At 47.0% G+C, this 72,089-nt stretch overlaps 1 long non-coding RNA gene and 1 pseudogene across 2 annotated transcripts; both read left to right on the top strand.

Annotated features, from left to right (window-relative positions):
* The first annotated feature begins 27,220 nt into the window (after window positions 1-27,220).
* Window positions 27,221-28,492, top strand: LOC119295518. Of its 2 annotated transcripts, XR_005144057.1 has the most exons (4): window positions 27,221-27,348; window positions 27,421-27,548; window positions 28,066-28,138; window positions 28,229-28,492. It is a non-coding gene; the product is annotated as an uncharacterized LOC119295518 (long non-coding RNA). The 2 variants fall into 2 exon arrangements; XR_005144056.1 differs by having other exon boundaries at window positions 28,066-28,492.
* Window positions 28,493-29,044: 552 nt separating this feature from the next.
* LOC119295517 lies at window positions 29,045-35,293 on the top strand (annotated as a pseudogene).
* Window positions 35,294-72,089: the final 36,796 nt, after the last annotated feature.

Here is a 72,089-nt window from a genome sequence, read left to right as displayed (position 1 = left end):
CATTTGAGGAAGCCCATCATCAGAATATACAAGCCAAGTTCTATAATGAAAATTCCCACCAGTATATGAAAGTGATAACTCAAGAGACTCTCTATATGAAGAACATGGTGCTACTCTGAAGCACATGTGTGGTCAAAGGATAGTAACATAGCCCCTTCTCTCTTTTTCTCTCATTTTTTTCTTTTTTTTGGTGGGCTTCTTTGGCCTCTTTTTTTATTTGGGCTTCTTTGGCCTCTTTTATTTTTCATGAAGTCCGGAGTCTCATCCCGACTTATGGGGGGGTCATAGTCTCCATCATCCTTTCCTCACTGGGGCAATGCTTTAATAATGATGATCGTCACACCTTTATTTACTTACAACTCAATATTACAACTCGATACTAGAACAAAAATATGACTCTATATGAATGCCTCCGGCGGTGTACCGGGATGTGCAATGATCTAGCATAGCAAAGACATCAAAAAACAGACAAGCCATGAAAACATCATGATAGCTTCTTACGATCATGCAAAGCAATATGACAATGAATGCTCAAGTCATGTATATGATGATGATGGAAGTTGCATGGCAATATATCTCGGAATGGATATGGAAATGCCATGATGGGTAGTTATGGTGGCTATTTTGAGGAAGATATAAGGGGGATTATGTGTGATAGATCATACCGTATCATGGGTTTTGGATGCATCGGCGAAGTTTGCACCAACTCTCGAGGTGATAAAGGGCAATGCACGGTACCGAAGAGGCTAGCATTGATGAAGGGTGAGAGTGCGTACAATCCATGGACGCACATTAGTCATAAATAACTCATATACTTATTGCAAAAATTTATTAGCCCTCGAAGCAAAGTACTACTATGCATGCCCCTAGTGGGATAGATTGGTAGGAAAAGACCATCGCTCGTCCCCGACCGCCACTCATAAGGAAGACAATCAAAGAAACACCCCATGCTTCAAATTTGTCACACAACGATTACCATATGTGCATGCTACGGGACTTGCAAACCTCAACACAAGTAATTCTCAATTTCAAATAACTCAACTAGCACGACTCTAATATCACCACCTTTATATCGCAAAACTATTGTAAGGAATCAAACATATCATATTCAGTGATCTACAAGTTTTATGTAGGATTTTATGACTAACCATGTGAATGACCAATTCCTGTCATCTCTCTAAATAGAAATAAGTGAAGCAAGAGAGTTTAATTCTTTCTACAAAAGATATTCCCACACTCTAACAAATATAAGTGAAGCAAAAGAGCATTCTACAAATGGTGGTTTTCTATGTGAAGAGAAACAGACAATCCAAACTTCAAATGATATAGGTGAAGCACATGAAGCATTCTATAAAGCCATACTCAAAAGATTTAAGTGAAGTGCAATGAGCATTCTATAAATCAACCAAGGACTATCTCATACCAGCATGGTGCATAAAATAAAAGTGAAAACTAAATGCAAAAGACACTCCAAGATTTGCACATATCACATGAACGAAACGAATCAGAAAACATACCGATACTTGTTGAAGCAAGAGGGGATGCCTTCCGAGGCATCCCCAAGCTTATACGCTTGAGTCTCCTTGGATATTTACTTGGGGTGCCTTGGGAAATCCCCAAGCTTGAGCTCTTGCCTCTCCTCCTTTTCCTCATACCAAGACCTCCTCGATCTTCGAACACTTCATCCACACAAAACTTCAACAGAAACTCGGTAAGATCCGTTAGTATAATAAAGTAAATCACTACTTTAAGTACTGTTGCAAACCAATTCATATTTTGTTTTTGCATTGTAGCTACTGTAATATAGCTTTTCCATGGCTTAATCCACTGATAGAAATTGATAGTTTCATCAAAACAAGCAAACTATGCATCAAAAACAGAATCTGTCTTAAACAGGACAGTATGTAGTAATCTGAAGGTTCACCATACTTATGGTACCCCAAAAATTCTGCAACAATTAGCAAAAATAAACACTTTGTATATAAATACATTGCAGAAAGTTCCAGAACTGTTTGACGTTCCAGTGAAAAATGTAAAATCGCGCACTACAGCCAAAGTTTATGTCCTGCACCGCACAAACCAACAAGCATTGTAAACATTCTAAAGGAAAACCTTAGCACATTGTTTTTATAATACAATGGAATTGTACAAGGGGATAATTATTTTTGTTGAAAAGTTTCTGTAATCAAGATTCACAAAGTTTCCGTGAACATGAACAAAGTTCAAGGCTAGCTCCCACTTTAACAATGCTCGTCTTTCTCACTTTCGCTTTTCTTTTTGAAAAAGTTTTGGGTTCCCCTCTTTATTTTTTTGTTTTTAAACTTTATAAAAGCACTCAACAGAAATAAATGACTCTTGAAAACTTCCGGGTTGTGTCCCTGGTAGCGCTTTCTTTAAAGCCATTAAGCTAGTTATATAGTGCTCAAGTAGTGGATCCACCCGGATCCCAAGGTATATCAAAGCCTATTTTAATTAACAATGATTTGTAATTTAGTAGTGAGCACAAAGTAACATATATCATGCAACAACGAATTCTAACTCTCTTCCTATGCATCAGCATGTCATAAAAGAACAATTTATGCACACCAAGTAAAGGCCAATGCATAGTATAAGCAGTTTCTTGCAATTCTATCATGTTGGAAACATAAAGAGGCGGAGATATAGTTCCTCTCTCATAATAATTACAAGTAGGAGCAGCAAGCACATGCATATTATATCTATCAAAATCATCATGTGTAGTAGTAAAAGGCAACCCATCGATATAATCCTTAATAAGTGCAAACTTCTCCGATATAGTGTAGTCGGGAGAAGTCAAAAAGATAATAGGACTATCATGCGTGGGTGCAATAGAAACAATTTCATGTTTAACATAAGGAACTATAGCAAGTTCATCTCCATAAGCAACATTCATATTGGCATCATTGCCACAAGCATAGCAAGCATCATCAAAAAGGGATATTTCAAGAGAATTAACGGGATCATAACAAGCATCATAGCAATCATCCTTCGGTAAGCACGAAGGGAAATTGAGCAATGTATGAGTTGAAGAGTTACTCTCATTAGAAGGTGGGCACGGGTAGCTAATCCGCTCTTCCTCCTTTTGTTCTTCGCTCTCCTCATCATCCTTTTCATCCAATGAGCTCATAGTTTCATCAATTTCTTCTTCCATAGACTCCTGCAAAATATTAGTCTCTTCTTGGATAGTGGAGGAGTCCTCAATATATGGTTCAATATAAGGATTAGAAGCATAATTATCATAGAAATATTTAAGTAAGGCCAAATTTTCAGATTTGTAAAGAGTAGCATCATACTTTTCAATCAAAGAAGCAATTTCATAAGCACCCTTAAAGGCAACAAATTCTTCAATTTGTTGAACATCATAGTAATTATAAACACCCTTAGCATACGAAGATACTATTCCATTATCACTAAACTCACATTGGTAGGGAAGGTGTTTCTTAGGGTTTCAGAACAACAAGTAACATCATATATCTCACATAAATTCCAAGCATAGCATTGCAAATGATGAATTTGATCCAATAAAAGTTTCCATTTTCAGATATGTGGTGTCGCACATAACAAGCATGCTCATCTAAAGATTTGCCCTCAACTAATCTAGTTGGGGTTTCAGCACAAGCACAAAGGGATCAAAGATGATCCAAGTAAAAAGCTTCAATAGTGTGATAGATTTTGAGTGGTTCATCAACCATTAGTGTAGTAGGTACAACTATTTTTTTGGTATTTTGCATTTCCTACCCATAACTAAAGATAGAAAACAACTAAGAACAGCAAATAAAAATTACTTAGTGATAAAGCAAACAAGCACACACGAGAATATTCACCCCACGCTATGACTCCCCGGCAACGGCGCCAGAAAAAGGTCTTGATAACCCACAAGTATAGGGGATCAATTGTAGCCTCTTTCAATAAGTAAGAGTGTCGAACCCAACGAGGAGCTAAAGGTAGAACAAATATTCTCTCAAGTTCTATCAACCACCGATACAACTCTACGCACGCTTGACATTCGCTTCACCTAGAACAAGTATGAAACTAGAGGTACTTTACAGGTGTGATAGGACAGGTCTGCAAGATAATAAAAAGCACATAAATAAAAAGTAGGGGCTGTTTAGATAAAGAAGCAAGTTTTAGTAGAGAGCTTTTTTGTCACGAGAAAGTTATTTGTCACTAGGCAATCGATAACTAAGCCGGTAATCACTATTGCAATTTTATTTGAGGGAGAGGCATAAGCTAACATACTTTCTCTTCTTGGATCATATGCACTTATGATTGGAACTCTAGCAAGCATCCGGAACTACTAAAGATCATTAAGGTAAAACCCAACCATAGCATTAAAGTATCAAGTCCTCTTTATTCCCATACGCCATGACCCACTTATCCGTGTTTGTGTTTCAGTCACTCACGCAACACAGACAATAAGCAAACCATGAACATATTGCAACACCCTACAGCGGGAATCCCTCATGCTTGCGCGACACGGAGAGCACCATAGGACAACACCAATAATAAAACATGCAACTCAAACCAATCACGATCATCAATTAACCCATAGGACAAAACCGATCTACTCAAACATCATAGGATAGCCACATCATTGGGAAATAACATATAGCATTGAGCACCATGTTTAAGTAGAGATTACAACGGGTAAAAGAGGGGTTACACCGCTGCATAGAGGGGGGAAGAGTTGGTGATGAGGGCGGTGAAGTTGTTGGTGTAGATCGCGGTGATGATGATGGCCCCGGTGGTGTCCTGGCGCCACCGGAAGCAAGGGGGAGAGAGCCCCCCTTCTTCTTACTTCTTCTTCCTTGACCTTCTCCCTAGATGGGAGAAGGGTTTACCCTCTGGCCCATGGCCTCCATGGCTTCAGAGGGGCGAGAGCCCCTCCGAGATTGGATCTGCCTCTCTGTCTCTCTCTATTTTTGCGTTTCAGATTTTGGCCTTTGGCCGTTTCTTATATTCTCGGAGATCCATAACTTCGATTGGGATGAAATTTTAACACGATCTCTATCCGGATATTAGCTTTCTTGCAGCGAAAGAAGGGCGCACACCGCCTTAAGGGGTGTCCCCGAGGGTCAGGGGCGTGCCCCCCTGCCTCATGGGCCCCTCAATCATCGTCTCGCATTGATTTGACTTCCCAAAATTCATAAATATTCCAAAAAAATCTCCGTCAGTTTTTATCCCGTTTGGACTCCGTTTGATATGGGTTTTCTGCGAAACAAAAAACATGCAACAAAAAGGAACTGGCACTGGGCACTGGATCAATATGTTAGTCCCAAAAATAGTATAAAAAGTTGCCAAAAGTATATGAAAGTTGTAGAATATTGGCATGGAACAATCAAAAATTATAGATACGACGGAGACGTATCAGTTGCTTTGGGAGTCGAGAAAGGATCCTGGAGCGTTGATACAACAACATAAATTTGACTTATGTTATACTACTCTACTCCCTCACGTTGCTGCAAGATGGTGGTTTCCACAAGATTCTAGTCTTCGATAGGACTAGCTTTTCCCCTTCTCTTTTGGCATTCTGCAGTTCAGTCCACATATACAGCCTGTTTCAATTGACACCGATGCATATGTAGTGTAGATCCTTGCTTGCGAGTACTTTCGATGAGTACTCACGGTTGCTTTGCTCCCTCCCCCCCCCCCTTTCCATTCTTCTCGGATGATGCAACCAGATGACGGAGTCCAGGAGCCAGATGCCACCTTCAACGACGACTACTACAAACTCGAGGGTGCCTACTACTACGTGGAGGCCGCCGCCGACCAGGAGTAGTTAGGAGGCTCCCAGGAAGGAGGCCTTGCCTTTTCCATCGATGTTACTTTTGTGCTAGCCTTCTTAAGGCAGACTTGTTTAACTTATTTATGTACTCAGATATTGTTGCTTCCGCTGACTCTTGTGTATTCGAGCTTATGTATTCGAGCCCTCAAGGCCCCTGGCTTGTAATATAAAGCTTGTATTATTTTAATTTGTGTCTACAGTTGTGTTGTGATATCTTCCCGTGAGTCCATGATCTTGATCGTACACATTTGTGTGTATGATTAGTGTACGATTGAATCAGGGGCGTTACAATTGTGATCGGAATTATATATATAATTTTTAGCCTCGTGAAGGAGGAAGTATGGCTCTAGCTTGGGGGAGGCTTAAGTCAATGTTATATTCATGCCCCAATCATGAGCTCTCAAGAGAAATTACCATTCCAATTTTTATGCTCTGCTTTCTCGTGGTGATCAATCCATGGTCGATACTTCTTGTACTAGTTCTTTTATGAAGAAGACTATTGAATTCAGGTGGGATATTTTTGAAAGAATTAAACGCAACTCTGAAGATTGGGAACTCGAAGAAGGTAATTAAGAGTCAAGTATTAAGCTTGAGTTTGATTGTGTTAAATCTTTTATGAATACCAATGCTTTTCACAAGTTTAGCACTAAATATGGACTTGACTCTGAGATAGTGGCCTCTTTTTGTGAATCATTTGCTACTCATGTTGATATCCCTAAATAGAAGTGGTTTAAATATCACCCCCTATTAAAGAAGAAACTAGAGAACCGGACATAGCTAAAGATGAAACTATTATTTACAATGTTGATCCAGTTGTGCCTACTGCTTATATTGAAAAACCACCTTTCCCTGTTAGGATAAAGGAACATGCTAAGGTTTCAACTGTGGTTCACGGAAGTAATATTAGAGCACCTGAACCTGCTAAACAAATTAAAGTAGAACCTAGTGTTGCTATGGTTAGAGATCTCCTGGTGAAAAATATTGATGGGCATTTTATTTACTGTTGTGATGAAGCTGCTAGAATTGCCAAACCCAATGAAAAAGATAAACATAGACCTGTTGTTGGCATGCCCGTTGTCTCAATTAAAATAGGAGACCAATGTTATCATGGTTTATGTGACTTAGGTGCTAGCGTGAGTGCTATTTCTTTTACCTTATACCAAGAAATTATGAATGATTTCAACAAACAAAAGAAATTATGAATGACATAGCACCTGCTGAAATAGAAGACATAGATGTTACTATTAAACTTGCTAATAGAGACACCATCACACCACATGGGATTGTTAGAGATGTTGAAGTATTGTGTGGGAAAATAAAATACCCTACTTATTTTCTAGTTCTTGGTTCCCCACAAGATGATTTTTGTCCCATTATCTTTGGTAGACCTTTCTTGAACACTGTCAATGCTACTATAGATTGCCATAAACAAACTGTCAGTGTTCGCTTTGGTGATGAATCTCATGAATTTAATTTTTCCAAGTTTAATAGACAACCTTGTAAGAAATAATTACCTATTAAGGATGAAATAATTTGTCTTGCTTCTATTGCCGTTCCTCCTACTGGTCCACTAGAACAATATTTGCTAGACCATGAAAATGATATGCATGAAAGAAATGAAATAGATAAAAATTTCTTTGAACAACGACCTCTGCTCAAACACAATTTGCCTATTGAAACTCTAGGAGGTCCTCCCCCACCTAAGGGTGATCCTATGTCTGAACTAAAACAATTTCCTAACACTTTGTAATATGCTTATCTTGATGAAAAAAATATATATCATGTTATTATTAGTGCTAACCTGTAACATCCCAATTTTCAATTTGGATGTTATACATAGATCATCATATACATAACATATTTATTCTTGCATTTGGTTGAGATCCTAGAAATCTTAAGCAACTCAAGGACCCAAGGAGAGAGTTGGAGGTTTCACAAAATTCATATTTAAATTTATTTCAAATTTGAAGAAAGGGTCAATTTGATTTTATTATTTTCTCTCCAATTATTTCCAAAATTAAAAATATATGAGAGAAGAAAATATGAATTCTTCAACCCAAGAGAAATATTGGAGAAAGAATTTTAAAATCAAATTATGATTTTATTGGTATTTTATTTTCTATTTTATTTGAATTCGAAAAATATTGCATTTTTGAAAATTGCATCTTAGTCCAGAAAAATGTTCATATTGTCCTAAATATTAGGTTTGGACGGTGAAAAATGTATCTAGAATTTTTAGAATTTTTTTATATTTTTTGTTAGGATTTTTCTTTCGGGTGAAATTTGTATTAAAAAAAATCTTTCCGCTCAACTGGGCCGAAGGACCAGCCGAGCAGGCCGAAGCCCAAGCCGCCGCCGCCTTCCTCGAATCCGGCCGGGACATGGAAGTCGCGCCGCCGTCGCCGCTCGGGACTCCGCCCCCGAGGCCGAGCTCCCCCTCCCTTTAAATAGCTGCACCCGGGGGCCCCCTGGACCCCGTCCGCCGCCGCCTCCCGCCGCACCCCACCACCAAGCGTGCCGCCGCTGAACCCCGTCGCCGCCGCCGTCGCCGCTTCGCGCCGCCGCACCGCGCCACCGCCCATAGCTGCGCCGCCATCCCGCGAGCCCCGCGCCACCCGCGGCCATCGCCATCTCGCAGGAACCCGCCGCCGACCCCATCGGTTTTTAGGTAAAAACCTAGATCGGTTTTTTAGGGTTTCGTCATTTTTTTTGTTTAGCCGGTTCGTTTATTAGATCGGTTTAGCTTTGGTTTTTCTTAGTAAACGAGCGTCCGTTCGTTCGTTCGTTATAATGAACGGTTTTCGCCGGTTAAGTTCTGTTAGCGAACGTTCGCGACGTAGGATTTTTCTTTTTAGTTTATTTTCGGCCAGGGACCTACCTGCGAATAGTTTTATCATGATTTAGCCCCTGATCTTTAAACTAGCGTAACTCTTTACTCGTTTATGAAAATTAGATGAAACCAACGCCTAAATCTTCGTATCCTTCTGTTAATTCCAGTTAACCAACTTGAACATGATTTTGGTACTGTAAAATTTAAGTTTAGTCCAGATTAGTAAACTATCTTGTTTCGTTCGTATTTTGAGTTTTGTTTCTCCGTTTGAGCTGAATCTTTTTGGGAACCGTAGCTAATCACTTGTACCTACTGTTAAGATCTAATCCACATGATAGTATTTCTGTTAGGTTTTGTTAGTTTAAGCCATTTGCTTGTTTCGTGTTCGATTTGGATATTTTCTCGGTTTTTCTCGTGTTTTGTTTGAGTGATTGCTTATGTGTGCTACTGTTTGTCTACGCTAGATTACCCGGAGTGCGAAGCTTGTTACTCTGAATCTCTAGAGTTTGCAGATCGTCAGCAAGGCAAGGTACACTTTGATCATATTCTTTTATACATAGTTTTTACTATGCATTAGTTCTGCCCCTGAAATATTTGCATGAGTAGGATTGGGAACATTGGTTTGGTTGTAGTGCTTGAGGTAGGAACCTAATACCTTTTGATCACCACAAGAATATACGTTATGCTTATTTATTGCTTAGCCATGCTCATAGACGGGGGTTGGATCGTGATTCACACATGGGAGTTTGAGAGTTATTTAATCATGGATAACATTAAGGTGGCAACTTTAACATACCTCTGGGTGGGTTGGTTGAGGCACCTGGGGAACCCAGTGTTGTCTATTTTGGGAAATCACGGAGTACCTGTGTGATTTTTCCTATGGAATGCCACCCAGGCTCTAAGGGATCATAAGATTATTCATGCTAGGAACTTCCGTGTGCAGCCACAAGCCATTATGGGCTCTGGCATAGTTGAGTAAGTTGTGTGAGCTATTGAAGAGGTGGACTAGCAGATGTAGGGGGATTGTAGGTGTACTGGTCCACCCGGAGTAGAGAGTAAATGCTTTAGAAAGACTGTGTCTCGGTCATCCCATTCTCAAACACCAGGCAGTGCGAGGACTTCAAGGGAGGCGATCGAGTCTTGTGGGGAAAAGTGTGCAACCTCTACAGAGTGTATAAACTAATCATGGTTAGCCGTGTCGCCGGTTATGGACATCTTGAGTATCTAGTACTTGAATCTATTGATGTGATCTCATCACATTACTTTAATTAATTTGATTTGGGTTAATGATGATATTCTTAATTGGGATTTGAGTTGGGGTTACCTTCTCAAATATTGGGCAACTTGGGAGTAGTTAAATAAATTTATTCCTTTGTTGTAGGGAAAAACTAGCTTTATGCAAAATCATAAACTTACAGCCTCCACCAGCAAAATATTGCATGTAGATATAGTTCTTGCATTTCATAGCTTTACAGTGTAACTCTGCCAGCATATTCAATGTGCTGACCTACACGGCTGCAACGTCTCATGTTGTAGACTACTCGGACGATGAATAAGGTGCGATAGGTTGTTTTTTTACATCAGCTATGCCGTTGGAGTTGATGGACTCATTTACCTTTGAAGCTTCCGCAGTTATCAAGTTTAGATGGTCTTCAGCCATGATATTTTTGTGTAATCATACTCTTTATGAGGACTCGATGTAATAAGTGTGTGATTGAAACTATATTATAATTCCTCAAGGACTGTGCGTGCCAGCAATTACCGATCTAGGGATGACACTGATGCACAGAGACCTGACTGTTTGAGGTCTGGTCGCTACAAGATGGTATCAGAGCACACGCTGACTATAGGACGCGACCACTAGAATGAGCCACAGGATTTCTCTTCTCTACTCATTTCTAATTCTCCTTTCTTTCTACTCTATAGATGGCGGATCCCAGGAACAAGTTCACTCAGCCGGATGACGACACCCCTTTCGGAAAACACCTGAAGGAAGTCACTAAGTATCTAAACATCGGACTACCAAGCTTCACGGGGACTTTCTCTACATCAGTACTGGAAGAGGAGCGCTGGAAGATCAAAGTCTGGGTACCTGGGAAGACATTTGCACCAACAATGAAGCCTATTGAGTTCTACCTGGATGCACCAAGCTGGAGTGTAGGAAAGAGCATGGCAGCACATATCACCTTTGGACGCATATGTGAGGTGTATCACAAGGAGCTGGAGAATACCGTTTATCAAATATGTGGCCGTCGAGATGACAAATGGGAGATGATTCATACTAGGAGGGATGGATCAATTGCAGCCTACATTCAAGAGATGGGAGATCATATTCGTCGACAGGAGAATCAACAAATTATCCACATGAAGAAGATCAAGAAACTGGTGAAGAGAAACAACGAGCTAGAAGAGGAACTCAAGTCTACACGTGATGGATATGAGGAAGAGATTGCCGTACTACTGGAGAAGCATGAAGACCTGAAGAGGAAGATGGGAATATCAGTGGAGAATATGAAGCGAGCAACAGAGATCCGTTCGGAGGACTACATCATCTTGGACGACACCGACACGGATAGTGATGCAAATGATGACAGCGATGACGACTACATTGACGAAGCTAGAGCAGATATCATGGAGTCTTTCTCTGATGAAAATTTCTAGATGACCACCATTGTAACTAGTAGTATTTCCCTCCAAGTAGTTAGCAATGGTCGAGTTTGTAATCATAGATTAGACCGATTGTGTGATCTTGTGTGATATTGATTGAAGTGAAATTGATTGTGTTTGTCTCATGAGCATTATGGGTAGTGAATTTCTCTTAGACCTCACTTCTGTTCTGTTTTCTCACCCCTTCTCTCCCATTAGATGCCTCCGAGACGTGACAATGGATTTGCCTTCCCATCGGAGCTCACTCAGTTGATCCAGCATCAGAATGCCTTGATGTAGATACTAGTTCAGAACCAGAACCAAGGCAAAAACAACAACAACAAAAACAATAACAACCCACCACCACCACCCTGTCAATCACCTAGCCCACTTTCTAAGGTTAAATCCGCTGGCGTTCTCTAGTAGCACTGAGCCGATTGTTGCAGATGATTGGCTCCGCAAGATTGGAAGAGAGCCGACCACTGTAGGATGCACAGATGCGGCGAGAGTGCGTCTTGCCGCACATCAGCTTAATGGACCCGCAACATCTTGGTGGGAGAATTTCACAGCCACTTACCCCATTGACACTGTTACATGGGATCAGTTTCAGCAGGCTTTCTGCACTGCCCATGTTTCAGCAGGAGCTATGAGCATGAAGAAGCGCGAGTTTCGCAACTTGCGCCAAGGAGGGCATACAGTGGGCCAGTATGTGGATGTGTTTAGCAAGTTAGCACGCTATGCCCCTGATGACGTAGCCATAGATGCCGCTAAGAAGGAGAAGTTTCTAGAGGGACTGAATGATGAGCTGAGCATGTAGTTGATGGTGGCAACATTCAACAACTACCAGGAGTTGGTAGACAGGTCTCTCATGATTGAAGGCAAGTAGCAATAGATTGATAATCGCAAGAGGAAGTATGGACAAGGGAGGTACACCTCTGGAGCATAGCAGAAGCCCCGCTATTCCCCGTACTCAGGAGGACATACCCACAACCATGGAGGCCATAACCATGGAGGACATACGCACAATGGAGCAAGTTCGCACAACCATAGTGGACCCAAGAATGGCAATGGGAATGGAGGAAGCAGCAGCCAGAACCGTTCGAACCCTTCAACACCAGCCAAGAGGGATCTGAGCTACATTACCTGTTTCAAGTGCCGGAAGACCGGACATTATGCTACTGAATGTCCTGAAGCTAAGAATGGAAATGGCAATGGAGGTTCTGCTAAGAAGCCCAACCCCTTCACAAAGGTTAGGTGAACCACATCAATGTGGAGGAGATTGAGGATCAACCCGACGCAGTTGTCGGTAAGTTTTTGATTAATGCATTTTCCGCATTTGTTCTTTTCGATACTGGTGCATCGCATTCATACATATCAAGGGGATTTGTGGATAAGTATAACCTGCCAACCGTAGCCCTTAAGTCACCTATGTTAGTAAGTTCTCCAGGAGCGGACTACATGGCTAGTAGGGGATGCTATCAGTTGCCACTAAACATAGGTAGACATGTTTTCCCTACCGACCTGATTGTTCTGGAGTCACAAGGATTGGATGTGATACTAGGAATGGATTGTCTATCCAAGTTTGAAGGAAATATCGGTTGCGCCAGTAAATCAATTCTTCTCACCACCCAGAAGGAAAGAGGATCAAGTATGTATCCCGGAATGCGCCGAAGAGGACTCAAGTGAATTCCTTATCAGGAGTTGTACAGGAGGAAGTACCAGTGGTGAAGGATTACCCCGACGTATTTCCGGAGGAGTTACTAGGCATGCCACCGGATCGAGACATTGATTTTTTGATATAGCTATTGCCAGGCACCGGACCAATATCAAAGAGACCGTATCGGATGCCCGCAAATGATCTGGAGGAAATTAAGACGCAGATAAAGGAGTTACTGCATAAATGTTAAATTTGACCGAGTTCATCACCTTGGGGAGCCCCAGAGCTTCTAGTGGAGAAGATGGATGGATCTTTAAGGATGTTTGTTGATTATTGTGCTCTGAATGAGGTGATGATCAAGAACAAATACCCTTTGCCGATGATCAATGATTTGTTTGACCAATTGCAAGGAGGTAAAGTTTTCTCTAAGATCGATCTTTGATCAGGTTATCACTAGTTGAAGATCCGAGAGCAGGATATACCTAAGACAGCTTTTACCATAAGGTACGAGCTATATGAGTATATTGTTATGTCATTTGGTCTGACTAACGCGCCTGCCTATTTCATGAACATGATGAACAAAGTGTTTATTGAGTTTTTGGTTAAGTTCATCGTGGTGTTCATTGATGATATATTGGTCTACTCGAAGAATGAAGAAGATCATAAGGAGCATTTGTGTTTGGTTCTTGAGAAGCTCGGAGAACATCAGTTGTATGCCAAGTTCAGCAAATGTGAGTTTTGGTTAAAGGAAGTTGGATTTCTCGGACATGTTATATCCAGAGAAGGAATAGCAGTAGACCCTATGAAGGTTACTTCTGTTACTAAATGGGTGGCACCCACATTAGTTGGAGAGATCGGGAGTTTACTTAGACTCGCAGGTTATTATCGGAGGTTCATTGAGAATTTTTCCAGGATTGCAAAGCCCATGGCGGAGTTGTTGAAGAAGGACACCAAGTTTAAATGGACTAAGGAGTGTGAAGCTAGTTTTCAGGAGTTGAAGAAACGTTTGGTTACAGCACCAGTGTTGATTCTCCCAGACCAACGTAAGGATTACCAAGTTTATTGCGAAGCTTCACGACGAGGACTTGGAGCTATACTTATGCAGGAAGGAAGAGTTGTTTCATATGCCTCACGACAACTTAAATCTCATGAGCTGAATTATGCTACGCATGATTTGGAGTTAGCAGCGGTAGTGCATGCGCTGAAGACATGGAGACATTTTCTTATCGGAAACCATTGTGATGTATACACGGATCATAAGAGTTTGAAATACATCTTCACGCAGAAGGAGTTGAACCTCAGGCAAAGGAGATGGTTGGAGCTCATCAAGGATTATGATATGAAATTGCACTATCATCCCAGAAAGGCCAATGTCGTAGCAGATGCGTTGAGCCGCAAGAGTTATGTTAACACGCTCATAACCGGAGGATTACCTAAGGAGTTAGCAGATGATCTTCGAGAGCTTTGCTTTGAGATAGTTCCGAGAGGTTATGTTGCAGCATTGGAAATTCAGTCAACTCTTTTGGGTAAGATCAGGGAAGCCCAAACGACTGATAGGAGATTGTTGAGATAAAGGAAAGGATGAGTAAAGGAAAGTCTAAATGATTTCGTGAGGATGAGCACGACACTTTATGGTTTGAGGATCACATATATGTGCCTAACGACCCCGAGATCAGGAAGTTGATTCTGCAGGAGGCCCATGATTCACCATACTCGATTCACCCAGGAAATACTAAGATGTATCTGGATTTGAAGGAAAGTTTCTGGTGGACAGGAATGAAGAAGGATATTGCCGAGTATGTAGCAGAATGTGATGTATGTCAGAGAGTCAAGGCAGAGCATCAGAAGCCAGCCGGATTGCTACAACCATTGCTGATACCCAAATGAAAGTGGGATAAGCTTGGCATGGATTTTATCACTGGATTACACAGGACTTGTTTAGGCTATGACTCTATCTGGGTTGTAGTCGATCATTTGACGAAAGTAGCTCATTTCATCCCCGTGAAGACAACATATACGAGTGCTAAGTTGGCAAAGATATACATGACCAGGATCGTATGTTTGCATGGAGCTCCGAGGACCATTTGTAACGCCCCGAATTTGATGCGCCAGGTGTCTTCCAGTTATTCGCCGTTGTTGCCATGTCATTTTCTTGCGTGTTGCATTTTTCCATGTCATCATCTGCATTTCATCTGCATGTTTTTCAAAATTTGCATCCGTTCGGGTTCCCCCGGTTCTCTCTGTTGTCCGTTCTGAGCCCAGACACACTCGCACGCGCCTGCGGCACCTCCGAAATATTATTTTATAAGTGGCATAAAAATGTTCTCGGAATGGGTTTAAACTTGGTGTGCGGTCTTATCATAGTGTACGTAGACCACCTCTCAAGTTTCATCGCATTCGGAGTTTGTTTGATAGTCCAACCATTAAACTTGTAACCGCAATGTAGTCGGTATATTCGTCGGGTGTTTTTGGTCTCCGAAAACCCGTGTCGGGCTGCACTCTTTCCCTCTCATCTCAGCCCAACTCCTCTTCATAGCCCACTATCCCACCTACCTAACCCCCCCCCGCTCCGGACCGTCCGATCAAGATCGAACGGCTCCGAAATGGTCTCAAACCCCTAACCCTAGCCCCCTTACTATATATAGAGGTCTCCCCTGCCAATTTTGGCCTTCCCCTTCCTCCCACCTTGTTTTCCACGCAGCCCAATCATCAGCGCCGCTGCTGTAACACCCACGATGCGGCTATATCTCCCACATGTCGAAGCATGACTTAGAGGCATAACCGCATGGTGGTTTTGTCGCAAGAAGGGTCATCTTCACACAATCCCATGTAATGAATAAGAATGGGATAAAGAGTTGGCTTACAATCGCCACTTCACACAATGAACATATAATTCATACATCATTCAGAGTGTACATATATAGTCCGACTACGGACGAAGCCAAAAGAAAAGAAGATAACCAAACTGCTAGATCCCCGATCGTCCCAACTGGGCTCCACTATTGATCACCATGAAACAAAACATAGCAACGACCAAGATCTGCGTTGAGCTCCCATCTGAGCTCAGTTGCATCATCTGCACTGGTATCATTGGCACCTGCAACTGTTGTGATAGTATCTGGTGAGTCACAAGGACTCAGCAATCTCAAAACCCGCGAGATCAAGAATATTTAAGCTTATGGGTAAAAAGGGTAATGAGGTGGAGTTGAAGCAAGCACTAAGAAAATATGGTGGCTAACATACGCAAATAAGAGCGAGAAGAGAAGCAAAGGAACGGTCGTGAAGCTAGCAATGATCAAGAGGTGATCCTGAACTCCTACTTACGTCAAACATAACCGAAAACCGTGTTCACTTTCCGGACTCCGCCGAAAAGATACCATCACGGCTACACACGCGGTTGATGCGTTTTAATTAAGTCAAGTGTCAAGTTCTCTACAACCGGATATTAACAAATTCCCATCTGCCACATAACCGCGGGCACGGCTCTCGAAAGCTTATACCCTGCAGGGGTGTCCCAACTTAGCCCATCACAAGCTCTCACAGTCAACAAAGGATATTCCTTCTTCCAGGAAGACCCGATCAAACTCGGAATCCCGGTTTACAAGACATTTCGACAATGGTAAAACAAGACCAGCAAGACCACCCGATGTGCCGACAAATCCCGATAGGAGCTGCACATATCTCGTTCTCAGGGCAACACCGGATGAGACTAGCTACGAGTAAAACCAGTCCTCAAGTTTCCCCAAGGTGGCCCCGCAGGCAGCTTAGTTCGGACCAACACTCGAAGGAGCACTGGACCGGGGGGGGGGGTTAAAATAAAGATGACCCTTGAGTCTGCAGAACCCAAGGGAAAAATGCTTAGGTGGCAAATGTTAAAACTAAGGTTGGGCCTTGCTGGAGGAGTTTTATTCAAAGTGAAATGTCAAGGGGGTCCCATAAATCACCCAACCGTGTAAGGAACGCAAAATCAAGGAACATAACACCGGTATGACGGAAACTAGGGCGACAAGAGTGGAACAAAACACCAGGCATAAGGCCGAGTCTCCCACCCTTTACCAAGTATATAGATGCATTAATTAAATAAAAGATATTGTGATATCCCAACATAATCCTGTCCGTCATGGAGCAATCTTCAACTTCACCTGCAACTAACAATGCTATAAGAGGGGCTGATCAAAGCGATAACATAGCCAAGCAACGGTTTGCTAGGAAGGGTGAAAAAGGTTAGAGGCTGACATGGCAATTTGGGAGGCTTGAAGAGCAAGTGATAGGTAGCACAGCGTAGTGATAGAACGGAGCAACTAGCAAGCAAAGATAGAAGTGATATCGAGGGTAATAGTCATCTTGCCTGAGATCCCGCAAGGAAGAAGAACGAGTCCATGAAGAAGACAAACGGACGTAGTCGAACAAATCCTCACAACTCCGGAACGAAACCGAAGCTAACGAGAGAAGCAAACCGGAAAGAAGCAAACAACATAGTAAACACACAAGCATAATCATGGCATGATGCACAATCAAGTATGATGCATGTCCGGTTTAATGAGGCATGGCATGGCAATATGCACAAACAACACTACAAGTTAAGTGGAGCTCAATATGCTACGAGTTGCCTATTAACGAAACACCACATTCATGTATTTAGTTCACTCTCGTTTATGCTACTCATCAATATTAAATGTTGTTAAGCATGGAAGGGGTGAAGCATAATAAAACTATCTATTTAGGCAAGTTTAAATGAGGCCGGAACAACAAACAACAATTCCGGAAAATCCCCGTGTGCATATTTTAGATTTGGCACTGTTCTGACTAAAACACCATTTTAATGTTGTTAAACAGGGAAATAAAGTGCAGCATGTTAAACTATGCATTTTCCACCCCATTTACTATAAAGTTTGTTTAATTTGGATCTACGGTTATTTAGTTATGAAATAAATCATTTTAGCATGGCATTTATGCAAAATAATAGCAAACATCAAGTTAAACATTTAACACAAGGATGAAAGTGGCATAATGTGAAACTAGATGTAATTCTAAGCACTTTGCATATATAGTTTGTTTAATTCCGATGCATGGTTGAAAAGTTATTAGATGCATGACTTTAGGGACTAAACTGTAAAACAGTTGTCCTAGACAAATGGAAAAACCGTTGAGCAGAGAAAAAAACAATACTGGGCCGGAATGAGAAGGTCAATGCAGACCACCGGCGGATGAGGCCCAAGAGCGTGTGAGTCAGCATTGACAAAAGATCCAGAGGAAAAACCTGATGCGCCTGGGACTCGATCCTAGGACCTCTTGGACAGAGCAAGGATTTCTGACCAGACGGACTACTACTAAGCTCGTGGAGAAACCTAGTGGCAATTATAAATGAACTATACATGCCAGAACGGATCTAGGAAAAGAAAGAAGGTTCGGTTATGACGGAAGTTGCTCACAGCGAGGAAACAACGAGGCCGGTGGCCATGGCGAGGCAGGGGCGCAGCTCGAGGTTGGGACTTGAGCGGCTGGTGCTGCTGGCGCGGTGGGGAGGTGGAGGAGGCCGGTGAGGAGGCGTGGAAGAAGGTGGCGGCTCATCTGCTGGGTTTGCCGGTGAGAGGGTGTAGCGGTTGCTGCTGTTGCCTGAAGAAAGAAAAGAGAGAGAGATTCAGAGAGGGAACAGGGGAAGGAAGCAAAGAGAGACGATAGGATAGGGGTCTCCTACTTCCGTCGTGGAGGAACTCCGGCAAGGTTCGACGAGGAGGTCCGAGCGCGGAGCTTGATGAGGACCGAGAGCCATGGCGCTCTTATTTGAACAAAGAAAGAGAGACAGGGAGGTGAGACGAGGAAAGCAGAGGAACAACATGAGGAGGAGAAGGGCAGTGGTGATTATCTCATGGTCGCCGGCGGCAGCGCCGGTTGCCAGACAACGAGGCGAGGTGGAGGAGCACGGGGAGGCTCCCTGGATTGCGGTCGATGGCGGGAGGCGGCATGGATGCAGATCAGTAGCTGTTGGTCTCGAAGAAGCAGGGCGACGGCCATGGTGGATGGATCGGGAGGAGGGTGTGGCTGGCTACCTGCGAGTGGAATTTGGGCGGCAACGAGTGGTTGGTCCGGTTGGAAATTCAAGGGAGGATTTGGATCGGGGAAGAACCCGAGGTGGGAGGAGACTAGAGGAGTGGCGGCGGCGGGTAAGAGGATCCCTGGAAATTAGGGATTTGGTCTCGGGTTAGACTAATATATATATATATCGAGTGGGTTAGGTTAGGGGATATCTCGTCCCTCCAATCATAATCGGACTGTCGAGAATAAATAGGGTAGGAAGTCTAAATAAGAAAACGGAGATATTTTATAGATGTTAGGAGATGATCTGAATGCAACGGTGATGACTGAGCAGTTCAGGTTCGGGGCAATTTTCGGATGCACGCAAGAGGGGGTCGGTGGTTGTGCAGAGAGGTTGCGTAGGCAGACAAATAAGAGGGGAACGAAACTCGGTTGGTCTGGAACGACCAACGAAGGCAAAGCGGTCCGAGGAGGTCAACGAGGACAAGGGGCCTGACAAAATGACAATGGAGGCAAAGAGAGAAAGGGCAACTGCGTACGGTTACGAGTTTTCTTAAAACATGTAGATGCAATGTGCATGATGCAATGATGAATGCAACAAGCAAAACAAACACACGACGAAACTCAGAATAGCTGGAAGTCTTCTGGAACGTCGGTCTTGGGGCATTACAACACTCCACCACTACAAGAGGATCTCGTCCCGAGATCTAGGATGGCACCAGAGAGAAACGGAAGAGGAAGAGAAGAGGTAAAACTAAGTTGCTTCTTCGACAAAAGAGTGAAACCAATGAACCTCGAGAGGTTGAAAACTTGAAAGAATAACACAATAGAGTTGAAAAAAATTGAGAGCACTGCGGTAGAGAATAGAAAGAAGGAACACCATGTGAACCTTGGAGGCTGTAAAGCTATGAATGACGAGTACAATGGACAAGAAGGAATTGAAATCACTCTGGTTGAAACGAGATAAACAAGGAACAAGGAAGATCAAAATCGGACAGCACTCCGGTTGAAAATAGATGCAAGACTTGATAAGATGAAAAAGAACTTAAAAAAACACGACACTCGGTTAAATGGATAAGCATGGAAAGAACACGATCCTGACAAAACAAGATGATGAGTGAAGAGAGCAACATCACAATGCCTCCGGAAGAAAGAATAGAAGATAGATCACTGGAATAACAGAATGGTGAAGAAAATAATAACTTCTACCACAATTGAATTTGGAAAGCATCCTTGCAAGAAGGTTAGAGCGGAGTTGTTGGGAAAAAACAACAACAAAATGAATAAGCTTGTAGTGGGCTTATGGAAAACATCTCAAAACTATGAGGTGACAACCGGCCACTAACTGAAACAATTTCTTGCTTGAGATCAACGAAGAGATGAAAAACTTCTTCACCGAGATGAGAAGGAGAAAATTGGATCATTGATAAGCACCACAAATAGCTACATTCCTTAGGGAAGGCTGTAGGTGAAATCTATACCAAGATAACTCCAATGAAGAGATTGATGGATTGAGAAGAACTCATGCTCGAAGGAGTTGATGGGTTTAACTACCTCATTCTTGACAACTATTGAATCACGAAACATGAATGAAAATTGTCAAGAATGATATAACACCACCTCAAAAGATAAGGTAGAAAGAATTGCACTTTGAAATTCAAGAAGAAGAATACTTGATCTCCTCAAAACAAAGCATGTGTTGAGCACCATGTTTAATTTTGAGTATAGCTTGGCGGATCATAACTTCGAGGGAAATCTTGAAGAACAATTGAAGAATGAAAAGAATCCTTGACGAACCACCATGTAGAGCCTCCATGAAGAACTCCGGTAAAAAAAGGATGATAAAAAGAAAGGGAAGTTGAAAACACAAGGTGAAGCCTTGCAATGATTTAGATGGAGCTTCGCGACGAGATAAAGCGGAAAACTTGGAACTCCGGAAAAGAAAAGAAGAAACACATATAACTGAGAAATTGATATCACTACGAACTCTGGAAGAAGGAATTAATCACTTGGATGAAACAAGAACAAGAATTATGTTATGCGTATCCTTCACCAATTTAAATTGATAACAAGCAACGGATTTGGCATGCCACTTATTCTTCTTGAAAAGATTGACGAGATAAATAGCGCAACTTGGGAAGGTCTTCCACGAACCACTGGTGGGATTTGGAAACAATGAATGAATTGATACGATAATGAAGGAAGTGAAATCTTGAACGAACCACCGTAAGAATTGAAAATGAACGTAGCAAAGGCACAATTCACCGAGAATAATTGGAAAATGAATGAAGATACTTGAGGGGATTTAGATACATGAGAACGAAGAGATCATAAACTGATTAGAGGATATTTGAACGATGCACCGGAAGTATTCAAGAATGAGAGCTGAAAGCTGAGAATGAGTAATTCTGAGATGATTGGCTCCGGAGAATGAAACTGAAAAGACTCCTGAATTGCTCCGGATGGGTGAAAAGAATTCTCACAGTCGAAAGCAATTATGAGAGGATGGCATCACGCTAGAACCATGAATCTTCAAGAGAACGGACAAGATTTAAGAGAACCTCTTCTTCGGTCTTCACATGCTGAGAATGATGACGAGAACCACCATGAATTGTTGAGGCACTCCGGAATGACAATTTGAAAGGTTGAACCAACAATGAAAGAATTGGAAAGCAATCTTGAAGAAGACATCTGACTGATGGAAATTCATTCTTACGTCAAACTTGGAAATGAATTTGAGAATCGCTCCTGATACTTAGAAGAGTCAGGTAAGAGGGCCCACTCAAAAGAAAACACCGTTGAATGATTTTGAAGAGAGATTGCACCGGTTGAATTAAATGACTAGAATGAGATAATAATCTCCAAATAGCTTGAACGGATCTTGAATGAAAAGATGAGCCTTCTGAGATATATTCAACACTCGAGAACGAAGGAATATCGAGAAGTGAATGATTAAGAGGTGCACCGGCATGAGAAAACATTTGAAACGAGGAAAGGATATGATCGACAAAGCTCGAATTGAATCCACCAGAGAAGAAAAGAGAACAAAGAATGATAAACTTGAAGCTTCCTTAGTATCTTCCTGAGAATCACTGGATAAGAACATTGACGGAAAAGAATGGAGAGACTTGCCATCAATAAAAGGATACATGATTAAGAAATCTAAGTCCTTGAAGAAAAAGGGTGGGAAAACAAGGACAACTTGGGACTGATGAAACAAACGCCGTTGAGAAAACTTAGAATTGATCTCGCAAATGTTGAAATGATCGGATTCATTTGAAGAGAAGCACACCGGTCGGAAAGAATTGACATGACAATCTCGATGATCAAGAAGGATTAGTATTCACATAGCAATATGAGAACAACGTTTAGGAAAGGTATGGATCAACACTTGACATCGAAGCAACTCGAATACCACATATAACACAAAACAAAGGATTTGGCTTGCAGAATAAGCCGAAACAAACATATCATAGAGATTTCGTCCGAAGTTTTTGTGGTGGGGCCCACACGGGCTCGATTGTACAACACCATCATGTACAAGGCAGTGCACATGACATATGAAGTGTCCCCGAACCAGCATAGCCAAGGGTTCTTTAAGACACAACGAGACCACTGTAAAAACGACCGTGGATAGGCGGACCACTAGACGTCGAACCCCAATCTCATATCATGCATCTGTCGGAAAAAAAACTAGAGCTACTTGAATTCCCACCTATAAAACTCCCGAAACTTTCTGGTTATGCAATCTGGTGTTGGGGATACAGGGGAAGCAATATATATCTCACCCGAAACTAACAATACCTACATCCAAGCTGTATCCATCTGTCAACACATAACCAAGAAAACTCCGGAAATCGTGAACCTCAACCTTCGAGAAGCATCCGTTATACGAGCTATGGCAATACTCCTGAACTCCCGCCCCAGTACTGGGTGGCGTCGAGGTTATCTCACCAACAACTGCATAAAAGAGATTTTCGATGTCGGCAAAACTCAGGTATTCCAGAACTGCAACGATAAAATTATGACGACAACACCTCGAAGCTAAACTCCCCGGGACACTGCCACAACCCCTAAATGTCAGGACGCACCAAGAACAATGTTCTCATCATAAGAATATCGGAACGATCCCAAGTGACCCGCGTGATCCTAAAATTTTTTTTAGTGAAATTTGAGGCGAGGAAAGACAAAACATCTACATCAGGAGGCCTCACCAGAGCGACGAAGGGCTGAGGAGTAAAAATAATCCTACTCTCCGATATATATAATCCTAAGACTCAAAACATTTTTGTTCTAGACTCAACAACGCCAGCGATTCGATCAAGCAGGGGGCTCCTAAGTCGGGGATGGCTCTGATACCAACTTGTAACACCCATGATGCGGCTATATCTCCCACGTGTCGAAGCACAACTTAGAGGCATAACCGCATGGTGGTTTTGTCGCAAGAAGGGTCATCTTCACACAATCCCATGTAATGAATAAGAATGGGATAAAGAGTTAGCTTACAATCGCCACTTCACACAATGAACATATAATTCATACATCATTCAGAGTGCACACATATAGTCCGACTACGGATGAAGCCAAAAGAAAAGAAGATAACCCAACTGCTAGATCCCCGATCGTCCCAACTGGGCTCCACTACTGATCACCATGAAACAAAACATAGCAACGACCAAGATCTGTGTTGAGCTCCCATCTGAGCTCGGTTGCATCATCTGCACTAGTATCATTGGCACCTGCAACTGTTGTGATAGTATCTGGTGAGTCACAAGGACTCAGCAATCTCAAAACCCGCGAGATCAAGAATATTTAAGCTTATGGGTAAAAAGGGTAATGAGGTGGAGTTGAAGCAAGCACTAAGCAAATATGGTGGCTAACATACGCAAATAAGAGCGAGAAGAGAAGCAAAGGAACGGTCGTGAAGCTAGCAATGATCAAGAGGTGATCCTGAACTCCTACTTACGTCAAACATAACCGAAAACCGTGTTCACTTTCCGGACTCCGCCGAAAAGATACCATCATGGCTACACACGTGGTTGATGCGTTTTAATTAAGTCAAGTGTCAAGTTCTCTACAGCCGGATATTAACAAATTCCCATCTGCCAAATAACCGCGAGCACGGCTCTCGAAAGCTTATACCCTGCAGGGGTGTCCCAACTTAGCCCATCACAAGCTCTCACGGTCAACGAAGGATATTCCTTCTTCCAAGAAGACCCGATCAAACTCAGAATCCCGGTTTACAAGACATTTCGACAATGGTAAAACAAGACCAGCAAGACCGCCCGATGTGCCGACAAATCCCAATAGGAGCTGCACATATCTCGTTCTCAGGGCAACATTGGATGAGACTAGCTACGAGTAAAACCAGTCCTCAAGTTTCCCAAGGTGGCCCCGCAGGCAGCTTAGTCCGGACCAACACTCGAAGGAGCACTGGACCGGGGGGGTTAAAATAAAGATGACCCTTGAGTCTGCAGAACCCAAGGGAAAAAGGCTTAGGTGGCAAATGTTAAAACCAAGGTTGGGCCTTGCTGGAGGAGTTTTATTCAAAGCGAACTATCAAGGGGGTCCCATAAATCACCCAACCGTGTAAGGAACACAAAATCAAGGAACATAACACCGGTATGACGGAAACTAGGGCGGCAAGAGTGGAACAAAACACCAGGCATAAGGCCGAGTCTTCCACCCTTTACCAAGTACATAGATGCATTAATTAAATAAGAGATATTGTGATATCCCAACATAATCTTGTACGTCATGGAGCAATCTTCAACTTCACCTGCAACTAACAACGCTATAAGAGGGGCTGAGCAAAGCGGTAACATAGCCAAGCAACGGTTTGCTAGGAAGGGTGAAAAAGGTTAGAGGCTGACATGGCAATTTGGGAGGCTTGAAGAGCAAGTGATAGGTAGCACAGCATAGCGATAGAACGTAGCAACTAGCAAGCAAAGATAGAAGTGATATCGAGGGTAATAGTCATCTTGCCTGAGATCCCGCGAGGAAGAAGAACGAGTCCATGAAGAAGACAAACGGACGTAGTCGAACGAATCCTCACAACTCCGGAACGAAACCGAAGCTAACGAGAGAAGCAAACCAGAAAGAAGCAAACAACATAGTAAACACACAAGCATAATTATGGCATGATGCACAATCAAGTATGATGCATGTCAGGTTTAATGAGGCATGGCATGGCAATATGCATAAACAACACTACAAGTTAAGTGGAGCTCAATATGTTACGAGTTGCCTATTGACGAAGCACCACATTCATGTATTTAGTTCACTCTCGTTTATGCTACTCATCAATATTAAATGGTGTTAAGCATGGAAGGGGTGAAGCATAATAAAACTATCTACTTAGGCAAGTTTAAATGAGGCCGGAACAACAAACAATAATTCCGGAAAATCCCCATGTGCATATTTTAGATTTGGTACTGTTCTGACTAAAACACCATTTTAATGTTGTTAAAGGGAAATAAAGTGCAGCATGTTAAACTATGCATTTTTCCACCCCATTTACATATAAAGTTTGTTTAATTTGGATCTACGGTTATTTAGTTATGAAATAAATCATTTTAGCATGGCATTTATGCAAAATAATAGCAAACAACAAGTTAAACATTTTTAACAAGGATGAAAGTGGCATAATGTGAAACTAGATGTAATTCTAAGCACTTTGCATATATAGTTTGTTTAATTTCGATGCACGGGTGAAAAGTTATTAGATGCATGACTTTAGGGACTAAACTGTAAAACAGTTGTCCTGGACAAATGGAAAAACCGTTGAGCAGAGAAAAAAAACAATACTGGGCCGGAATGAGAAGGTCAGTGCAAACCACTGGCGGATGAGGCCCAAGCGAGTGTGAGTCAGCGTTGACAAAAGATCCAGAGGAAAAATCTGAGGCGCCTGGGACTCAATCCCAAGACCTCTTGGACAGAGCAAAGATTTTTGACCAGACGGACTACTACTAAGCTCGTGGAGAAACCTAGTGGCAATTGTAAATGAACTATACATGCCAGAACGGATCTAGGAAAAGAAAGAAGGTTCGGTTATGACGGAAGTTGCTCACAGCGAGGAAACAACGAGGCCGGTGGCCATGGCGAGGCAGGGGCGCAGCTCGAGGTTGGGACTTGAGTGGCTGGTGCTGCTGGCGCGGTGGGGAGGTGGAGGAGGCCGGCGAGGAGGCGTGGAGGAAGGTGGCAAGCTCATCTGCTGGGTTCACCGGCGAGAGGGTGTAGCGGCTGCTGCTGTTGCCTGAAGAAATAAAAGAGAGAGAGATTCAGATAGGGAACAGGGGAAGGAAGCGAAGAGAGACGGCGGGATAGGGGTCTCCTACTGGCGTCATGGAGGAACTCCGGCAAGGTTCGACAAGGAGGTACGGGCGCGGAGCTTGATGGGGACCGAGAGCCATGGCCCTCCTATTTAAACATATAAGGCTGCTAGCCAACTTGCCTCCACGGTGCTCCCCCAATTTGGCCTTTGTTGGCCGTTGGATCTGGTCATTTAGAGCGTTTGAGCCGTTGGATGTTTACCTGCTGTCAAACCCAATTTCACCTCGTGGTCATTTTTGCCGTCCAATGACTGGTGGGCTCGCGCTATGCGTTTATTGGCTGGGTCGATCGTTCTCGCGTGGAAGAGGCTTTTGCCCAATCCCCGCGCGTGCTCCGCTTCCAATCCTCCTCGCGGGGTTGCTGCGCCAGAGCCCACACCCGCCCCAACCCTAGCCGCCACACCTCTCCTTCCTCCCTCGCTTGACACCATAGGCGTTGCACCCCCTCCCCTCCTTCCTGCTCGGGCGGATAGCCGCCGGTCGCCGCATCCCTTCTCCCCCTTCCTCCTCCTTCCTCCTTCCCGCTGGCGCCCATCGCCCTCGTCCTCGGACAAGGGGCCTTCCACAGGGATGCCCACGTCTTCAAACCAGGGGTAGAGGAGCAGGGGAGGGCCAAGAAGCCGGCATTGGGGGTGGAGCAGCCAGGCCAAGGAGGACCCAGGTGGTGGACGCGTCATGGGGTTAAGGACAGGCCGATGATATGGATAAGTAGGAGGAGTGCCATGGATCTGCAGGGAAAGGAGGGCGACGCCCTCGGCGGGCGTCCGAGCAGGAAGCCGGCAGGGAGCACGTCATCGTAGGCATCAAGGGAGCCATGGACAAGCCGCCAGGAGGAGAAAGCTCCCAGTTTGTGGAGGAGACTATGTGACAGGTGTGTTTCTTCCTGTTTTTCTAACCCCTTTTCTCATCTTTCCATGAAGACCTGCAAAATTTTCAAGTTTTTCAGGTGGTGTTTTGGAATCTAGATTGATTTAGTATTGTATGTTGTGTGATGTGCCCTTGCCAAGAATATTTGATGTGTGTGATGACACGAGCAATTGTAGAGGTAAAGATTACTCTCTCTGGTTCAAAGAGCATTTAGATTTCAAAAATTGATTGCTTATATCATTGTCCAAAGGAGTGAACACCATGCTCGATTAGTGGACTGCCGCTTGAGAAGAAGCTTGTCATTTGTCTCTTCGAGCCGCGGCGGATAGGGGCCTTCGAAGAACTTGGGGTTTGACATAGCCATCGAGGAAGTGCAGGGTAATACTCTTATATGAAGCATGCTAATTCCACATGTGGTGATGTTGGCATATGTTTTGGTATGATAAACTTCAAAAAAATACTGAAACGTGGAGCTACAACCTGTGGATAATCTATAAGCCAACCAAGGTGGCACTGTTTCAGTTGATGTGATGATAAATCCATTTTAAGTGCAGCTCACTAGAAAGTGATTGATCTTACATGTATTTTTTCCTCTTACTGGATGCAAGAAGCAGCAGTGTTAGTAGAGAAGAGGTGGTGTTAGTCGGGATATTTGTGAGCTATGAGAAGCCTCTCTTATACTACTAAGTTTTTTAACTCCAAGCAACCAAATGTTCAAAGTATGTTTCCTTTTTATTTGAAAACTACTTATTAGATTGGGATCTGGGAGACGATCATGTTAAAGATCATCTCAATTCTCCATAGTTAGAAATCAATATTTAAGAACATGCATGCAGTATTTTTTTCGAAGCATTATATTGTAAATCTTCACCAAGCTACCATTTGTTTTTTGCAGATACAAACCAAGTGTAATCAAAGAGGATATGGATTCAGTACAGACATGAGTGAAGGAATGTTACTCCAATTTGGTACTTTATTTTATTGTTTTCATTTAGTCTGCATTAGCTTAACAAATAACATTTGTGGGACAACTAATATTTGAACATGGATTTTTTCAGGATCTTGGAGAATGTTTTCTCAGTGTGGTTCAGGTTAAATTGTTGTCCTACTGTTCCTGCTCAACCTCCTAATGTTCTATGTCTTCGCTGTGCCTTCTTCCAACTTCTCTATTGGTTTTCTCTTCACACCGATGTAAGTGCATGACCTTTTCACACCGATGTAAGTGCATGTTTCATGCGTATAACTAGAGCCATATTAAAAATGCAAGTGGTGCGAAAAGGTCACATCCATGTATAAATTAATAGCTAGGTTGTGTTTAAGAATACAACAAGGTCTTATCAGCATACAGAAAAGATATAGCAATGTTATATTAAGTTATATTGCATTTGTGTTATCTCCTTCCAATAATGAGATGGTGTAGGTGTCATTTCTTTATATTTTAATTAAATAGTGTTATCGATGATATGTAGTATTTGAAGTTCAAACAGACATATGTGTTATATTTATTTATTACATGTTTCGTTAAATTTGTCGCCATATATGCTTGCCCGAAACTAAATCAACTAAACCATGGATTTCCTTTCATCGCTAACATGAAATCAGCAGGTCTCTGCGCCATTTGGCGCAACGGGTCCACTAGTTTAAAACAAAAATGAGGCTAGCCAACTCACCTCCAGAAGGCTCCCCCGATTGGGCCATTTGTGGCCGTCGGATCGGGGTAAAAATCCCACCTCGGCTCTCCTCATCCGTTAGATATTCACTGCGTGTTTCACCTTACTGTTTCTTTCACGCGTGTACGACGAGTAGGCCGTGTTGGCTGGGTGCGGGGTGAAACGGTACGATTGGTCATTCATCCTGAAAAGCCCATTGGTCGCCCAAACCCCACAGCGCACGCCCCCACCTCCTTCCTCCCTCACTCGTCTCAGTCGCATGAACCCTAGCCGCCGCCCCACCCGCATCCGTCCTCCATCCCTGGTACGATCTCTTCCTCCTCTGTCTATGTCTGCCCCGAGCTCTTCCTCCTCCGTCCTCACATGCTCCACCCCGAGCCCCGCCTCTTCCACCCCACCTGGACTTCGCCTCGTCTGTTCGCGCACCAGTTCAAAGGGCAGGGCCAGAGAGCCGTGGAGAGTCCTCGGGAGAGGAGAGAAAGGCAAAGGCGGAGCAGAGGAAATCAAGAAGGTCAGGGGGCGAGGGAGGGATGGGACAGGCCATGAAGAGCATGATGGGCGAGATCCCGTTGCTGTCGACACGGGCGGGTCCATGGGTCTGCGATGCGTGGCAGCGGCGGCTCAAGGAGGAGTACCACGCCCTCATCACCTACACCTCGGTGAACAAGGCCAAGGACAACCACTGGTTCCGCATCTCCGCCGTCTCGGTCGTCAACCCATAGGGCACCCGCTGGGAGGGCACCTGCTGGTACGTCCACAACCTCAGCCGCTATGAGTTCCCCCTCCGGTTCAACATCCCCCTTGCTCACCCCACGTCGTGCACGAGATCGAGCTCCCCACGCTTGATGTCAAGCCCCACAAGGTATGCATCCTATTTTCTTTTCCGTACTTTCTACATGGGTGGATTCCTGATTGTAGATTGTGATTCTTGTTGTGGATGAGATATTGATGCAGATATACCACGAAGGGAAGATCTGCCTCAATGTGCACTTCAGCCGCACGCGATGGTACAGGATTGGCTTCCTGGTGGAATCAGGTGCGCATCGTCCATGGTGGCCTGTCGTGGGTGTTGGTGGGCGGCTGTAGGCGGCTGTAGCAGGTCGACTTATCTGACTACTGAAAATGAGCTTCAGAATATCTGTAGAACGTAGCCATTTCCAGCCAAATATCAATTATGATAAATCCACCATGTACCATGATCATTTGAATAGTCTTGCTTAAGTTTATGTTAGCCCTGTATGCTAATTTGAGGAGATTGTTAACTTTAAGGTGTGAACATTTATAAAATGATAATTGTACCGATTTTTTGGGATTTTGCGATTCCTATGGAATTAATAGGTCATCTATTGGCCTATCCCTATTTGTAATTTCAAATAGTTATTTTTTGGTGCACTTCTATTTTAGAAATGAATCACTGAGGGAGATGGGGTTGATGGAGAAGAAGAGGAAATAGAGGCGGGTGTTCTTGCGGCACTCGGCTGGTTCCAAAACCGTGAGGGGAAGGACTTCATGGTGCGCGCGTGCTTTGCCTTCGAACCAAATCGAACCCAATAGAAAAACACACGCACATGCATCTTTTCCTTGTCCCTGATGTTGTGTTGTGATTGGTGTAGCCTCTGGAGGGGAAAGAGCAGAGGATTCGGGAGAAGAAGCAACCAGAGGAGCCGGAGAACATGGCCCCTGTCCTGTATATCGGCTAAATCCCCCATGCTTCTATGAGTACCAGATGCAAGGTATGTCTCTATCAGTAGAGCTTGGACAAGTGCAGGTGATGCAAGGGATCTGTTCCTAATGTCATTTTTGTTGGTTTGGATGGGTTTGCAGGTTTCTCAGTAACTTGGGGCTATTAAGAAGAGGGTCAGTTGGTCAGTATTGCCCGGAACTGCAAGATATCCTATACTGCATTATTACAAGATATCTGGCGATTTGTGTGTGTTTTCTACAAGCCTCTAACTTGCTGTTTGGTGATATATATGTAGACAGGAAAATCTAAGCATTTAGATAGTTATAAGTACATATATTTCAGTTGCAACTAAACTGTACATGGCGATGAATGAATATTAACTAACTCATTCACACAAATAAAAAAGTATCACGGCTAGAGTGAATATCCAGTTATCAGTTGATGAAGTCAGACAGATAAAAAAACTGATTCTTAAGCACGAACAAATAGATAGAATCTCGCACAATTGCGACACCTTCGCCTTATTGTTGTTACCTTTTTTGCTTCCCTTCTCTTTATTCCCCTTAATTCTGTTTATCCTACCCCTAGATCGAATATCATTTGGCGGGTGGATGTTAACTTCATTAGTAATGGTGCAGCCAATAAATTCTTCACACTCTTGTTGTACAGTTTGTTGTTTTGCTGGGACATTCAGTTCGTTGCTTTCCATCTCTAGAGAGCATGCCTCATTCTGATTGTTTAGTTTGAATTAGCACATCGAGGACAGAACATCTCTTTTGGTTCCATCTACTGCAGAACCTACTGGACAGAACAAAGTCGAGGGAAGAAGTATGCGAGTCAAGTATCCATGATGACCAACTGATGAAAATCACATTTGAGTGGCCCAGTCGTTTGATCTGCTCCAACACTACCGTTCCGACTCTCAGATTGAGTAACCTATACCCACGTCTACTGGAAACCTACTAGACAGAATAAAATCGAGGGAATAAGTATATAAACTCGTTAGTTAATCAAGATGAATAGATTTGCCTATCCGCAGACAGCTCTGAATCAGTTTTTACCCTTTCTTTTCTAGAAAGATAAGAACGATACCCAGTACGATCCTCTTCTTCTGTACTAGCTTCACTGAGGAGCCAATTAGTACAAAAATGTCTTTTGAATTTCATAGTTTTTGTCATGATGCCATCATACGCATGCATGGTGCTTATGCAACTATAAGTATATAACTACAGAAATGTACCTTTTTTGCCTACAGCTAAATATGACCCATCTTAGATGGTTTGGAAGAACTAATATATGTACTCTCCCTTTTGCCTACTTTTGGGTATGAATAGTTCAACTGGTTTTTGGTGATTCAGATTATAGTCTCCAGCTTTCCTAGCTCTATTTCGTGCATCTAAATTTTTTGTGTGCAAAAATGTTCCTAAAAATACATGAATTGTATAGTTCAGCATCCTGCTTTGTGGTAGGTTGATAATATTCCATTTTTATGATTACCCTGCTTTAGATTATTCTTGTGTGCCTTGTGCAGCCTTTCCATTCTAGGCATCATTTCTCAATTGTTTGGGGTCCAATTCTACAAATGCTTGGATGTGTTGGTTCGGCCTTCTGTTAATCTCCAGATGATAGGTGAGGCAGGCAAGTTCACTCTCTGGTTTCTCATGATACTTCTAAAATCTATTGCATAGTAGGATACGTGCCTCAAATGTGTGCACACTTACAATTTCGGTTGTTGTGGAGTTCAATTCTAAATCGATTTAGTACGATAGATATATACAAAAAAAGCTTTCAACCAAGCAGACTATTCTTTTAGTATATAAATAATATGGCTATATAGTATATGCACTGATTGCAAAAGATATTTGTTCGCCACTTATGCTTATATTCTCCTATTTTGTTTAGCTATCGTCCTTTGCCATTTTCTTTATGCAATGGTTGGTTGATCAAGCTGAGGACTTCCCTGCGGTGCTTGGTTTGTTGGACCATGTTTCCTTCAGCTAATAAAATAGTATATATGTGTGTGTGATTGCTTCATCAATTTTCTGAAACATTTTTTGCCCAGTAGCTTCCAAATAGTAGTTTAGCTTTCTTTGTTGCATCTATATACTTGCACCATCATGTTCGCAAATTGTCTCTATGAATGTCCTTTCTTTACTCATTTAGGACTTATGAGTTGATTAATATGTCACTCTCAATACAGTGTTTTCTTTAAATGAGGAATGACATATATAATTGGTTCTATTATAGTAGCTAGCATCCATATTTTCCAAATAAATTGTACTGCCTTTTGCTTTATCTCTTGGTATATTTTTCATTGCTAAAAATTCATCTGCATAGATGCTATTCTGTTAAGATTTTCTGCTATCAAATAATTCATGGCTAGCTACAATGTTTACCCTTTTATGTAACTATTGAGACCCTCTCAGTTGTGCGATATAATCTCAGCTCTCAGCACTCCCGCCTCCATTATATATTTTTTCTCTTACTTGAAATTTCTGCCATGTAAAGCTAGGTTGTCTTTGATTTGCTGTTGTGTTAGGTATTGAATAGACTGGCTTGTTTGGCTAACCTTCCTTTCGTTTTATTTTGCAGGCTCTAGAATCACTAACGTTGCTCCTTCTCTGTCCCTTTGGTCAAGGTTTGTCCTTGTCATTCTTTTCTAAGCACTGCAATTTTCTACCCTATTTGTTTACTGCTTATTGTCGTGTTAATTCCTCTGTTCCTGATTTTTCCAGGTGTCGTGTTTGTGTGTTTGTTTTTGTGGTGCTGCTTATATGTGTGACTACCATATGATCGTATATATATGCTGAAAAGTAAAATGATTTTTCCTTGGCACGGTACATAATTTGTAATGAGATGGTAGTGCATCAGTGTATTTACATGAAAAAAATTATAGTCGTATATATATATATATATGCTGAGAAGGGGAGCCTTGGCGCAGTGGTAAAGCTGCTGCCTTGTGACCATGAGGTCATGGGTTCAAGTCCTGGAAACAGCCTCTTACAGAAATGTAGGGAAAGGCTGCGTACTATAGACCCAAAGTGGTCGGACCCTTCCCTGGACCCTGCGCAAGCGGGAGCTACATGCACCAGGTTGCCCTTTTTATATATATATATATATGCTGAAAAGAACATTCTTCTACTCTTTCTTGATGTATGCTATCATATATTGCTTCTCTACTTGCTCAAAATCAAATTTGCATCTATGAAAAGGTAAGAAATTAAGGCCAGTGAGATGGCAGTAGATTGGCATGTTTACAGAAAAAACAAATAGCCATGCAAGTTTGAAAGAACATCTTTTTACTATTTCTTGCTATATGCATATTTCCCATCTTCTTCCTTCAGAATCAAATGTGCGTCTACTAAAGGATAAGAAATTAAGGCTGCAATCTAAGAATAGAATCAAATGTGCATCTACTAAAGGATAAGAAATTAAGGCTGCAATCTAAGAATACTTTTATTTGCCATTCTGAATTTCTATCACAGCACAAAGGAATGAGGAAAGGATACTGGAGGCATGGCGTAAGCGTAGGGGTCAGCCAGGGCACGACGCAGGAGTCTGCCCATCTCCTCTCAAAGTTAGTTCTTGCTCTTGTCCCTGCTACCTTGCCTGCAAACTCTCTGATAGAGTATTTTATTTCTGCAATGTATTATATTCTTTGAAGAAATTACAATTTTTTCTTAGCTTCTTGGCATACTATGGATTGAATTCTTTGTGAGAACAAGCAAATGATGGTAGCAGTTCCTACAAGAAGATACCAGACATGTAATATCTTGATAGAAGAGAAAATCTACATTTTATTCATGTGAAAATTTAGGGTGGATTTGTATTTTTCAGAAATGAGGCAACCTTACATGTTGACAGTAAGTTGACTACCAATTTAAAAGCTTATGTTTGCAAAGTGTTTCCTGGGATAACACCCCCCCTCTCTCTTGATTGATATATCCATATATCATAGGGGAATGATAGTTACTTTTAACAGGGATTGGTGGTTCATCACAATTTTTCTAGCTTCTTTTGTCCTCCAAATGATAAAGAAGGTAGTCAAGTTGCATCCTCTAATTTCTCGTGATTTTTGGAGGACCTACTATGATGCATATTTGAAAGAGTGCATCTATTGTTTCAGCTGAAAATTGATCTCTATTCGAAGGAGTGCATCTATTGTGCATCTACGCCAGAAGACAATGTGCTGTTTTTTATTCCATGCTCCAAATATTTCATGTTCGATTCATAGACATCCTTGAATTGCTTAACGATGATGGCATGTTTGGTGTTCATATTTTTGTCAGCCAAATAATAATAGGTGCACTTGACTGTTTGAGGAAATGCCAACTGAAAGCTAAATTTAGTTAGAATTAGATTTTTGCACGTGTGTTCTTGATGCTTCATGTACGACCAGTTCTCTCGAATAATGAGTTACTCCCTCAATTTTACAATAGAGATAATTTTTCAAAATTGTGTTTTTGTAATGTTTGTGGTCTTCTCTTTTCTTTTTCTTGATTTGTATTGTATATGCTACTCGCATATTTGAACATGCATAGGGCCTCTCAATCTTTAACCCCGATTATAAAAATCCATTGATGGAAGTTGGGGAGGGCCGAGATGAACATCTGGCTCCCTGGGTCTAAGCTATCGAGATGGTAGAGACGACATTTCCATATAAAAACCATGGATCCTTGCTCCCCAGGCCGCAAAATGATCATAGTGATGTCTACAACCTCCTCCTGGATGTATTAATCTCAATCTCAATGTTTGGTTTTCTTGCCTTTTCTCTTCTAATAATGTAATTTCTTTTACTAAGATAACACCATGTTTGTTGTAATGCCTTATTTGATGTAAGATCCCTTTTCTACTTTGAATGAATTTACTGCATATATTTCTTATTTAGTTTAGTTCATCATTCATAGACGGTGGAATATTTTTTTCCTTCATAGGTTAAATGAGCATTGCGTAGTCCTTCACAGGTTAAATGAGCATTGTGTAAAAGTATGTCTAGGTTCTCTTTCTTCAAGTGCTTCAAGTAAATGAAATTGTTTATTTCAAATTTAATACCTTTTAATAATGATCATAATGAGAGAGGGGTATGCTTCTCTCTCTGTGGGCAAATGTTACTTTAGACAACATGTACTAAGAAATAAAAACTCTAGAAATGTGTTTGAATCGCACAAAAAGAGTTTGTAGTTCTTATTCATACTTGAAATAGTGAGGCTTCGCAAATTAAACCATGTTTTTAAGGCGCATATGGATTTAGCAGACCACAACTAAACCGATTGTATATACATGGCATGTCCTTAGTAAAGGACACTATTTTCATCGGAACATGGCTTTAGTTGAAGGTTCTTGCAGCATGAAATTATTTTCATCAACAACATGTCTTTAGTAGGTCTTTGCGCCATTTGGCGCAACGGGTCAACTAGTTTGAACAGAGAAAGAGAGACAGGGAGGTGAGATGAGGAAAGCAGAGGAACAACAGGAGGAGGAGAAGGGCAGCGGTGATTATCTCATGGTCGCCGGCGACAGCGTCGGTTGCCAGATGATGAGGCGAGGTGGAGGAGCATGGGGAGGCTCCCTGGCTTGCGGTTGACGGCGGGAGGCAGCATGGATGCGGATCAACAGCTGCTGGTTTCGAAGAAGCAGGGCCACGACCATGGTGGATGGATCGGGAGGAGGGTGTGGCTGGCTACCTGCGAGTGGAATTTGGGCGGCGACGAGTGATTGGTCCGGTTGGAAATTCAAGGGAGGATTTGGATCGGGGTAGAACCCGAGGTGGGAGGAGACTAGAGGAGTGGCGGCGGCGGGTAAGAGGATCCCTGGAAATTAGGGATTTGGTCTCGGGTTAGACTAATATATATAGCGAGTGGGTTAGGTTAGGGGATATCTCGTTCCTCCAATCATAATCGGACTGTCGAGAATAAATGGGGTAGGAAGTCTAAATAAGAAAACGGAGATATTTTATAGATGTTAGGAGATGATCTGAATGCAACAGTGATGACTGAGCGGTTCGGGTTCGGGGCAGTTTTCGAACGCACGCAAGAGGGGGTCGGTGGTTGTGCAAAGAGGTTGTGTAGGCAGACAAATAAGAGGGGAACGAAACTCGGTTGGTCTGGAACGACCAACGAAGGCAAAGCGGTCTGAGGAGGTCAACGAGGACAAGGGGCCTGACAAAATGACAACGGAGGCAAAGAGAGAAAGGGCAACTGCGTACGGTTACGAGTTTTCTTAAAACATGCAGATGCAATGCGCATGATGCAACGATGAATGCAACAAGTAAAACAAACAGACGACGAAACTCAGAATAGCTGGAAGTCTTCTGGAGCGTTGGTCTCGGGGCATTACAGCTGATCCCCTCCATTTCTGCGCCCCTCCAACCCCTGCTTGCCACTTGGCGAGTCACCAATGGGCGCGCCGTCGCCGGCCGACGCTCTCGGCCTCTCCCGCGCTGCCACGCATCCCCTATCCAGCCCTGCCGCCGCGGCCTGCGAGGACCCAGATCGGGCACTGGGAAGCCCATCTAGGCCCCGAGCCGCCTAGCTCCTGCGCCCGAGCGGCTCCCTGCTCGCCCGACCTCCAGCCGACCTCGGTCGCCGCCGTCCTTGTCATCCGTACCCTCTTGCCACCTCGCCCTTGTTGGATCCTCGCCTTCGGTCTTCTCCGCCTCGCCCTCAACTACGGATCCGGCTGCTCCCTCCGTTCATGGCCTGCCGGACCAACACCGGCGCCCCTCTCCTCGCAGCAGAGCCTCACCGCCCTCCATGGTGCGGCCTCCCAGTGCCTAGTCGCTGCCCGGCCCCGCCATCGCCCAGAAACGGAGCCGCCGCCTCCGGATCCGTCGCCTCGCGTCCTTCCTCGACCTCCTTGGACGCCCCTCGCCGGAGATCAGGTCACCGTCGTCCCTGCCTCATCCTGGAGCGAGAGGAGGACGGCCCCCGTGGCCTCCTCGCTCGCCCTGCGGGTGGGACGCGTCCTCGCTCGCCGGCCCACCGCTGCTGCTCCCCGCGTCGGCCCTGCGCGCCGGCTTCCAAGGCCCAACCTGAGCTTCCCCACCGACCGGGCCAAGGCCCCTAGGTGAGCGTCGCCCGCCTAAGTTCCGCCCGAGTGCAATATTGCTATCGTGCGCTCACTTGTATTTTTTTTTCAGATTTTGGCTAAGTCCCTGGAATTTTAATTTCATGTGTGCTAGTTTGTCATGGTGTAACTTTGTGCTTGTGGCTCCTTTTTGCGTGTATAGTATGTCAAAATGTTCATATCAGAGTGCTCTCATGATGGTTCAGTTTGCATTCATGTTACTGTTCATATTGATGCCTTAAGTTTCATTGCAAAACTGCTATATGATATAAACTGCTAGAATCTACTGATTGTTAACATCATTTATGCATCTTGTGAGTGTCAGAACTTTGTCCTTGTTGATCCTATGATGATGTTCTTGATATGCACATGTTCCACTATTCATGCTCTACATGATGGTGTGCTTTGCATTCATGTTAGGGTTAGGGTGCATCTTGATATCTTAATCCCTGTTACAAAAGTGCATGTTGCTGTTAACTGCTAAAAAACTGTTGTAACTTGCTGACTTGTCATTTTTGTTGCATTTTGTGTGTGCATCCTATGAGCATGATGTCTACATGTTTTAGGAACATATTTATGCATCTTTACACGGGTGCAATGCATGTATCTTTATATGCCCTGTATTGAGTGCATCAAGCTTGTGAAGTGGGCTACATGCTGTTAATGTTCTGTCAATGCTGAAACTGCTATATAATGTTGCCATGTTTGCTTGATGCTACCAATTTATCCATGCATATTCGAGAGATTCTTAGTTGACATGCTTTGTTGTACATATTATGCTATATCATTCAATGCCTTTTGATGCCTCATATATGTTCTGTAGCATATGTTTTCATTGCCATGAACATGCTTATATACTGTTCCAGATTTCTGTTAACTTCATGATGCTATGATGTGAGCTTGATAGTAATTATTATATGCCTCTTATGGAGATGCTCCATTTACATGATTTTAAGTATATTATGAGTGAGTTATTCACATGCCATGTTTGCTAATTTTGGAGATTATATGCCTTTGTTCCATGCTTGTGAACATGCTATCATAATGTTGCTGTTTTACACTTGCTGAAATTGTTTCAACATTCAATCTTGTCTTGTTGGTTCCCACTATTCCATGAGCATTTTGTATATGATGCCAGGATTTTATTTGCTCTTTGTTATGTGTAATTTGATGCCATGCCCTTGGTTGCTATGTTTACTTGTTGTAGCTTGTCTCTTTCTTGCTCTCAAGTTGTCATCATATTAACTCTGCTCAGGCATATGCTGCTGTGTTATAAAGTTGCATTTTGCATTGATCATATTGGTTTAATCTTAATGCCTATGAAACTGAACCTTAATTACATTTGAAGTATGTTATCTGTACATGAAGAGCATGTCAAGTTTGTGCTCATATGATTCATGTAGCATGTTGTTTTGATATTTGCAAAGTGCCTACTTGCTGTTTTGGGCAGATTGTTGTTATAACTTGTTTGGAGTGTATGTGTTGCACCGTAGCTCCGTTTTGAGCATGCTCTAGATGAAACTTGCTTAGAATTGCATGTAGTTTCATCATGTCATGTTGCATCCATGTGTTGAGAGTGTTTGCTTGATGTTTGAATGCATTTTGCATCAATGCCATGTTTGACTAGTTTTGCTCATATCTTCTAGGCCGTAGCTCCGAACTAAATGAACTTTATATGTAACTTGACTAGAATTTCGTGTAGATCATCTTGGTGCATCTTAACTTGCTGTTTAACAACTTGAACATAAGGTTTATTCAGATCTGGACCAATTTCGAAATTAGCATATGAGGACTTACCGGATTTGTTATATGTTGATTCCGGCCTCATTTAAACTTGCTTTGATGTGTTACTCTTGTATAATATAGCCTTGTCATGCATCATACTTAGTTGAGCATCATGTCATGTTTATATGTTGTGTGTTTACCTTGTTGTTTGCTTCTTTCCGGTTGTGCTTCTTCTCGATAGTTCCTGTTTCGTTGCGATCGTGAGGATTCGTTTGACTATGCTTCGTTCGTCTTCGCCCATTCATCTTCTTCATGGACTCGTTCTTCTTCCTAGCGGGATTTTAGGCAAGTGATCGTTACCCTGGACCGCTACCTATCACTTGTTTATCAAGCCTCCCAAATTGCCATGTCAGCCTCTAACCTTTTTCATCCTTCCAAGCAAACCGTTGCTTGGCTATGTTACCGCTTTGCTCAGCCCCTCTTATAGTGTTGTTAGTTGCAGGTGAAGTTGAAGATCGCTCCATGTTTATATGATTATGTTGGGATATCACAATATCTCTTATTTAATTAATGCATCTATATACTTGATAAAGGATGGAAGGCTCGACCTTATGCCTGGTGTTTTGTTCCACTCTTGCCGCCTTAGTTTCCGTCATACCGGTGTTATGTTTCTTGATTTTGTGTTCCTTATGCGGCCGGGTGTATGGGAACCCCTTAACAGTTCGCTTTGAATAAAACTCCTCCAGCAAGGCCCAACCTTGGTTTTATATTTTCCTAACAACCTATAACATTTCCCTTGGGAGTAATTAACCCAAGGGTCATCTTTATTTCAAACTCCCCTGGGCCAGTGCTTCTCTAAGTGTTGGTCCGAACTAGAGCCACTTGCAGCGCCACCTCGGGGAAACTTGAGGGCTGGTTTTAGCTGTATGTAGTGTTCATCCGGTGTGCCCTGAGAACGAGATATGTGCAGCTCCTATCGGGATTTGTCGGCACATCCGGGCGGTCTTGCTAGTCTTGTTTTACCATTACCGAAATGTCTTGTAACCGGGATTCCGAGACTGATCGAGTGTTCCCGGGAGAAGGAATATCCTTCATTGGTCGTGAGAGCTTATAATGGGCTAAGTTGGGACACCCCTGTAGGGTTTAAACTTTCGAAAGCCGTGCCTGCGGTTATGTGGCAGATGGGAATTTGTTAATATCCGGTTGTAGAGAAGTTGACACCAGATTCGAATTAAAATGCATCAACCGCGTGTGTAGCCGTGATGGTCTCTTTTCGGCGGAGTCCAAGAAGTGAACGTGGTTTGGGTTATGTATGAACGTAAGTAGTTTCAGGATCACTTCTTCATCACTTCTAGCTTCTCGACCATTGCGTTGCTTCTCTTCTCGCTCTTATTTGCGTATGTTAGCAACCATATATGCTTAGTCACTGCTGCAACCTCACCACTTATCCTTTCCATACCCTTTAAGCTTTGCTAGTCTTGATACCCATGATAATGGGATTGCGGATTCCTTGTGGCTCACAGATTACTACAACAAGAGTTGCAGGTGCAGGTAATGCAATAATCATGACGCGAGAGCGATGCTTGCTTGTTTTGAGTTCTTCTTCTGATTCGTCGTTCAGGGGATAGGTTCCTGGTCGGCAGTCTGGGCTAGCAGGGTGGATGCCGTTTGAGTTTCTATTTGTGTTTCATCCGTAGTCGGATGCTGCTCTTATGTACGATGTTGTTGTATTCACGAGGCATTGTATGCCTCTTGTATGTAGCCCCAACTATTATGTAATGGTACGATGTAATGATATCCACCTTACAAAAGTGTCTCCAATATGCGCTTCTATCCTTGGTGGGACCTTCGAGTTCCTTTAGGATAGGGTCGCATATTGGGCGTGACAAGTTGGTATCAGAGCCTCGACCGACCATAAGAGCCCCCCTTGATTGTCCGTAGTTGGCCGTTATTGAGTCTAGAAGAAAACTGTTTTCGGAGTTTAGTTATATCAGAGAGTAGGAATTCTTTTTACTCCTCAGCCCTTTCGTCGCTCTAGTGAGGAATCTTGACATAGGTGTTTTGACTTACTTCTCTTCCCCTTCAAAAAAAATTTAGGGTCGCGCAGTTGGTTTTTCGTTCGTTGGTTCTCAGCTATTTTCATCCGGTGCGTTTCTCGTCAAGTTGACTCGAGCCTCTTCATCTTTGCCATTATCAATCCTTAGTTCTTTCTCAACCAAGTTGTTTCCTCGTCCTCAGTTGTTTTCTTTCCCACCCGTCCCCCTTTTTTCTCTTCTCGGAGCAGGAGTCACTAATCGAGTATCCATCCTACTCGTGCGAAGCCTTTGCATTCTTTCAATCGGTGTTTTCTATTCAAGTTATTCATCGGTTCCCCCTTCCAAGTTGCCTTTGTTTTTCCCGCCCTCCCACCCTCTTCTTCCCGGAGTCTGCATCTCTATTCGACATCAATTTCATTCGTGCGGAACCTCTTCAGTCTTCCCTCAATTATTTCAACCGGTGAATTCTCGTTTCATTCAACATTCTTCATCTCCTTTTCTTTTCCAGTCGACTCAATGCAAGTATTCGGTGTTGTTCATATTCTTGTTCGTCTGTATTCAATTAATTCGAGGTTGTCACCTCATTCAAATATTTCAACTGTTCCGGTACATCATCTATCTCGGCAACAATCTTTTACAATGGTGTTTTCTTTTTAGTGGGCCCTAACCCACATGTCTTTTCCCAGGATCTTACCTGGCTCTTCTAATTATTCCGGAGCCATTCCTAGTTCTTTTTGGAGTTTGACGTAAGAATGAATTTGATTAGTCAGATGCCTTTCCAAGATCGATTTCAAATCATTTCATTGTTGGCTCAACCTCTTCGCTTTTCATTCTTCTGGAGTGTCTCAACAATTTTGGTGGTGTTTCCCGTCGTCATTTGAAGACCGAAGAAGAGTTTTTCCTCTAAATCCTTCCCGTTCTCTCGAAGATTCGTGGTTCTAGCTTCAGGTTATCCTCTCGAATTATTCCATTTGTCAGATATTCCTTTTCTTACCCATCCGGAGTATGTCAGGAGTTGTTTTCCATTTCTTTTCACCGGAAGCCATCATTCTAGAAGAATTCTTCGTCCTCACATTTTAGCTACCATTATCCAATTATCCCGGCGCTTTGTTCAAGTGTTCTTTAATCAGCTCGTGATCTCTTTGTTCTTTTGCATCTAAATACCCTCGAGCATATTTGTTCCTCTAATTCTTCCCGGTGATTCATTCTCTTTTGTCAGTCATTTTCAAATTCTTACGGTGGTTCCTTTAGATTCCTTTTCCTTGATTGTCATTTTAATCCATTCGTTCTTTCCAATCCTACTGGTGGTACATTGGAGACCTTCCTCAAGGTTGCGCCATATTCCCCTTAATCCTTTTTGAACAAGAATAAGTTGCATGCCAAATCCGGTTGTCATCAATTAAATTTGATGAGGATAAGCATAACGTAATTCTTATTCTTACTTCATCGTCATCAAGTAATCCCTTCCTTCGGAGTTTGTCTTGATGAATAAATTCTAGTTCCAAGTGTTTTCATCTTTTCTTTTCCGGAGTTCAAATTTCCTCAGCCATTTCATCGGAACCTCCATCTAGATCACCACGAGGCTCATCTTATTCTTTCATCCTTCATTCTATCTCATCATCCTTTTGTCACCGGAGTTCTTCATGGTGGTTCTTCATGATTTAATTCATTTTTTCAAGTGTTCATCAAGATTCTCGATGGAGGATCTCAACTATCTTTTCTTCTTACGTCTCGAAGTGCAATTAATTTTGCGTATTCTTCTGAAGTGGAGTTTTGCATTTCTTCGTTCTTCTCAGCTATTCAGACATTTGGTTGTGCTTTAATTTCACCTCAAGTTTTGAGATGTTTTTTTTTGATAAGTCCACAACAAGCTTATTCCTTATTATTGATTTTCTCAACAACTCCGTTCAAAACTTCCTTCTAAGGATGCTATCTAATTCATTCGTGGTGGAAGTTCTTATTCTCTCATCCGTTCTTTTCAATCAATTCTTTAAATTCTTCCGGAGGCATTGTGTTGTGGCCCTCGTCAAGTGTCATTCCATCTTGTGAAGTTCATGTTCTAATCCTTCCATTTTCAGCCAGAGTGCTGCTGGAATTCTTATGTTCTTATTCCTTTTCTACCTTGTTCTAACCGAAGTGGTGTCAGAGTCTATCTTGTTTCCATGAGCTTTTGATTCTTGTCATATTCGCCGTTCCTCTTTTCTACTCGAGTGCTCTCGACTTGGTTCATCTTTTCTCTTGCGTTCTTACTTCACCACATCCTCTTTCTCTTCCGTCTTGTTCTTAAGATCTCGGGTCGAGATCTCTTGTTAGTGGAGGAGAGTTGTAATGCCCCGAATCCGATGTGCCAGGTGTCTTCCAGTTATTCTCCGTCGTTGCCATGTCATTTGCTTCCGTGTTGCATTTTGCCATGTCATCATCTGCATTTCATCTGCATGTTTTTCAAAACTTGCATCCGTTCGGGTTCCCCCGGTTCTCTCCGTTGTCCGTTCTGAGCCCATACACACTCGCACACGCCCGCGGCACCTCTAAAATATTATTTTATAACTAGCATAAAAATGTTCTTAGAATGGGTTGAAACTTGGTGTGCGGTCTTATTATAGTGTAGGTAGACCACCTGTCAAGTTTCGTTGCATTCGGAATTCGTTTGATAGTCTAACCGTTAAACTTGTAACTGCAATGTAGTCGGTATATTCGTCGGGTGTTTTCGGTCTCCGAAAACCCGTGTCGGGCTGCACTCTTTCCCTCTCATCTCAGCCCAACTCCTCTTCACAGCCCACTAGCCCACCTACCTAACCCCCCCCTCTGCTTCGGACCGTCCAATCGAGATCGAACGGCTCCGAAACGGTCTCAAACCCCTAACCCTAGCCCCCTTACTATATATAAAGGTCTCCCCTGCCAATTTTGGCCTTCCCCTTCTTCCCACCTTGTTTTCTATGCAGCCCAATCATCAGCGCCTCCGCTCCCTCCGTTTCCGCGCCCCTCCAGCCCCTCCTCGCCACTTGGCGAGTCGCCAATGGGCGCGCCGCCGCCGACCGATGCTCTCGGCCTCTCCCGCGCTGCCACGCATCCCCTATCCAGCCCTGCCGCCGCGGCCCGTCAGGACCCAAATCGGCCCCTGGGAAGCCCATCTGGGCCGCGAGCCGCCCAGCTCCAGCGCCCGAGCGGCTCCCTACTCGCCCGACCCTCCAGCTAACCTTGGCCACCGACGACCCTGTCATCCACGCCCTCCGGGCACCTCGCCCTCGCTGGATCCGTCGCCTCCTGTCTTCTCCGCCTCGCCCTCAACTCCGGATCCGACTGCTCCCTCCGTCCATGGCCAGCCGGACCAATGCTGGATCCCCTCTCCTCACAGCAGAGCCCCGCCGCCCTCCATGGTGCGGCCTCCCGGTGCCTCGTCACCACCCGGCCCCGCCATCGCCCGAAAACGGAGCCGCCCCCTTCGGATCCGTCGCCTCGCGTCCTTCCTCGACCTCCTCGGACGCCCCTCACCGGAGATCAGGTCGTTGTCGTCCCTGCCTCATCCTGGAGCGATAGGAGGACAACGCCCGTGGCCTCCTTGCTCGCCCTGTGGGTGGGCCGCGTCCTCGCCCGCCGGCCCACCGCTGTTGCTCCCCGTGTCGGCCCAGCACGCCGGCCTCCAAGGCCCAACCTGAGCTTCCCCACCGACCGGGCCAAGGCCCCTAGGTGAGCGTCGCCCGCCTAAGTTCCGCCTGAGTGCAATATTGCTATCGTGCGCTCACTTGTTTTTTCCAGATTTTGGCCAAGTCCCTGGAATTTTAGTTTCATGTGTGTTTGTTTGTCATGGTGTAACTTTGTGCTTGTGGCTCCGTTTTGCGTGTATAGTATGTCAAAATGTTCATCTCAGAGTGCTCTTCATGATGGTCTAGTTTTCATTCATGTTCCTGTTCATATTGATGCCTTAGTATTCGTTGCAAAACTGCTATATGATATAAACTGCTGGAATCTACTGATTGTTAACATCATTTGTGCATCTTGTGAGTGCCACAAGCCCACAACTTTGTCCTTGTTAATCTTATGATGATGATCTTGATATGCACATGTTCTGCTCTTCATGCTCTACATGTTGGTGTGATTTGCATTCATGTTAGGGTGCATATTGATATCTTAATCCCTGTTGCAAAAGTGCATGTTGCTGTTAACTGCTGAAAAACTGTTGTAACTTGCTGATTTGTCATTTATGTTTCATTTTGTGTGTGCATCCTATGAGCATGATGTCTACATGTTTTAAGAACATATTTATGCCATATTTACAGGGATGCAATCCATGTATTTTTATATGCCCTGTAGTGAGTGAATCAAGCTTGTGAAGTGGGCTACTTGTTGTTAATGTTCTATCAATGCTGAAACGGCTATATCGTGTTGCCATGTTTGCTTGATGCTACCAATTTATCCATGCATATTCTGGAGATGCTTAGTTGACATGTTTTGTTGTCTATGTTATGATATATCATTCCATACCTTTTGATGCCTCATATATGTTCTGTAGCATATGTTTTCATTGCCATGAACATGCTTATATATTGTTCCAGATTTCTGTTAACTTCATGATGCTATGTTGTGAGCTTGATAGTAATTATTCTATGTCTCTTATGGAGATGCTCCATTTACATGATTTGAAGTATACTATGATTGGTTTGTGCATATTCCATGTTTGCTAATTTTGGAGATTATATGTCTTTGTTCCATGCTTGTGAACATGCTACCATAATGTTGCTGTTTTACACTTGTTGAAATTGTTTCAACATTCAATCTTGTCTTGTTGGTTCCCACTAATACATGAGCCTTTTGTGTATGATGCCATGATGTTATTTTCTCTTTGTTATGTGTACTTTGATGCCAAGCCCTTGGTTGCTATGTTTACTTGGTGTAGCTTGTCCCTTTCTTGCTCTCAAGTTGCCATCATATTAACTCTGCTCATGCATATGCTGTTGTGTTATAAAGTTGCGTTTTGCATTGATCATATTGGTTTAATATTGATGCCTATGAAACTGAACCTTAATTATATTTGAAGTATGTTATCTGTACATGAAGCACATGTCAAGTTTGTGCTCATATGATTCCTGTAGCATGTTGCTTTGATGTTTGCAAAGTACCTACTTGTTGTTTTGGGCAGATTGTTGTTATAACTTGTTTGGAGTGTATGTGTTGCACCGTTGCTCCGTTTTGAGCATGCTCTATATGAAACTTGCTTAGAATTGCATGTAGTTTCATCATGTCATGTTGCATCCATGTGTTGAGAGTGTTTACTTGATGTTTGAATGCATTTTGCATCAATACCATGTTTGACTTGGTTTGCTCATATCTTCTAGGCCGTAGCTCCGAACTAAATGAACTTTATATGTAACTTGACTAGAATTTTGTGTAGATCATCTTGGTGCATCTTAACTTGCTGTTTAACAACTGAACATAAGGTTTATTCAGATCTGGACCAATTTCGAAATTTGCATATGAGGACTTACCAGATTTGTTAATGTTGTTTCCGGCCTCATTTAAACTTGCTTTGATGTGTTATTCTTGTATGCATCATCTCTTTCCATGAGTAGCACAATATAGACTTGTCATGCATCATACTTGGTTGAGCATAATGTTATGTTTATGTGTTATGTGTTTACCTTGTTGTTTGCTTCTTTCCGTTTGTGCTTCTTCTCGATAGTTCATGTTTCGTTGCGATCGTGAGGATTCATTCGACTACGCTTGGTTCGTCTTCGTCCGTTCATCTTCTTCATGGACTCGTTCTTCTTCCTAGTGGGATTTCAGGCAAGATGACCGTTACCCTAGATCTCACTAGTATCATTGTTATGCTAGTTGCTTCGTTCTATCGCTATGCTGCGCTACCTATCACTTGTTTATCAAGCCTCCCAAATTGCCATATCAGCCTCTAACGTTTTTCATCCTTACTAGCAAACCGTTGCTTGGCTATGTTACCGCTTTGCTCCGCCCCTCTTATAGCATTGTTAGTTGCAGGTGAAGTTCAAGATCGCTCCATGTTGGAATATGATTATGTTGGGATATCACAATATCTCTTATTTAATTAATGCATCTATATACTTGGTAAAGGGTGGAAGGCTCGGCCTTATGCCTGGTGTTTTGTTCCACTCTTGTCGCCTTAGTTTCAGTCATACCGGTGTTATGTTCCTTGATTTTGTGTTCCTTACGTGGCCGGGTGTATGGGAACCCCTTGACAGTTCGCTTTGAATAAAACTCCTCCAGCAAGGCTCAACCTTGGTTTTACATTTGCCTAACAACCTATAACCTTTCCCTTGGGAGTAATTAACCCGAGGGTCATCTTTATTTTAAACCCCCCGGGCCAGTGCTTTTCTAAGTGTTGTTCTGAACTAGAGCCACTTGCAGCGCCACCTCGGGGAAACTTGAGGGCTGGTTTTAGCTGTATGTAGTGTTCATCTAGTGTGCCCTGAGAACGAGATATGTGCAGCTTCTATCAGGATTTGTCGGCACATCCGGGCGGTCTTGCTGGTCTTGTTTTACCATTGCCGAAATGTCTTGTAACTGGGATTCCGAGACTGATCGGGTCTTCCCGGGAGAAGGAATATCCTTTGTTGGTCGTGAGAGCTTATAATGGGCTAAGTTGGGACACCCCTGCAGGGTTTAAACTTTTGAAAGTCATGCCTGCGGTTATGTGGCAGATGGGAATTTGTTAATATCCGGTTGTAGAGAAGTTGACACCAGATTCGAATTAAAATGCATCAACCGCATGTGTAGCCGTGATGGTCTCTTTTCGGCGGAGTCTGGGAAGTGAACACGATTTGGTTTATGTATGAATGTAATTAGTTTCAAGATCACTTCTTGATCACTTCTAGCTTCTCGACCATTGTGTTGCTTCTCTTCTTGCTCTTATTTGCGTATGTTTGCCACCATATATGCTTAGTCGCTGCTGCAACCTCACCACTTATGCTTTCCATACCCTTTAAGCTTTAGTAGTCTTGATACCCATGGTAATGGGATTGCAGAGTCCTCGTGGCTCACAGAGTACTACAACAACAGTTGCAGGTACAGGTAATACAATGATCATGACGCGAGAGTGATGCTTGCGTGTTTTGAGTTCTTCTTCTGCTTCGTCGTTCAGGGGATAGGTTCCTGGTCGACAGCCTGGGCTAGCAGGGTGGATGTCGTTTGATTTTCTGTTTGTGTTTCATCCGTAGTCGGATGTTGCTCTTATGTACGATGTTGTTGTATTCATGTGGCATTGTATGCCTCTTGTATGTATCCCCAACTATTATGTAGTGGTACGATGTAATGATATCCACCTTGCAAAAGCATCTCCATTATGCGCTTCTATCCTTGGTGGGACCTTTGAGTTCCTTTAGGATAGGATCGCATATTGGGAGTGACACCATTGTATCACATAGAGGAACCCAGTTTACTTCTAAGTTTTGGAATCAGTTGCATGAAACTTTGGGTACCAGGCTAGAGTTCAGTACAGCCTTTCATCCACAGACAGATGGACAAACAGAGAGAGTTAATCAGATTTTGGAGGACATGTTGAGAGCTTGTGCGCTAGAGTATGGATCTAGTTGGGATGATAATTTTTCGTATGCAGAGTTCACTTATAACAACAGCTATCAAGCCAGTTTGAAAATGGCCCCTTTCGAAGCCTTGTACGGAAGGAGGTGCAGGACACCATTATCGTGGGATGAAGTTGGAGATCGACAGTTGTTCGGACCAAACTTAATCAAAGACTCTGAAGAAAAAGTTAAGTTGATTCGCGACAGACTCAAGGTAGCCAGTCCAGGCAGAAGAGTTATGCGGATACTAAACACAAGGAGATAGTTTACGAAGTTGGAGACAGAGCATATCTTCGTGTATCCCCACTTTAAGGAGTTAAGCGTTTTGGAGTCAAGGGAAAGCTAGCACCCCGTTTTGTGGGGCCATATAGACTATTGAAACGCATGGGAGAAGTTGCATACAAGCTGAAATTGCCAAAAGGATTGTCAGGAGTTCATGATGTGTTTCACGTTTCCCAGTAGAAGAAGTGCCACACAAAGATGGACAATATTCCTCTGAGAAATACAGTGCCACTATAAGCAATTCAGTTATACAGTGATTTAACCTATGAAGAGAAGCCAGTCAAGATTCTTGAGTTGTCCAGTCGAGTTACTCGCAGCAAGGTTATCAAGTTTTGTAAAGTTTAGTGGAGCCACCATACCGAGGAGGAAGCCACCTGGGAGCGAGAAGAAGATCTCCGTAGAGACCACTGTAGGATCGAAAGTATGTTTAGAGGGGGGGGGGGTGATTAGACTACTTGACCAAATAAAAACTTAACCTTTTCTCAATTTTAGTTCTTGGCAGATTTTAATAACTTAGCACAAGTCAAGCAATCTTAACACAATTCAAGCAAGCATGCAAAGAGTATATGAGCAGCGGAAAGTAAAGCATGCAACTAGCAAGAATGTAAAGGAATGGGATTGGAGTGTTCAAACGCAATAGGAGACACGGATGTTTTTGGCGTGGTTCCAATAGGTGGTGCTATCATACATCCACATTGATGGAGACTTCAACCCATGAAGGGTAACGGCTGCGCGAGTCCACGGAGGGCTCCATCCACGAAGGGTCCATGAAGAAGCAACCTTGTCTATCCCACCATGGCCATCGCCCACGAAGGACTTGCATCACTAGGGTAGATCTTCACGAAGTAGGCGATCTCCTTGCCCTTACAAACTCCTTGGTTCAACTCCACAATCTTGTCGGAGGCTCCCAAGTGACACCTAACCAATCTAGGAGACACCACTCTCCAAAAGGTAATAGATGGTGTGTTGATGATGAACTCCTTGCTCTTCTGCTTCAATTGATAGTCTCCCCAATACTCAACTCACTCTCATAGGATTGGATTTGGTGGAAAGCTGATTTGAGTGGAAAGCAACTTGGGGAAGGCTAGAGATCAAGATTCATATGGTTGGATTGGAATATCTTGGTCTCAACACATGAGTAGGTGGCTCTCTCTCAAAAAATGAGTAGTGGAAGTGTAGGCACGTTCTGATGGCTTCCCCCACGAATGAGGAGAGGGTGGAGGGGTATATATAGCCTCCACACAAAATCTAACCATTACACACAATATACCAAACTCGATGGGATCGAATGAAGGGATCGAGAAGAGATGTCTAGAGGGGGGTGATTAGACACTCAACACACAAAGTTGGTAGTTTTTAAGTTTCTCAAGTTTGGGTGGAGATTTAGCATAAGTTTAACCATTCAGAATACATATCAAGCAAGCATGCAAAGACTATATGAGCAGAGGAAAGTAAAACATGCAACTTGCAAGAAAGTAAAGGGATGGGATTGGAGTGTGCAAACGCAATTGGAGACATGGATGTTTTTGGCGTGGTTCCGATAGGTGGTGCTATCGTACATCCATGTTGATGGAGACTTCAACCCACGAAGGGTAACGGTTGCGCGAGTCCACGAAGGGTCCACGAAGAAGCAACCTTGTCTATCCCACCATGGCCATCGCCCACGAAGGACTTGCCTCACTAGGGTAGATCTTCACAAAGTAGGCGATCTCCTTGCCCTTACAAACTCCTTGGTTCACTCCACAATCTTGTTGGAGGCTCCCAAGTGACACCTAACCAATCTAGGAGACACCACTCTCCAAAAGGTAATAGATGGTGTGTTGATGATGAACTCCTTGCTCTTGTGCTTCAAATGATAGTCTCCCCAACACTCAACTCACTCTCATAGGATTGGATTTGGTGGAAAGATGATTTGAGTGGAAAGCAACTTGGGGAAGGCTAGAGATTAAGATTCATATGGTAGGAACAGAATATATTGGTCTCAGCACATGAGTAGGTGGCTCTCTCTCAGAATTTAGTAGTAGAAGTGTAGGCACGATCTGATGGCTTCCCTGGCGAATGAGGAGAGGGTGGAGGGGTATATATAGCTGTAGGTGTCCTAGACTAGGGGGTACTCACCACGTCGTCTCCCGATCAGTTAGATTGGGCCGAGGACCCCCATGGCCGTATACTCATGGGCCAGTTCGGACAGTTGCCGCATACAAGGAAGATTCCACAAGACTTGGTGATCAAGACAAGGACTTCTCCCCACCGGCGTATTCGGCTAGGACTCTTGTTATCCTAGGCCTCTGGTACATTATATAAACCAAGGCCAGGCTAGTCGATAGATTATGACATTACTCATCATACCTCTACGGTTTAGACCACAACATATGATCTCGGGGTAGATCAACTCTTGTAACCCCTATACTCATTAAAGTCAATCAAGCGGCATGTAGGGTATTATCTCATCAAGAGAGCCCGAAGCTGCGTAAAATCCCGTGTTCATGTTACCAACGATCCTAAGACGCACAGCTTGGGACCTCATATCCGAGATCCGCTGGTTTTGACACCGACATTGGTGCTTTCATTGAGAGTTCCGCTGTGTGATCGGCAAAAGGATCAATGGCTCGACTGCAGGTCAACTGCGACGTCGGCTTCTTCATCACCAGCTCGACTAGCCACCTTGGCTTGACCGAGGACTGCGCCCTACCTCCAATCGTCATGTTCAGATGAGGGCCTTCATCAACATCTACTCCGATCTCTATCAAGATCATGGAGGAATCATCCATGGAGCTCGAGGGCTCAACGTCAACATTGCCCTCGGGCGGCCGTGCTATTTTTCTGGACAGCGAACTTGTATCCGCCGTCACCGCTTCCTCGAGTGTCGCTTAAACGATTACTTCAGTGGAATTGTGCAGAATTGGGTCTACAACAACCCTGCAAAATTTCATCGAGTTCCGACGGAGGAATCTCCGGCAATCTCTGATATACCGGAGCCCTGTTGAATGTGGACGAGAATCCGGACGAGTTTGGAGCGTGGTGTCCAGCATCTAGCTCGGACGTCCTTTGGAAGATCCAACCGTTGATCTGCTTCGAAATTCCTATATCTACCACCTGTCAAACATTCAGCTCGATCCGGCCGTCCAAACTCCGGGAACCTTCGGATTAGTGCATCACTTTTCGGATCTATTTTCTGTGCGAGAACGAATCCGACCCGAGTTCATCTTCTTTATGAACGGGATTTCGGACATCCTTTTTGAAGGAAGTTTTTGTATGGGGTATTGTGTTTTATTCTCAAACACATACCATTAATATTAAAAGTATTTTTACAAAATGATCTTCACCATCGCGCCGGTGTCAAACCGGCTCGAGAACATCACTCCACGGCGGCCGACCTGCGATAGACACGTCGTCGCTTTGTTGAGTCGAGCTCAACTTCTTCGGATCGTCATCTCGGCCAGCCGAACAATAGTTCGGCATCGCAAAGGATAAATCATCACCAACATCGCCGCTACATGGATTACACGGAGCGGGCACACTGGCACCGCTGCATGGTCTCTTCATCAAGCCAGCATTGACCACGTCACAAGTAACGACCTGGGTCGGCATGGCCGCACTGTTGCCTCTTCAAGCCAATGTCCGTCACGCCGAACTACTTCAACACCTCGGCTGACATGGCAGCTGTAACAACTCCTCACCGGCCTGCTCCGTCACCTCGGCTAGACCGGGGACTTGGCTATTTCTTCATAAACATACTCTGGTGACTTCGGCGTCACCAACCGACCAGCTTCGTCACGTTAGCTGGACCGGGGGCTTTGCCTCGGCAAGCCAACCTTTGGCAGCATCGCCATGCCGTCGCTTTATCGCGCATCAGGCAATGGGTGTGCGGATCCATTCCAATTTTGGGAGTCGCTTTTCTTCGGACTACTACAACAAATAAACTGGTGCTATTAATCTTAACAATTTTTGCTTGTTAGGCTTATTTTTCTTAAAGTATTATTACTCTGGTTTGTTCCATCATCAGTACACAGGTCTATCAAATGGTGCCACATTAAAAACAGTCACGTGGTGGTTCGGTCAGTTTACGTACATAGTTCAGAAAACGCCGCATCCGAAACTCAGACCACCCTACAAATTCAGGCTTTGTCACACCTTCACTACGTCACGCCGACACCCTGCATCGACATTCGCTTTGGCGCCAGGCCACATCTCTTTAAATAATTTATTCTCGCGTAAAGCAATTATTCAAGGATTATATATATTATTATTATTTCCTGGACCGCACTGTTTTATCTGTGCAGGTAATCGATTTTGACCGCGTTACGTGGTCACTACTCCGGAATGCCGAACTCCTTGCTCGGACACCTCGGGCCTGGGGGCTGGGACCACGGCCATGCCGAGGACTGCGAACCTTGTCGGCTCAATGGGCGTCTTCGTCCCGCCACAAGCCCGAATTGCGTCGTCAACACCGAACACATTAACCAGCTAAGTTGCTTTCATGCTCAAAAACTTTCAGTTTTAAATTTTGTTCGGTTCGACCAAGCATTATACTTTTTGGCACAAAGTTGTTTGTGACAAAGTTCCTTGTTAAAACTTTGTTTGTGACGCACAAATTCAAATACCCCGTTTATTTGGGGGCTCCCTTGATGGAGCTTTTCCTCTTGCATATGATTATACTTGTACGGCTTCGTTCCTTGTTCGTGTATTACGCCACAATATGCACCATGTTGACTTAAGCGATTTGGAAGCTGGGTTGCCTGGCTCCTGTGCTTACCCCTACGTTCCCGATTGTTCGGCTAGGGAGTAAAGGGAGCACCTCTGTGATTGTCACGATCGGTTCATCCGAGCCGGACCTCAGACTGGGTGAAGCCGAAAGCTAGCACTCTTACTATTTTCAACAATGGTCAGCACACAACGGAACTCATGAGTACAAAAAATCTATTGTACAAGTCTCATAATAATAATGAGCAACCGAAGAAAGGTATTGGTGGGGGTACTATTTTCTTCGAAGATGCTTCTTACACTTTCTCAGTAATATAGCATAAGTTCCCTGAGCGTGCTTTGTCTGTTACAGCCTTATGGCCTGGTTGCCTGGTTATCGGAAACACCGTCGATATTCTCGACAGGGGGAGTACATAACACTTTTCGGTCCTTGACCGAAGAGGGAGAAGCAGACGGTCGGTTAAGACACATATAAAGTTCGGGTGGACAAAGATATGATATAAGTACTTCGGTACATACAATCATTATACATAAAATTCTTTTACCCAAGTAACTTGGGGGCTCTTAAATTTATGTGAGCTATTTTATAATAAGTGTTCTTCTTCCTAGTCGTTGCAAAGTCCTTTTTCTATCACTCCTTTTTTCGACGCGAGTGTGTGGTCAATAGCCGGATTTCCCTCTCAAAGCCGCTAAAGTTTGCTAAACTGGCCTAGCGAGAAGTACTCCGCCTTCGGGATAGGAGGTTGAAGCCGTAGGCTGACCCGCTTGAAGTCTTGAGATAGGATGTGTCATGTTAAAGCACGATAGAAGCACACTTTTTTCTCTAAGACCAATTTTATGATTGGCACCAAACAATTAATCTAGTTCGGACGTCAAGTTTTTACTGACGTTTTTTGGTTTTCCAATCCTATGGCACTTTTCAACTATTTGTGTGTTTTCCGCATAAGTCCCGCAGTGCAACGCTGGACACCTTTAGAGATTCGGCAAAAGTTCTCGGATATTGTTATATATGCATCAGTTTCAAATTGTGTCTTCGGTCGATAGTTGGGTTGCCCAGCTCCTGTGCTTGCCTCCTACATTCCGCTTTGTTCGGTTAGGTGTGCAAAAGGAGAACCACTGCGATTGTGCTTTCAGCTCGCATGGTTAAGCACCTCGGCGGAGAAAGCCGAAAGCTGACTATCACAATAAACATAAACTGGTCAGCAATCCGATGACTATGTTAAATGATGGACCGTTCATAACATTGGCCAAAGTGTTTACGGCTTGACCTCGGCTGTCGCCGAACACTAAGCGGGGGGGCTACTTGCTGGCCTCCCAACTTTAAGGTCCTATGACTAAGTGAAAGTTATAAAGCCCGCACATCTGATTGCCTCGTTTCCGCCAACACAACCGCCTTCGGGCACCGAGACGTCGGCTAAGGGTTGTTTTGTTATTTCGGAAACACCCTGCATAGCATCTACAAGGGGGTAGAAGCCGACGATGGGCCACTTTAAGATTATAAACGGTCGCAACGGAAGTGAAAATTTGGGTTCATCTAGACCACAGAGTTTGGAAGCTTTCCCCGAACTAAATCCTCAGTATTTTCCTCCCACGTTAATCGGAGCTGAGGTTTCATGATCATGCTTAGCATGACAATCCAAAGAAAGGAACCGATAGCGGGACTATTTTCTTTGGACGATGTTTCTTATGTTAAACAATAATATAACATGTCTCTCTGTGTACCTTTGTTTATAAACCGTATGGCCAGATCGCCTTGTTTGCCGTAAATCTTTGCCCTCATAAAGGCATTATAAAGTGGGACAAACAATCCCCGGCTACTGGCCGAGGAGGTTGAAGCCGGTGGCCGGTCAACAAAGTTTTGTACAATGCGAATCCGAGCATTGATGATGTAAAGTACTTGGATACATAGAATCATTACACATAAATTGTGATTTTACTTTGGACATCGATCCTTAATTCGGCCACCCGTGCCCACATTAAGGCTCGGGGCTACTGGGCTTCGTGCTTATTATTTACAAATATTAAAGGGGTACATAGATCCCCTATCTGGTGTCGCCACCCGACCAGTGTCTTGGGGGCTACCGCATTGACAATCCAATGCAGAAAATTTAAAGTGCAATATAGTTTTCGAAGAGATTATTAACCTCAAGTTGGTCGGCCACACCCAACCTGAGTCTCGAGGGCTTTGCACACCGATTTTCTATTCCTAAGTATGCCGCCGAGCTGGGAATTGATCCTCAGGCTGATTTTATGAATCGACCCGAGTCTCAGGGGCTACTAGGGCCAGCGGTTTAATTTTTTCCTTCAGGTGCATCCTGGATATTAGGCCAACACGCACCTTGAGGACTATTGGCTATACATCTTGGCAGAGATTACATTTCATAATTCGGAATTAAATTCATAAAAATCAGCCCATGGCCGAGGTGGTGCACCACGGATACAGTCCGGCGTTGGTGCTCGACTACAATAGACACCTCGGAAGCAGTCCAGCATAAAGCTTGGATGCTAGTGGCTGGCTCCGTAGAGGGCATTTCCGGTATTAAGCTTAGCTAAAATCTTTCAACTTTTTTGAACCAAGGTGATCTATGACACCTCGGATATAATCTGGCGTTGGAGCTTGGATATAGTATGGCATTGGAGCTTGGACACAGTCCGGCGTTGGAGCTCGGATACATTCCGGCGTTGGAGCTCGGAAGCAGTCTAGTGTTGGTGCTCGGCTGCAAAAGACACCTCGAATGCAGTTCAGGGTTGAAGCTCGGACACAAGAGGACACTGCCGCCCGCGAACAACTTCAAACCCGAGGTGTGGCATTAAAATAACAAGGCATTGATAAAGGCTGAGAACTTAAAGGGGTTCCTCGGATACCCGACATGTAAACTCTTTGGATTTACTTTGGCGATTCTCAAGACCGAAGATGAGTGTCGGGGGTTGGATACGACATATGCCAAAGGATGGCTTATCATGGTGGGAGCGAGTAGAACGTCGCCGGTGCCTAGAAGCGGGATGAGGCGAAGACATGCACGCCGATGGAACTTACCCAGCTTCAGGGCTCTCCTAGGAGATAACACCCCTACTGCTGCTCTGCGGGGTCTTCGCATGATCACTAAGGCAAAGTGACTACAATGGTGCTCCTGGAGCTGTTTCGGGAGGCAGGAGAGGGCAAGGCTAGCTCTCTCCTCCCTGTGCTATCTGGTCTGTCTCTATCTAGGTCCGAACCCTTTGCATAGGTGCCCCGAGGGGTTTATATAGGCCTACCCCCCGGGGGTACAATAGTAATCCGGCTGGGCGCGGGTCCCAGCCGTCTGTCTCTCAGGCCGCCGTCCTCCCCGCCGGCTTCTGGGGCCCGCCGACTGGCGGGTCCCGTGGACAGGCTTGATACTATAGCGGCACTCCTGATGACGCAGGCTCGGTCATTGGGCCGTGACAACAGTGCCGCCATCTATCGGGCGATCACTGTCGCCATTCCCCATCCTATCTGGTTAATGGCTCGTGGGGCCCTGGGGAGGAGTCGGCCGACTCCAAGGAGGCCGACTCCCACAGGTCCGTCTTCGGGGCGCTCAGGCCGCCTTCGGCCCACCCACTGACAGGCGGCCCCGCCGCCTTTGGGTCGTACAGGTCGGCGTCGTGGGCACAATGCGTTGTGCACTGTGGCTGAGGTCAGGGCAGGCATGGCAACAGTGCCGCGCCTCGCCGGAGATCTTCCAGCGATATGGCTCACTGTAGCCATGCCGGCCCTTCGTAAGCAGGGGGGAACGGCCATGCCGTGACCGTACCCCACATCGTACTTCGAGTTGAGGGAGGAGTCATGGGGCGACTCTCCATAGTCGGCCTCTCTAGAGGTCGCCAGCTCGGAGTCGGCTTATCTCGGAGTCGCCGTCTGGGACTCGGCTTGTCTTGGAGTCGCTCCTGGGACTCGGCTTGAGGGGCGCGGCCTGCCCCGATGTTTTGAAAGGTCCTGGGACTCGGGTTAGCCTACCCGTGGCCCAATACTCCGACAGTAGTCCCCGAAGCTGGTGAAGCCCTGCGGACGCTGCATTGTGGGGCTTCAACAGTTTCAACATTCCAGGAGTGGACTCTGGAACTCGGCTGCCGTCTTCCCTTGGGCCGACTGTCGAAAGTCGGAGCTCCAGTGAAGAGCCTCAGTTCGAAAGTCGCGGCGGGAAGCCAGATGGCGTGCCTGATACGCTTCCCCGCAGCCATCAGGGCGGTCCTATCGCGTGGCGCCACGTGGGGAGAACAGTCTGCCTGCCCACGCGCGTGACGGGACGGGCCGTCAGGCGGGGCCCGCCACTACCGCGCCTCGGCATACGGACGGATCCGTTGTGACTGAGGACGGTTGGTTTTCCCACGTGGTTACTGCGCACAGTAACTTCGTGGGCAAATCGTGGGGCGGCGTGGGGCATCGTGCGCAGTTAATCCCACGCCCGCCCCCTCGGCTTCTCAGCCCGCAGGGCTATAAGTAGGCGGGGGGAAGCGGAGTGGCACAGCTCGAAAGTCGCGGCGGTAAACCAGGCGGCGTGCCTGATACGCTTCCCCGCAGCCATCAGGGCGGTCCTATCGCGTGGCGCCACGTGGAGAGGGCAGTCTGCCTGCCCACGCGCATGACGGGACGTGCCGTCAGGTGGGGCCCACCACTACCGTGCCTCGGCATACGAATGGATCCGTTGTGGCCGTGGACGGTTGGTTTTGTCACGTCATTACTGCGCGCAGTAACTTCGTGGGGTAAATCGTGGGGCGGAGTGGGGCATCGTGCGCAGTTAATCCCATGCCCGCCCCCTCGGCTTCTCAGCCCATAGGGCTATAAGTAGGCGGGGGGGGGGGGAGCGGAGCGGCACAACACGCGCGTCCTTCTTCCCCGCTCCCCCGCCTCATCTTGCCTTCTCTCTCCTGCCTCCGTCGTTGAGCAAGAGCACTCCACACCACGGTGATGAGCTCTTCCTCCGCCGCGGCCCCCGCCGTGCGCTCCGGCGTGTGGGACGGCTCGGAGGTAGAAGAGGAACACATCGAGTTCCTCCACCGTACACGCTGTCTCCCCAGCGTGGACCTCGTGCGCGCCCGCGCTGCGTCGGAGGGGGAGATCTGGCCGGCGCCGGAGGAGGACGAGCGGGTCATCTTCCGCTCGCACCTCATGCGCGGCCTGGGGCTGCCGGTGAGCGGCTTCTTCCGCTCGTTCTTGGAGTTCCACAGCCTTCAACCGCTCCACCTCACTCCGAATATGGTGGTGTTGCTCTCCGCCTTCGCCACTCTGTGCGAAGGTTTCCTTGGCGTTCTCCCCACCATCGAGATGTGGGGAGAATTCTTCTCTTCTAAGCTCGCCACGCACGTCGCCGGCGTGCCGGCTCAGTGCGGCGCCTACATTGCAGTGCGGCGCTCGACGGCCGACAACCCCTTTCCTCCCATCACGCTGATCAAGTCGGTGAAGATGTGGTAGCGCTCATACTTCTACGTGAAGAACCTCGCCTCCGACGGCGACTGGGTCAACCTGCCGCCTTACAACGCTGCCCCCCTAACTAGGGGGCTCCCCAGCTGGTCTCACCGAGTTAGGACGCTGACTCCCGCCGGAGTAGCCGCCGTAGCGCGACTCCGAGTCTTGACGCAGTCGGAGGGTCTCGTCAGGGCCGACTTGTTGGCCGCCTTCGTGGCGCGCCGAGTTCTCCCGCTCCAAGGTCGGCCACACCTGATCTGTCAGATGAGAGGCCTCCGAGACCCGAGTCGGATGAGCACCAAGGAGATGCCCCGCGCGGAGGTGGCAAACATGGTGAATCATATCGCGAACTGCGAGTTCGGGGAGGACTGGTAGTTCGGCAAGGAGCCGTACTCGCGCGACAACCCCCCACCAGTGGTAAGTCGCGTCCCCCTCTTGTTTTGTCTTCTTTGCGACCGACTCCGGCTTCTGACTCTTGTCGGTTTCTTCTGAGCTAGAATCCCCTTATGCAGCCTGCAGCTGGCGCCACGAGACAGCCCCGCAAGTATGTTCCCGATCGTGCAGACAGCGACGTCGACGACCCCGACTTGGGGGCGGCGGCGATGGAAGCCGACGCCGAAGGCGGGGGAGAAGGAGCAGAAGGTGACTTCAGGCCCTCGGCCACCTTCACCGACTGGCCTGACAACGCCGCCGAAGGGGAAGTCGCCCCGCGCCACCAGCCGAGGGTCGGCTCGTCGGGCGCCGGCTCCTCCGCCGGCCTGGCTGGCCAAGGCGGCGCGAAGAGGCGTCACGCCGGGCCGAGTGCGCCCGGCGGCAAATTGAAGAAGTTCAAGGGGGCGGCCGCCGTGACCAAACAGGAGGAGGCGGCCGCGAAGGCCAACCGCTTCCGTAGGGAGGTGAGAAGGCCGCCGCTAGTCTCTGCGTAAGTCTTTACACTTTTTTATTTTCCTTCGTTGAATCTTGTCCGAGACTTCTTTTATACTCCCTCCATTCTTCTTCAGGGCCCCTCTTTCCCTTGAGAGAGTCGCCGTCCCCTCCATCATGGGGTCGGCAGAGACGTCCGCCAATACTCGGCGGGCCGACCCCGCCGCCAACCTCCGGGAGGCGACGGAGCGAAATGCGCGGGAGAAGCATGAGGAGGAGGAGGTCGAACGTCTGGAGAAGGCGGAGGCCGACAGGGCGGCCGCCTCCACCCAGAAGAAGCTGGAGGATGCCGAAGCCGCCCTTGCGGCGAGACGGCGTGCCGAGGAGGCCGTGCGTCGCCGATCGGCGATGCTCGTCCCCCCACTGTCGTCTGCACCGCCGCCTCCGGAGTTCACGGGGCAGACCGGGGAGGCCGGCACCGAGAACCCTGTCGTGGAGAAGGAGAGCGGCGAGGCTTCTATGTCGGACACTCTCGTGCTGCCACCGCCGCCTCCACCGCCGTCTGGGAGACTGCACGGCAAACAGCCGGTGGGTCCGTCGGAGCTGCCGGTCACGGACGAGGCCGAGGCGCGGCTGCTTCTCCAAGTCGCCTCGCCGGTGCGCCGCCGTCTTGAGAGGGCGACCTCGGCGCCGCGACCTCGGGAGACCGGCGTTGCCAGCTCGGCGACCCTAGATGCCGAGGCCACAAGCGCCGCGCCCACCGGGTGGTTGCGCGGAGGCGGCACCGGGCCACTGAATCAAGCGCTTCTGGACGTTCAGGCGAAGCTGCACGCTGAAGGCGACGCCCTTCAAACTTGCACCAGGGCGCATCTGGCAGCGCGGACGGCCGTCCGAGTACGTTTCCTTCTTCTTTTTGATTCTTGTTTTTCTCTGTGGGGGCGCGCCAGCGCACCCACTGGGTGTAATCCCCGAGTTTCGAGCCAACTGCTGAGCAGGCGGCTCGAAACTCCCTCTGGCGAGTTCCAAATACTAACTTTGTCTTCAATGACTTATTGCAGGAGTATCACAACCTCCGCGCCACTGCCTTCAACCGCAATATTGAGGAGTTGAGCAAGCGGGCTGCCGACTTGTTGGAAAGCCGGAGTAAGTTCTTCTTCTTCGCGGGGGCGCGCTGGCGCACCCGCGGGCTGTAGTCCCCCAGATTCGGGCCGACTGCTGAGCGGTCGGGCCGGATCTTCCCGGCGATCTTCTTTGCTAACGACTTATTTGTCTCTTCTTTCGCTCTTCAGGAGCCAACGCCATTCTTCAGGAGCAGCTGGGCGAGGCCAATACCACCCGGCGTGCCAAGGAGGAGGAGTGTGGCAAGCTTGCCGCGGAGCGCGACCTGCTGGCGGCGCAGCTGGCCGAGCAGAAGGAGCTGCTCAAGAAGGCGCAGGACGAGGCCGAGAAGAAGGAGGCCGCTCTCCTGGCCGAGTTCGAGAGCGAGCGCTCCTCCTGGACTGTCAGGGAGGCGATGCTGACCTCCGGCTTCCACGAGATCGAGGATATCGTTGATGGTAAGTTTCTTTCGTTTCTTCGGGCTTCCGACTATGTGTCAGGCCAACTTCTGATTTTTCGACTTGCTTCTTTTTTGTCTTGGCAGACTTCTTCCCTGGTCACTCGCAGGCAGTCCCTCTGGCCATCGAGGCTGCTCGTGAGGTGCGAAGGGAAAACGGTGAGGAGATCGCCGCTAATGCTCCCCGAACCATCGATGAGCAGCTTCTGAGCATTGAAGCCCGTCTTCGTCCGGCTCACCGACTGATGCGCCGGCTTCAGCGTGGCGGTGCCCAGGCGGTTGCCGCCCTGTGGCCAGGCACGCCGGCTCTGCGCACCGCCAGCCGAACTGCCGACTGGCTGGAGGTTGCTGCCGGCCGTCTTGAGGCCTGGAAGGGCTCCTCGGCCCGGGCCGGAGCGCGCCGGGCCTTGGAGTTCGTCAAGGCGTGGTATCCAGCACTGGACCTGGACCGTCTGGCCGCGTTCCGGTCAGAAGCCCAGGCCGAGCTGGAGGCCGTGGAGGGCGCCCTTATCGAGCGTGCGGTGGCCATCGCCGAGTACACGGACACCAGTGTCTTCGTCCCCGAGCGGGCTGAAGGCGGCGAGGAAGTGCCGCCAGAGTGGTTCGGGATGAATCCGGAGTATGGCGAGGACTCGGCGGAGGTGATCGACTCCAGCACCGAGGAGGAGGACGAGGCGGAGGACGAAGGCGAGGCAGAGGTGCCAGAAGACGGAGCAGGCGGCCAGCCTCAGCTTGATCGCGCCTCCAGCAACGAGCCGCGTCGAGAGAAGGCGACTGCCGCCGGAGGCGATCAAAACGAGACCGCCCAGCCGACAGCCCCAGCGCCTGACACCGCCGCCTCTTCCGATCGTCCGATCCCAGATGCCGCCTCCTAGGCTGCCTTTTTCGCCTCTGTTTGTCTGTCTTAGTAATCTTTTGAAAACTTTGTTAGATTCGAACAATTCCACCCGCGGGGTGTATCTTGAACTTCTATTCGAAGATTCGGCCAAGGGCCTATGTAAATATTTATCCAATTTCCGTCTTTCCTTGCTTACTGCTCTTTAGGCTTTTCCCTTTGCCGCCTTCCTTTAGTCGCTGCCTTGCCAGTGGGACAGCTGCTCTGCGGACTGTCGCTGGGTCAAGTGCTTGGCTACTTCGAGAAGGCAAGTACTTGGCCGTTTAGAGTTTCTTTAGCAAGTCGGATAGAAAGCGACAGGCCGGCTGACCAAGAGTCGGCCGTCCTTGATAGAGGCTAATAAAGACGGCAAGCCGGCTACTCATGAGTCGGCTTTCCGCTTCAGAGATGCTGGAGGCCGTCTTATGCTATGTTCGTGCTTTAGGTCCTTAGCCATTTTTCGTGTGGGCGCCCGTTCTTCCTCACTCCTGCCCGCCTCACAGTCGCTCTGCGAGCTGCGGCTTTGCCAGGAGGCGGATTGGGCACCGCGCACTACTTATCTGACTGCAGGAAGCTCCTCATAGCGCAAGGCGGCGAGTCCCCGGGCCGACTAGTCTGGCCCGGTGCCAAGCGGCTTGTAATGAAAGTAATGTACTCGAAGGCATAATTCTTATCATACAGATAACAAAAAGGGCAGTCCCCGAGCTCGTCTCGGGGGGCCCAAAGTCTTAGTACTTTAATACAAAGGGGTAGTGTGATACATACTGCATCAACTGTAAAATCTTCGAAGAAGATTTGCATTCCACGGGCGCTCTGTCTCTTTGCCGGAGTCGTCCCTCTTGCGCGCTTGGGGCTTCTGACCGTCGATCAGATAGTAGGCGTCGTTCCCTAGCACCTTGATGATGATAAATGGGCCTTCCCAAGGTGCCGGCAACTTGTGCTGGCCGGCTGTTCGCTGGATCAGCCGGAGCACAAGGTCGCCTTCTTGGAAAGATCTTGGCCTGACCTTCTTGTTGTAGTATCGACGCAGACTCTGCTGGTAGATGCTGGACTGGCTGAGTGCCAACAGCCGGCCCTCTTCCAGCAGATCGACGCCGTCTTGACGTGCTTCTTCTGCTTCTTCCTCGGTGTACATGGTGACTCGCGGGGAGTCGAACTCTATGTCCGTTGGGATGACGGCTTCGGCACCATAGACGAGGAAGAAGGGTGTGAAGCCGGTTGACTTGTTTGGAGTCGTGCGCAGACTCCAGAGGACGGCTAGCAGCTCCTCAAGCCAATAGCCGGCAGATCGCTCCAGCGGAACGACGAGTCGAGGCTTCATGCCGGATAAGATGAGGCCGTTCGCTCGCTCCACCTGGCCGTTTGACTGCGGATGGGCAACGGACGCTAAGTCCAGTCGGATGCCCTGTGTCGCGCAGAAACGGGCCAAGGCGCCTTTGGCAAAATTCGTGCCATTGTCGGTGATGATGCTGTGTGGGATGCCGTAGCGAGTTGTGATGTCAGCGATGAAGGTCACTGCAGTCGGACCATTCAACTTCTTGATGGGTTTCACCTCCACCCACTTGGTGAACTTGTCCACTGCGACAAGTAGGTGAGTCAAGACACCTCGTGCCGTCTTGAATGGTCCCACCATGTCCAGGCCCCAGACTGCAAAGGGCCAGGCGATGGGGATAGTCTTGAGTGCGGAAGCTGGCTGAAGTGGCTTGGAACGGAAAATCTGGCACCCTTTGCACTTTTGGACTAACTCTTTGGCCTCTTCCAGGGCGGTTGGCCAGAAGAAACCGTGCCGGAAGGCTTTGGCGACGAGTGCCCTGGAGGCCACGTGGTGACCGCACTCGCCTTCATGGATGTCTCTGAGGATTGCTTGGCCTTGTTCTGCCTCGACGCAGCATTGGAAAACGCCAGTAACGCTGCGCCTGACCAGCTCTCTATTGACTATGGTGTAGGCTGCTGCTCGGCATTGCACTTGTCGAGCCAAGATTTCATCGGTTGGCAGCTCTCTGTTTACTAAGAACCTGAGGATGGGCTGGGCCCATGAAGGTGCTGCTATTTCTTCAACCGCCACTAGTGCGACTTGGACAAGGACGGCCGGGATGGGAGGCGGCGGGTTGGAGTCCGCAGCCGCTTGCTGATTTGACAAAGTCCCGGGGCCGACTGGAGCAGTCCCCGGGCCGAGCTCTGGAGTCTTCGATCTTGCCATTGCAGTCCCTGGGCCGGGTTCTGAAGTCCTCGGGCCGGCTTCGACTGTGTGTTTCTTGGAGTCGGATCCGTCTTCCTCAGGCGGAGCCGGCAGAAAGATTGAATCTGATTCTCGTGACGGCTTGATAGAAGGCTTGAGGAGGCGCCGGAGGGCGACACCGGATGGTATTGCCTGGCGGGTGGAGCCGATTCATGCCAAGGCGTCTGCTTGGTCGTTGTCGTTCCTTGGCACGTGGAGGAACTCGCACCCCTCGAAGTATCCGCTGAGTTGCTGGACGAGGAAACGGTAGCTCGCCATATTTGCGTCCTTGGCGTCCCAATCGCCAGCTGATTGCTAGACCACTAAGTCAGAGTCGCCATAACACAGGATCCGGCGAATGCCGAGTTCTTTGGCAAGCCGGAGCCCGTGGATGAGCGCCTCATACTCGGCCACGTTGTTGGAGGCGGCGAAGTGGATCTGCAGCGCATATCTGAGCTTGTCGCCCTTGGGGGAAGTGAGGACGACGCCGGCTCCCAAGCCGGTGCGCATCTTGGAGCCGTCGAAGTGTATCCGCCAATGGGTGGGGTCGGGCGCTGGCGGCAGATACTGGGTCTCGGCCCAGTCGACGAGGAAGTCGGCCAGTGCTTGCGACTTGATGGCAGTGCGGGCCTCGTAGTAGATGGTGTAGGAGGCCAGGTCGATGGCCCATTTGGCCACTCGGCCAGAAGCATCTCGGCTTCCGATGATCTCGGCCAGTGGAGCTGTGCAGACCACAGTGATTGGATGCTCCTGGAAGTAAGGCTTCAATTTCTTGGCGGCAAAATGCACGCCGTAGCACATCTTCTGGTAATGGGGTAGTTCTGCTTGGAGGCCGACAGTACCTCGCTCAAGTAATACACCGGTCTCTGGACAGGCAGCGCCTTGCCTTCCTCCTTGCGCTCGACTACAATGACTGTGCTGACTACTCGGCTGGTGGCGGCAATGTATAGGAGCATGGGCTCTTTGGGAGTCGGAGCCGCCAGCATAGGGGGAGTAGTCAACATCTTCTTTAGTTGGAGAAAAGCCTCGTCCGCCTTGGGAGTCCACTCAAAGAAGGTTGTCTTCTTCATGAGCTGATACAAGGGGAGAGCCTTCTCGCCCAGCCGACTGATGAATCGGCTGATGGATGCCAAACAGCCGGTGAACTTCTGCACATCTAACAGTCGTCTGGGTGCTTACATCCTCTCGATGGCCTTGATCTTCACAGGATTGCACTCTATGCCGCGTTCGGAGACCAGGAAACCGAGGAGCTGGCCGGCTGGTACTCCAAAAATGCACTTCTCTGGGTTGAGCTGGATCTGGAATCGGCATAGATTCTCAAATGTTTCCTTCAGGTCCTCTAGCAAGGTTCCACGCTTCTCCGTCTTCACCACTACATCATCCACATAGACGTGGGCATTTCTGCCGAGTTGCTTCAGGAGGCACTTCTGCATGCAACGCTGAAAGGTGGCGCCGGCGTTTCTTAAGCCGAACGTCATGGTCAGGTAGTAGAAGGCTCCAAACGGCGTGATGAAGGCGGTCTTCAGTCTGTCAGCCGGGTTCAGCTTGATCTGGTGATATCCTGTATATGCGTCTAGGAAACTCAACAGCTCGCATCCGGCTGTGGAGTCTATCACCTGATCGATTCTCGGCAGAGCAAATGGGTCCTTGGGGCAAGCTTTGTTGAGGCTCGTGTAATCAATGCACATCCGCCACTGCTTGTTCTTCTTCAGCACCAGTACTGGGTTTGCCAGCCACTCTGGAAAAAACACTTCCATGATGAAGCTGGCCGCCAGGAGTTGGGCTATTTCTTCTCCAACAACTCTTCTTTTTTCTTCTGACAGGCGGCGCAAGGGCTGCCTGACGGGCTTCGTATCAGATCGGCGTGTAATTTGTGCTCGGCGAATTCCGTCGGGACACCAGGCATGTCCTTGCGGGACCATGCGAAGATGTCGTGATTCTCACGGAGGAAATCGACGAGCTCGCCTTACTATTTGCTGTCAAGGCCTGTGCCCATGACATCGTATCTCTCCGGGTGCTCCAGGTCCAACGATATCTTCTTTGTTTCTTTGGCCGGCTTGAATGATCCTTTTGCTTCCGACTCCTTGGGGTCGGGCGATAACTCGGGCTGCTTGCCGACCATCGCCATGACCCGATCAAGAAGCCGTTTCTCATCCGCGATCACCAAGGACTCGGCCAGCCGACTGCTTTCGGCCGCGCAAGCGGACGACTTTCTGTAGTCGCCGGACACGGTTAGGATTACCTTGGAACTCGGCATCTTCATCTTGAGGTAGGCGTAGTGGGGGACCGCCATGAACTTGGCCAAGGCGGGTCGGCCAAGCAATGCATGATATGGGCTTTCAAGGTCCACCACCTCAAACCAAATTGGCTCTCGGTGGAAATGATCCTTGTCTCCGAAGAGGACATATATCAGGATCTTGCCGATTGGTGAGCAGGAAAGGCCAGGGACGATTCCGTGGAACACAGTCCGGCTGCTCTGAAGCTGTCTTCGCTTGATTCCTAATTTCTCCATTGTATCCTTGTACAGGATGTTGATACTGCTGCCTCCGTCTATCAGTACTCGCGAGAAGCGAGCGGCCCGCCTATCTGTGGCGAGTGTGGCGCCTAAGACCAAGGCGTAGGAGCCTGGACTCGGCATCACCTCTGGGTGATCAGCTCTGCTCCAACTGATAGGCTTTTCGGACCAATGCATGAACTCTGGTGTACTTGACGCAACCGCATTCACTTCTTGCTGCTGTTGGCGCCTGCTGCGTCGGTCATCCGCTACACTGGTGAACACCACAAAGGCTCCGTGCTCATCCGGGAACTCGTCTTGTATCGCGCCGACTGGCCTGACGGCCGGCTGCTGGGGCGGCAGTGGATGAGGCGGCCCAGCAGGAGGGGGAGGGAACAGGCCGTCCCCCTTGGCGATTCTGGTCAGCTAGTGGCATTTCCTGCTGGTGTGGTTTGATGGCTTCGCGCTGCTGTGGAACTTGCAGGGACCGTCTAGAGTCTGCTCGTAGGAGAAAGCCGGCAGCCAATTGGACTTGCCGCCCTTCTGTCGCTTCGCCGGAGGCGGTCCCTCCAACTGCTGGTCCTCTGCTGTTGCCACTTGCCGACTGTTGGAAGTCGGCTGTGGGGCTTTGTGCTTCTGGTCATTCTGTTGTTGCCGCTGACTGGTGTCTCCAGCCGGAGTTCTTGGAGCCTGAGGGGCGACTTCGCCAGTTGTGCTGACCCTAATCTCCGTCTTCATGGAGGAGTCGGCCATGGCGTACTTGTCCGCCGTGATCAGCAGCTCATCAAGGGTCTCCGGCTCGTCGCAGAGGAGCTTGTGCTTGAGGAGGGTGCCTTCTCTACACCCGGCAGTAAAGTACTCGATGGCCTGCACCTCGTGCACGCCCTCGCAGGAGTTCCGGAGTTCGCCCCAGCGCGTGAGGTAGTCGCGAGTAGACTCGTCAGGGCCTTGCACGCACAAGGAGAGTTGGCGTGGCTTGGGAGGTCGCTTGTACGTGCTGGTGAAGTTGCGAACGAAAGCCTCGGTGAAGTCGACCCAGCTGTTGATGCTGCGAGGCTTCAGACTGTTCAACCATGTCCGGACCGAGCCCTGGAGCATGAGCGGGACGTATCTTACGGCAACACGCTTGTTGCCGTTCGCTATGTTGACGGCGGTGGAGTAGTCGCTTGATCCGGTGGCGGGCGTCGTTCTCTCCAACTCCCTCTCGGCGGCCAAGGCGGTCGCCGAGAGTCGGATGTTCCACGGGCGGCGGGGAGACTCGCCTTTCTCTGCGAGGAGGGGGAGGCAGGTACTCGTTCCGCCGTTCCACCGCTTTGGGGCGGCCGTCTTGGTCGCGCTCGATGGTGATGTGAGTCCGACTGTGGCTGACAGCCGGCTCCTTCTCCTTCTTCCCACGGGCCCCGCCAGTCGGTGTCCGAGACGTCGCACCTTGGTCTCGGCGAGGCGGTGGGTCGTCGTTTTGGTGCTGCGGCGCCTCGGTGCGGCAGCCGGCATCATTCTGTGTGGCAGTCGCGTCGAGGAGCTGCTGAACTCGCTCCGTCATTACGCGGCGCTCTTCGCCTTCGAAGTTGTCGAGCTCGTCTGCCGCCGCCTGGGCGGCACGGATATTCTCTGCGGGCGTGGCATACACAGGGCGATCAGCCCCGAAGAGGTTGGCGATTGCCGCGCCGCGCTGTCGGACCGCGCCTAGGCGGCTAGGCCCGGTCGGAGCCGGCGAGCCGCCTACGGCGCGATCCATCTCGCGTTGGTAAGCTTCTGACAAGCGCCCCATGCTTGCCAGCTTCTTCGCGCCCTCGACGAGCTAAAGGCGGAGCGCCTCCAGCGTCTCGGCGTCGGCGTCTTCCAAAATCGGCGCTGCAAGGCCTCGCAGGGCCGCGTCAAGCGGGTCGTGCGCTCCTTCGCTGGAACGCTCGCCGTGGTCGAGGACGAGGACCTCAGTGACGGTGCTTCCGCCGCTCCCCGCATAAGGGAGCGGCTCGTCGTAGACCACCACGTTGGTGGGGAACGCATCGAGCGACGCGGTGTTGGAGTCGACCAGCATCGGGTCGGTGGATCCTATGGACTCCAGGTCCGCAGCAGGCTCGCCGGCGACGTGGAGTTGGTCGAGGAGGCCCGCGAGGAGGCTCTCGGGGACACTCGTGCCTGCATCGGATGCAGGCTCATCGGAGAGGCGAACCTCGCCGATAAGATCGGCGTGGCAGCTGGCCGCACATGCGATCTCAGCGCCGTGCAGCGCGTCGGCACAGACACCATCCGGCGTGCCGGGCTGGCTGTGCTCGCCGGGGAGGAACAGGGTTCCCGTCCAGAGCAGATCTCCGGATGACGGTGCACCTCGCCCCATGGTGGGCGCCAAATGTCGGGGGTTGGGTACGACATATGCCAAAGGATGGCTTATCATGGTGGGAGCGAGTAGAACGTCGTCGGTGCCTGGAAGCGGGATGAGGCGAAGACATGCACGTCGACGGAACTTACCCAGCTTTAGGGCTCTCCTAGGAGATAACACCCCTACTGCTGCTCTGCGGGGTCTCCGCATGATCACTAAGGCAAAGTGACTACAATGGTGCTCCTGGAGCTATTTCGGGAGGCAGGAGAGGGCAAGGCTAGCTCTCTCCTCCCTGTGCTATCTGGTCTGTCTCCATCTAGGTCTGAACCCTTTGCATGGGTGCCCCGGGGGGTTTATATAGGCCTACCCCCCGGGGGTACAATAGTAATCCGGCTGGGCGCGGGTCCTAGCCGTCTGTCTCTCAGGCCGCCGTCCTCCCCGCCGGCTTCTGGGGCCCGCCGACTGGCGGGTCCCATGGACAGGCTTGATACTGTAGTGGCACTCCTGATGACGCAGGCTCGGCCATTGGGTCATGACAACAGTGCCGCCATCTATCGGGCGATCACTGTCGCCATTGCCCATCCTATCTGGTTAATGGCTCGTGGGGCCCTAGGGAGGAGTCGGCCGACTCCCACAGGTCCGTCTTCGGGGCGCTCAGGCCGCCTTCGGCCCACCCACTGACAGGCGGCCCCGCCGCCTTCGGGTCGTACAGGCCGGCGTCGTGGGCACAGTGCGTTGCGCACTGTGGCTGAGGTCAGGGCAGGCATGGCAATAGTGCCGCGCCTCGCCGGAGATCTTCCAGCGATACGGCTCACTGTAGCCATGCTGACCCTTTGTAAGCAGGGGGGAACGGCCACGCCGTGACCGTACCCCACATCGTACTTCGAGATGAGGGAGGAGTCATGGGCCGACTCTCCATAGTCGGCCTCTCTAGAGGTCGCCAGCTCGGAGTCGGCTTATCTCGGAGTCGCCGTCTGGGACTCAGCTTTTCTTGGAGTCGCTCTTGGGACTCGGCTTGAGGGGCGCGGCCTGCCCCGATGTCTTGAAAGGTCCTGGGACTCGGGTTAGCCTACCCGTGGCCCAATACTCTGACAATGAGCAGATTTGTTGAACCAGTTTTCAAGACCAACGACCGAAGATGAAGAATAGTGTGGAAGAATCGAGGAGCGTCCCCAACTTGAAGACCGGTTCAGGGGGCTACTGTCGGTGTCCTGGACTAGGGGGTACTCACCACGTCGTCTCCCGATCAGTCAGATTGGGCCGAGGACCCCCATGGCCGTATACTCATGGGCCAATTCGAACAGTTGCTGCATACAAGGAAGATTCCACAAGACTTGGTGATCAAGACAAGGACTCCTCCCCACTGGCGTATTCGGCTAGGACTCTTGTTATCCTAGGCCTCTGGTACATTATATAAACCAAGGCCAGGCTAGTCAATAGATTATGACATTACTCATCATACCTCTAGGGTTTAAACCACAACATATGATCTCGGGGTAGATCAACTCTTGTAACCCCTATACTCATTAAAGTCAATCAAGCAGCATGTAGGGTATTATCTCATCAAGAGAGCCCGAAGCTGGGTAAAATTCCATGTTCATGTTACCATCGATCCTAAGACACACAGCTTGGGACCCCCTACCCTAGATCCGCCGGTTTTGACACCGACAATAGCCTCCACACAAAATCTAACCATTACACACATTATACCAAACTTGGTGGGACCGAATCAAAAAACACGGTCGGACCGATTCAGTACATATGTGACCGTTAGGCAATTTCGGTCGGACCGACATGATCAACTCGGTGGGACCGATGTGAAAGGGTTAGGGTAAAATCTCATCTCGGTTTGACCGATTACACAACTCTGTGGGACCGATTTGGTAATAATTAAAACAGAGACTTGGTCAGGCAAACTTGGTGTGACCGATTACGTATTGTCGATGGGACGAAAATATTGCAATAGACAACAGAGAGTTTGCAAGCCCATCTCGGTGAGGCCGAGATCCCATCGGTGTGACCGAACTGATTAGGGTTTTTGGCAGTGGCTATGTCAACTGAACTCAGTGGCGCCGGATGGATCAAATCGGTGGGGCCGAGTTTGACTTTTAGTTTTGGACATATGTGGATATGAGAAAGTGGTTGAGGGCTTTGGAGCATATCACTAAGCACTTTGAGCAAGCAAGCCATTAAGCAACACCTCATCCCCTTTAATAGTATTGGCTTTCCTATGTACTCAATGTGATCTTGGATCACTGAAATAAAATGTAGAGTCCTGAGCTTTTAGCTTGAGCCAATCCTTTGTTCTTAGCATCTTGAAGGGGTTCCACATCCTCTTGTCCATGCCACTCCACTGTTGAACTTATCTAAAATATACTAGATGAAAGTATTAGTCCAACAAGAGATATGTTGACATTAGTTACCAAAATCACCCAGGGAGCACTTGTTCTTTC

The sequence above is a fragment of the Triticum dicoccoides genome, chromosome 4B (assembly GCF_002162155.2).
Source record: "Triticum dicoccoides isolate Atlit2015 ecotype Zavitan chromosome 4B, WEW_v2.0, whole genome shotgun sequence".
NCBI lineage: Eukaryota > Viridiplantae > Streptophyta > Magnoliopsida > Poales > Poaceae > Triticum > Triticum dicoccoides.
Note: the sequence above shows the minus strand (reverse complement) of the source record. Positions and strands in the feature narration are given on the sequence as shown.